We start from the raw sequence: 53,280 nt of genomic DNA, 5'->3' as shown, positions 1-53,280 counted from the left end.
GGTTATCCAAACCATGCCCTTGTCAATGCAGACATTGTGCCCTCCCTTGTGTTTTAGAATCGTAGGGCTGGAAGGGATTATGCACAGTCCCTTAGTCAGGGCAGGATCATCCCTGCCTAAACCAGTCAAGTGTCTGTCCAACCTGCTCTTGAAAATTTCCAGGGAGGGAGATGCCATAACTTCCCTGCATTGCCCATTCCAGTGCCTGACCACCCTCATAGTCAGAAAGTTCCTCATCTCCTACCTAAATCTCCTTGGCTGCAGCTTGAGTCCATTGCTCCTAGTCCTGTCCGCTCTAGCCACAGAGAAACCCATCTCTATCCTCTCTGTAACTGCCCTGCAGATATTTAAAGACTGTTACCAAATCCCTCTCTGTCATCTTTTCCCCAGACTAAACCCCAGCTCTTTCAGCCTTTCCTCCTAAGTCATGTTTCCCAGGCCTCTGATTATTTTTGTTGCTTTTTGCTGGACTCCTGAGGTTTTGCTCAGTCCAGTGTTTTTAAACAGGGTATCCATCATGTAAGCCAGCAGTGGCCAAACTCCCTAACCCTTGTAGCTAGAAACCAAAATTTTGATATGGCTGAGAGCCACAGGGCGCACACGTTTCATGATGCTCAGCAATCATTATCAGTTTGCTGACAATTTGTCTTTCTCCAGGAGAAATGCTGCTCCGTTTTACTGTCAGGGCGCAGCACACAGCTCATGAGCCATGGTCTGGCCACTCCTGACACCAGCTGAGAGAATCCCTTAGTTGACTTTGCTGGTAAGGGGGTTGTGTCTGACCAAGCTCTTTAGTGGTTTTTTTGAGTTCATTGATTAGCTGCTAGAGTTATGAACGGGTAACGAACATTGCAAGTTGTGATCAAATGTTATGCACTCCTTTTAATGGAGATCATGAGGGTAACTTTGGCCTCTTGAGGGAAAAGAGGTGCGAGTTGGTCTTTGAAGTCTTCTCTTTTTAATTCTTGTGGATAGGAGCAGAACAGTGAAAATGTCCAGACTGGGGGAATCGAGTATCTGTCTGCAGACCACAGCTTTGGAGAGGGGGTTGGGAAAAAGACCATACCCGTTTTGTTCTTTTAGCAGCAGTTGGCTTGATCTGCACCAGCAACCCCAAGCAGGATTGAGAGTGAGATGTGATGGGCTCTGTGCAATCTGTCCCAAACCAGTGAGCTAGAAGATGGGACAAACCAAAGGATGGCAGGGGGAAAAAAGCCTGCCTGGGGTAGGTGAGAATAAATGAGGTCCATTTGGAAGGGTATGTTTCACTACATCTTGATTATCTCCTTGGATGTGGTGGATGCAGCAATTAGTATCAAGCAAATAGCTGATCATGCTGTTGCTTCTCCAGCAACCAGCTGGAGGTTAAAGCAAATAAGTGCTTTATAACAAGGGTATCAAATATCTGACCTGCACAGGTGGGTCTCCTGGCCAGGGAGGCTTTTGCCTTGGTTGCCAGCAGCCAAGGAGTTAACATTGCCGCCACCACCACTCAACCCCCCAAAGTGTGACCCTGGACAGCGATAACAAAGGCCCAGTTCAGGTTTAGGGGACATGCACACATTTTCTACCCTGACTTGAGCAAAAGCCTGGGAAAATAAACAGTACCCAGGTATTCCCATCTGAACAGGCTTCCCCACCTGCAAGCAGTAGTCAACTCTACAGAGTTTATTAAGTTGGGGGGAAGTGGGACAAACAGTCTTGCAGAAAACCTTAACAGTAGCTTGCCTCAACCAGCTGTTAAGTTTATCACCATCAGTATAACCAGTTCTGCCCTTGTTCCACCCCTAGCTGCTCTCCCCACCCTTTCCCTCGCATTGCCACTGCTGCAGCATTCACCCCTGGTGCTGGATGTGCTGACACCGCAGCCACAGCACCAGGGGTTGAGTGCTGACAGTATTAACTCCTTGATTATTGTCATCAGCAGGTTCCATCTTTAATCTGCCCCAAAAAAAGCCAAAGCCCCAGATCAGACACTGTTTCAGTGCAGTTCTGGTTTCACTGTTAGTGCATTTAACCTTTTGGTTCTCCTGGAGGGGAGGGGAGTTGTAAACGTAATAGTCACCCTAGCACTCTGTATTTATCAGTATGTTTGAGGCATTCTTAAACTGAACCTGAAAATGTGAGGCCAATATTGTCATTGGAACAATGAGACAATATAATGGGGTGGAAGACAGGAGCATAAAAATATGAGCTAAATCCCAAGGGCACCTTCTTGCAAAGAATTTAGCCACCTTGCATTAGCAAGACACAAGGCTAGGAGTGCAGCTTCCCGAAATACAGAAGCTGTCATATGAAAAAGGCAGTTCAACAGCATCATCAGCACTAACATGCCTCATGCAGCCGTCTCTGTGCTGTTCAATTCAAGCCTATTTATTAGGTGTCATAAGGCTACAACCTGTGTTGGTGATCACACAAAGTCCATGCAGGAGGACAAATGCTCTTTTTATTTCATGTGATGGACTGTTGTCCTTGTGATATGCCCATTAAACTGGCTGAGGCTGGGTACATTTCAGTGAAGTTGAAACCAATCAGTCCTTTAAATTTCAGAACCTCTTTAGGTGTTCTTTAAAGTATTCTCCACTTTAAAGATGCCCTAAATTGATAGCACAGTCCAAGTAAAAATTGTGTTCATCTGGTGTGACTTTTTTTTTTAAAGTGGCTAACATTTATAACAGTATTTTACTGGTTTTCACACAAACATTTTTAGGAACTTAGTTTCATAGTAGGGTTGGAAGGGACCTGAGCAGTTCATCAAGTCTGACCCCCTGCCCTGGGCAGGAAAGAGTACTGGGGTCAAATGACCCCAGCAAGGTGATTATCTAACCTTATCTTAAAGACCCCCAGGGTAGGAGCCAGCACCACTCCGCTTGGAAGTTGGTTCCAGATCCTAGCCGCCCTGACAGTGAAGTAGCGCCTCCTGATGTCTAATCTGAATTTACCCTCTGCCAGCCTGTGAACGTTATTTCTAGTCACTCCTGGTCATGCTCAGGGGAACAGGGACTCCCCCAGTGCCTGCTGGTTGGGCTGAACAGGTTCAGGTCCTGTAGCCTCTCCTCATAGGGCCTGCCCTGCTGCCCCCCGATCATGTGAGTGGCCTTCTCTGGACCCTCTCCTAAAGTGCGGCGTCCAGAACTGGACGCAGTACTCCAGCTGCAGCCTGACCAGTGCTGCACAGAGGGGAAGGATCACTTCCCTGGACCTCCTGGAGATGCATCTGTGGATGCATGACAGGGTGCGGTTGGCCTTCCTGACTGCCTCCCCACACTGCCGGCCCATGTTCATCTTGGCATCAATGATGACTCCAAGATCCTTTTCTGCCTCTGCACTGATGACAAGGGAGCTCCCCAGCCTGTAGGTATGGTGCCGGTTGTTCCTCCCCAGGTGCAGCACCTTGCACGTGTCAGTGTTGAATCCCATCCTGTTCTCATCCCTCCACCCCTGTAACCTGTCTGGGTCCGATCGCAGCCTATTCCTCCCTTCTAGCGTGCCCACATCCCCCCACATCTTAGTGTCATCAGCAGATTTGAACAGGGTGCTTTTTACCCCCTTGTCCAAGTCGCTGATGAAGATGTTGAACAGCGTGGGCCCGAGGACTGAGCCCTGGGGAACCCCACTGCCCATATCCCTCCAGGTCGAAAATGACCCGTCCACCACCACTCTCTGGGTGCGGCCCTCCAGCTAGTTGGTGACCCATCTGACTGTGTGGGTGTCAACACCACAGCCCCCAGTTTCTTAATGAGAACGGGGTGGGAGACAGTGTCGAAGGCCTTCCGAAAGTCCAGGAAGACTATGTCCACTGCTACCCCTGCGTCTAAGGATTTGGTGACCTGGTTGTAGAAGGCCACCAGGTTGGTCTGACAGGACCTGCCTCTGATGAACCTATGTTGGTTGCCCCTAAAACTTAGACTCCCAAAACTGCGTTCTTTGCATTGTGTGTGAAGGCTCATGGAAGCTTTTACTATTTGGGTTTTTTTAATGTATCTAAGTGCATTTATTTATAACCAATGTAGCTATATTTATACAAGAAAAAGACTTTTATCTTTTCCAAAAGATGTTTTGAGGAATGCTTTAATAATGGATGTTTTAATGAATGAATGTTTTGCAGAAATGTGTCTCCTGATTTATAATGATTTCAGTATTCTGAAATGATGGTTGTCAGTGTTTCCTCTGAATTAAAAGGAATGCATTAATTTCCTTCCTTCTGTCTCGAGGAGAAAATCTGGATTGCAGCGGGAGGCTAAATGAGTAAATTTAACCCAAAGAGAATGATTTAGCAGATCTGTACAAAATGTTTACAGAGCTAAAGGGACACTACCAACTTCAAAACTGCATCAGCCCAAAAATGGTGCCTGTTGTATTTACTTGTAACACCTGAGATTACTACAGCAGAGAGAAATTGGTAAGAGTGGTGTGTACATTGTGCATGCAACAGCATTATGCATACGGTCACTTCTGCCGTTTCCCCTATACAATGTCATTTTTGCTCAAAGACGTCAACGGGGGAACAGAAAATGCCCCTTTTAAAAAAGATATCCAAGACCTAATGCCAGCAGTAAATGGAATTTTTTAAATTACTGGTGCACTTAAGTAAAGGTGACAGTTGTATGCTGGAGGGGGAGGAAAAACACTGCTTGCTTTTTTTCTTTTTTCTTTTTTTTTAAAACGTTCTCCACACAGGGTCCAAATCAGAATGGCAACATGTTTGCTAAATGCCTAGCATTTGAAACCAAAATTTAACTTTTTGTACTGACGGCTGCTGCAATTACAGGAGGAAAGCCAGTTGTTAAGTTAGGAGCAGTGTTGTTAGCGGGATGTTCTGTGGGCTGTTTTTTAAAACAAGTATCAGGAAAAATGTGTGCTAGGCACAGCTTCTGCAAACACTTAAGCAAACAAGTAGCTTTATAAATGTGACTAGTTTTGTTGAAATCAAAGATGTTTGCAAGAACAAGGCTTCTGGAGTGTGTGTGTGTTTGCGCGTGCGTGCACAGTCTAGCTCCCACAGTTGTTTTTTTAAATTAAGCTATGAAGTACAAATATAGGATTATACAAAGAAACCTTTGACCTTAAGCAATGTATAGTGATCTGTGCAAAACACTTAAAAATCCTCCCACACCGCCTGCCTGAATTTTAAACAATTGGAGTTAATTGGTAAGGTTTTTTTATCTCTCTCCCTCCTGCATTTTTGAGAGGGCAGGAAAAGTGCAACTGACTTCATGAGAGCACTTACTCGGAAAACCTATTTTTAAATGATTGGTTTCCCCCTTTTAACATTAAGTTCTGTTAGATGGTTAAACACTACTTTAAAATAATCCAAAAGGGCAATTTAAAAAAGCAGCAGCAAATTTAGCAGTTTTATTTTGATCAGGCTGGGACCCATAGTCTTGGACTCAGGTGAATCCCATCAAGCAAATTTCATTGCTTGAAGGAGTCTTTATTTGTATTTGTGGGCTTATGTTTCCCTACATGCACTTCACATGAGATTCTCCGAGTCGGTGAATGTGATAGGAGGCAGCAGCAACTTGGTTTTTTTGTGCTTTTTCTTTTCTGATAATGCTAACTTGTAAATACCCCATGTTTAAAACTAAGCTTTGCCATTCTTATACTTAGAGGAGGAAAGCATGTTAAGCATGTCATGTAAGCCATAAATCTCCTTTAGTCTGAATCATTAAAGATTCATTACGGATTATTTTTTTATGATAAGCCTTGCACAGAAAGCTGTAAATACCCTGACGGAAATTTGCCACTGGAATAACTCTCCTGGAAAACTCTGTAGACTATTAGCAGTGTAGATTTGTTCAGGGGAGTTATAGTGGAGTAGCTATCTATCCACTGCAGCTATTCTAGAAAACAGCTTCCCCCTGCTTGACCAGTCCATAGTCACTTAAAATAATGCCTCGCTGAGTTGACTCCCTTTTATTTTTTCCCTCACCTTTTAATGCCAGCACATTCCTGAGTCTCCGCATTTGTGAAAGGAGCACTTGGATTCTGCAGTCTTACCCCTAATCAGATCCAGATACTTGCACACCATTGAGGTCTGGCTGTGTATTTATAATCTGTGATGACAGGATCCTATTTCCACTTCATTACAAAAACTCCATTACAAATGCAATTAGCGCTCTGATTTAAAAATTGAAGTGCCCAGAATTGTAAAGGATTCCAGATTAGCTTTATGTACAGGATGCTTTTTGAAAGCCGAAGTTTTTATATTCAAGATAATGGGTTGGGTTTTTTTAAAAATGTTAAAATGTACACATGTATATACATTTTTATATATGTTTCTTAATAAAATGCCAAAGTCATGTACGTACCAGCCTTTTTCTTCCTTTGCTTCAGCAGAGTTCACTCAGGTCTGACTGACGCAGGACCCCTGATCACAATCGCTTCCTCGCTTTCACTCCCAAGATTATACTTATTTCCAGTAGCAACCTGCTTAGTGTTGCCTGGTGCTGTCATCTGTTACGTTCTACCCCAGAAGTGGCTGCATGTAAGTGGTGAGTGAAGCTCTCCCACTTCCAGGCCTACCCATACCCCTTTCGGAGGGATTTCTGGTGGCTCTTTCCCCTGGGCATTGAACTGTGTGATCATGGGGCTGTATTCTCTCCCTAGCAAGGATTTTTTAGGACTGAAAGGATCATCTCTCATGCATAAAGGGGCTGGGCTGTTGCTGGCCTGCCAGTGTGGGCTGAGGAGAGTTGTCCCACAAAGCACACAACTGCTCCCATGTTTCTAGTCTAATATCCAGACAGTCTGGGACATGTTACACACACTTGCCAGCATCACAAGGTGCGATGCCACGGAGTCGGACACAACCGGCTGATGTAGATGCAGTCAGAAGCACAGCTCTTAGGAGAGAGTGCTTGTGTACATCATGCAGGGGGGCTTCGCTATACCTGTGGTACAAAGTGCAGCTGTACAGCTCGAGGTCTGTAGCACAAACTCTTTCCCAGTGCTTTGTCGAATAAGCCTTTGTGTGTCAGGGGAGATGTGCAGACATGCTTTGTGAGGACAGATGGGGTTTTCAGGCGAGTGAACAACTATAGTGGACCCAGCTGTCCTACCACACCTTGGCTCACACCGTCCTCAAGATCCCTAGCCAGGGAGCGGGGGGTGGCGAGTGTCTCACCTTGCTCCGCAGGTAAAAAAGCCAAAGTTCCAGTGATCAGAAGTGGGGAGGAACGAGCTACGGTACTGAGGACCCATGCAAAGAGCATCCCCCTCGTGTCTGTCAGGGTCTCTGCTGACGCAATCTGGGATGTGACATCCTAGGTCAAGTGCTACCTAAGTACCAACACATATAAAATCAATACATACTGCTTTGTGCTAATGGGGCGACGTGATTTGAACGGGACGTGGCCTGAGGACCAAATTCCATTGTAGGTGTTCATCTGACTCTGGATATACCCCAGATGTAATCCTGAGCTCTTCTGCACGTGCTCCCCTTGCTTTGTGTAGTTTTTCAGTAGCAAACCTGCTTTCACCCGGCCTCCTCACCACAAAAACTGCACAGGGCTTCTCAGCAGTGGGGTTTTGGTTTTTTTCGTTAAACACGTGCTCCAAAACCTGCTCACTTTTCATCTGCTTAACACGTAACAGCTGCACTTTCCCAGTGAATGGACCCATGTCGAAGGAAATAAGTGGTCTCCCTGATGTCTTGAATAGTGGGTTTGATTCCGGGAAAATTACCCTCTCATTTTGCCGTTTGTTTGCAAGAGTTCAAACCCCAGGGAGCCTCAAAGCCCTGCCTCACCCTGCCTTTCCTCATCTGAAGACGCCGCTCTTCGATAACAAGGAATAATCTCTTAACATGCCAGGTGCGTTCCCTCTCTTGCAGTGACTAACAGCCAACATTTTACGGGTGGTTATGAGCTCTGGGCCTTCTGCAGCCTTGATTTATAATAGCTTTGCGGGGTTTTGACTGCGAAATAATTATTTTTCTTGGGAAACTAGTGGAGAGTGAAAGATTGCTAGCATACTGAGGCACTTCTCACCCTTTCTCCCCCCACGCAGTACAAATAGGATACAAGTTAAATTACAAGGAAACTAATGCCCACTCAGGACACTAAAATAGCCTGAGCTAGACTCCGTTACAGGCTACCATCAATCAAACGGGGCTTTTGGCTTTCTGCTCCCTTGTTTGTATGCTTCGATTCCCCGGGCAATTCACGCTGTGAAGGGAGGATGGATGGGCTGAGCGCAGCTTTGCTGCCTATTGAAAATGTAACAGTCCCTACCTAAAAAAAAAAAGAGGTGCTAGCAGAGGAAAGTGCCTTCTGTCCCAGCCTGGAGACTTCCCCGCTTGCAGAACTGCATTAACATAAGCGAGAACCTTTCCCTTCTGTGTCTCCTGTGCCCAGTGCCTAGGAATAAAGGTCCTGAGGTCTTAGTGGTCTTTCGGATGCAATCAAAGCTTTGCGTCAGCAAAAATCACGAGACAGGCCTTGTAAAAGGCAGGAGGAGGGTAGAATTGATGGTGGTGCTGACCTGAAATGCTGGAGGCTACCGGTTAGATGGAAAAAACCTCGGTCAGGGCCAGGTCACTCCCTTTCAGCATCCACCGTGTGGCACAGGAGACCGGGCAAGACTCGCTCCATGGCAGTTCTTATGTTTTTAGAAGGGGAGCAGGGCTTGGAGCCTCCTTCACAGGCAGCTGGAGTCGGGGTTGCTTGCACCCTTTGAATGCAAGGGATGGGGCATATTACCGCAGCCCCTTGTGCCAAGCTTCCCCTACCTTGCTCTTTGACCTGGGCAGCTGTGGTGTGAGCAGTGCTCCCGGTACACAGCTGAACAGCCCTGCGCAGCCAGAATCTCAAGTCTGCTGACTACAATGGGGGGAAGGGAAGCAATTATACCTTGTTCAAAAGCTTTCCTGGGTTCCTCCAGACAGAAACAAATGCATGCGCTGCTCACATCCGCCAGCTCTTGCTTTGCCAAGAAGAATAATTACACCTGGAGCAGAGGACTGGTAATTTGATGTGGGCACTTCCACCTCCACTGCAGAGGTATGTCTCGAGGCTGCCAACTCCCTGCTTTCACATGCCCGGCGTCGGCCCCTTCCAAAAAGCCACGGGGTTTGCTTAAGAACGCCGGGAGCTTTTGCCTAGAAGGCGCTGGGTGTCCTGGGGGTCTCGGAGGGCTTCAGGCTTGTGTTTCCTAGGTGCTTTGGGCCTGCATTTTCTAGTAATTCTCCCTAACGCAGGGTGAGAAACGTGAAGGACTGCAAAGTGTCTCAGCAGCTGGGGCTGTAGACAGACCCTCTGAAATCAGGAGAAGCCCAGCACCCTTTGCTGGATGGTGAGCCGCTGTTGTCTGGGGCTGGAGAAGTGTTTCTTCTCTAGGCCCCTCAGGCCAGGACACCCTGAAATTCATATGTGCACTGGACGAGCCTGGGTGCTCAGCTGCAGGCAGTGGAGATGGTTGATCCAAGGTTCAGGGGGAAATCAGTCGCACACTCAAATACCGACTCACTCGCTGCTCTTTGGAGCTGAGCGGTTTTTGGAAGCAAAGCGTGTGTTTTTTCTAAGGCAACCGGACACCGGCTGACCCAGGATCCCACCCACAACTCACCCTATGCCTGTCCCTGGGGCGCTCGTACACACCACCAGGCCCCCGCCCCTGCTCTCAGCCGGAGTGGCAAGCGTTTGTATGTCCAGCCCTGGAAGCCAGGAGCGCCAGGTTCATGGCCCAGCTGCACCTCGGTGGGTGACCTTGGCTATGTCCCTTTCAATTGGTATCTCTGCTCAGCCATGCAGGTAATTACCATGCGGGTAATTGGCCATGCATGTAATTGCCCAGCACTCGCAGAGAGCAGCCTAGAGGGCTGAGCTGCATGGTTTCAGAGCTGGTAAGCACCAGGCAGTCTTACAAAGTGGAGCTTTCCTGATAACTCGGGACTTTCTTTTCCCTTCACTGGTGTGTCATTTGGACTTTGGCCATGAACAGATGTTCAGCTTCTCCTGCAAGAGTCGCTGCTCTCCCAGGAGAACCCACCTGCATACAGAAAAATAACCTGGGAACAGCCAGGGTTAAATCGCTCCCAGGAGCGGGACTGTTTGTACAGGCTGAGTGTCTTGTGCAAGCACCAAGGAGGAACCGGCAGCTGTCAAGGGGCCTGATTTTAAACACCAGTGTCAAAAATTAATTTATCAAAAGCAAGAAAACACTTCACTGTCAATGTTAAAAGAGCAAAGGGGAATCCCCCCAGCCCAAGCCACACCTGCCCCCTGGTGCAATGTGCCCCCATCCTGAAGCCATTCACCAAATTTGAAGCAAGTTGAGGACCCCCTGGCAATGGCACCGTTCTCAGATGCAGCACCACAGTTCACAGGTCACTCCAGATAAAGGCCAGTCCCAAGGGAAGGATGTCAGCACCAAGAGCTAGGCCCCAAGAGCATCATTAGGGACACAGGTGAACACACCGAACATGCAGTGGCTCCCAGCCCGTTGTCATCCCTGCCCCTGCACATCACACACCAGCACCATGGTCCCAAATAGATGGTGTCCTTGTAAGGTGAGATCGGGCACCACCACCCATGGTCCCCAAGGATGCAGGGAGCCAAAGGGGCATCTCATGAGGCAGCTGGATGCTAGCTGTCCAAGGGTCCCAGCCTCGCCAGCGACAGCAAGGGGGTGCAGGCACCATCCCGCATGCAGCCGGGGTGCTGTGATAGTGCCTGAGCCCACAGGGCCTGCTCACCTGGGCATGGCTGAGGCTGGCATGGAGATGCCCCCAAGATGGAGGCCGTGGCTGGAACTAGTGGAGCTTCTGTCCTCCCGACTGCAGGACAAAGCTGCCCTCGGGCATTCGCGTGCCTGGCCAAATGGCTGGGGCTCAGGGCAGGGCCCCGAGGACTCCAGTTTGGTGGCTACCGGGGTGGGCCAGCACCAGGGGCCAGTTGCCAGCTGGGTTGTCTTCATGGGGAGCCTCCCCGAGCCCGGCTCAGGCCAGGCGGTAATCAAAGGTGTCCTTCTCCATGTAGTCAGTCCAGGTGGACGAGGGCATGCTCCGGTAGGGATCCAGCAGGATCCGGAAGCAGCGGACGATCAAAAGCCCCAGGAAGACAAAGAGGAGGAAGACGAAGATGAAAGCAGCCTTCTGCTCCAGGGAGAGGGCAGGCCCCACCAGGACGGTGCCAGGCAGGGCCATGGTGGAGCTCAGCACACCCTCCGCCATGACAAGGGGCTGCAGCCCGGGGTCCAGCCGGCCCTGCACGCAGGAGGCACCTCATCACTGTGGGGAGCCTGGAGTGGGTGGCGTCTGCCCCACCATGCCCCGGACTCTGCCCGGCAAAGCAGGACCAGCCCTGAGCATCCACCCGTCCAGCCTCTGAGCCAGTCCTGCCCTGCCCAGATCCAGCAGGGGCTGGGTACCAGCCCCGGGTCCTGGACCCCAGTGGCTGCAGGGGGGGGCCTGGCTGCTGTGATGGTGTCCCAGCCTCCGAGTCAGAGCCCTGCCCCCTTGCAGCTCACACCTAAATAAACACACCTCTGTACGTCTCCATTGGCAGTGAGGGGATTTGAGGCATCCAGCTCCTTTGAAACACCGAAGCCTCCCCCCTCACTCACACACAAGTGTATCACGAACACACTCTGCTTGGAACACGCAGTGCCATGTCACGCGCACACCTCTCCCAGGGACACCCCGTGTCTACCCCTTTCCTACACAGGCACCGCCACAGGTGCCTGCACACGCATACACAATGCATGCTCGCACCGCCTTGCAATCGAACGCCTGCATTCACACATGCATGCACACACAGTCTCCCCCAGCTGAGCAGGTGCCTGCAGACATGCATACGCTGCAGCAGCAGCCCATGCTGCCTGGGGCCGTGCTGCAGTGGCGCGCAGAGCAGCATATCAATGCACCTGCTGGGGCTGGTCCCAGTTGTGTCCCCCTGCAGGGTAATCAGGCATTTATTGCTTGGATTCGGGGGGCGCGGTGGGGGGCAGAGCCTGGACACCCGGGTTCTCTTCCAGGCTCCATGCAACTCCCAGCGCAGGGCAGCAAATACTCAGAGTGGAGGCAGGACAGGGCGGGGGAAGGAGCCCAGGAGGGGAACCCAGTAGGGGCCTCCCACTCCAGGGGCCAGAGCCAGGGGAAGACCCAGGGGGTGGGGGAGGGTCTTCTGGCTCTGGCCCCTGGGGTGGGAGGCCCCTACTCTCTGCCAGGGCAGGCAGGGCCTGGTGCCAGGGCCCATCATCGGGCATGGGGGCTCCTTAGCGCAGGAAGGTGCCATAAGCAGAACAAACAATCCCCCCTTTCCTCCCCTCACCCCAGGCTCTCTCCAGACAGGCCTGGCTCCAGCCCTGCCCTGACTCAGCCGCCACATGCCCAGCAGGTGCTGGGGCTCAAGGGAAGGCATCGCTGCCTGTGGCCAGCCTTTCCCCCACCCTCTGTCTCTCTAGGCCTCTTCAGCTGGGGATCTCAGAGCCCTGAGCCCAGCTGGGGAGGGCTTGCCCCCACTGCACAGGTAGGAAAACTGAGGCACAAGGCACAGCACCCCGGCATTCTGTCTCCCGCTGCCCCACTCCCTGTGCGGAGGTAGGACTGAGATCCCAGGCCTCCTGACCCCCAGTCTCCAAGACCCAGCCACTGCTTGCTCCCTAGCTGCTGCTACCATAGTTCACCTAATAATGGGCACCCACATCCAGGCAGCCTGTCAAACAGCATACTCCGACCCTTCCTTCAAGCCCGTGGGCCCCAGAGCTTGGGCACTCCAGGGCAGCTGTCAGCTCATGGCAAGGGCAAGGGCTCCCACAAGCTGTCTCAGTAAAGCCCCTGACCCCAGGGACTGCTCCCCAAGGCCGGGCACTGGAGATGCAGTGCCTGCCTGGGGAAGCTTGCAGTGCCCACACCTCATCCATGGGGTCCTGGGCTTGGGTTGGGGGGCACCAAGCCTCTGCCATGACCCAGCCGCACAAGGCAAGGCGGGGGGGGGGGGGGGTTGGAGTCATCCCCATGGCCCTGAGGTTACAATCTGGAAGCAGGGCTGCAAGGCCAAGCTCATAGTCGTGCCTGTGTCCCCTGTGCCAGCCTGGTGGAGGGAGTTGGGCTTGGGTGTTGTGCAGGTACACGTGTGTGCACATGTGTGTGTGCCATGTGCTCATGGCTGGCATCACTTGTGTGAAGGCATCGGGAGCACGGGGGGGGCGGGGAGCCTAGAGCGAGCAGCCGGGGGAGCAGGTCATGGGCAGGGACTGGGCACAGGGCGGGGCAGTGTGATGGAGGGGGTGGCATTTGCAGGGAGAAGGCATGTGGGTGGCTCTAGGGCAGGGTGATTCAACTGGGGTAGCAACACAGTGTGTGTCTCAAATGCCTAGATTCTGTGTGTGTGTGTGTGTGTGTGTGTGATTGCACAATTGCAAATCTCTGTAACTGCATGTTTGTGCATGTCTCTGTGACCATGCAAGTGTATGGAATTGGTCTTTTGACTCTGTGTGTGTGTTCACATGTGTGCACCATTGCATGATTGCACATCTCTGTGTCTGCGTGATTGTGTCTATGTAACTAAGTGTATCTATAATTGTTCAGAAGACTGTGCGTGTGTGTGTGTGTGTGTGTGCATGCACATATGTGTATGTGGTCTCTGTGGGCAGTGTGATTTAACTGGAATAGCAGCACAGTGCATGTGTGTGTATGTGCATGAGTGAGTGTATTCTGAATGCCTGGGCTCTGTGTGTGTGTGGGCGGGTGTCATTGTACTATTGCAAATCTCTGTAACTGAATGTTTGTGAGTGTCTCTGACCATGCGTGTGTGTGGAATTGTTCTTTTGACTCTGTGTGTGTGTGTGCACACATGCATGCATGTGCATGCACATGTGTGTCTGTCATTGTGTGATGGCACATCTCTGTAACTGCCTGGTTGTGCATGGCTGTGTGTTTGTATCATGGTGTGTATGACAGTATCTGCATCTCTGTGAGTGTGTAACTGCTTGGCCTCTGCAGGTAGGGCTCTAAATGCACAATTGTGTGTGTCTGTGTCACTGTGTGATTCTACACACTTGTTTGCATGGTTGTGTGTATAACATTGTCTGTAACTGTTTGCATATGTGTGTGTGCCATTGCATGATTGCACATCTCTGTATCTGTATGATTGTGTGTGTCTATGTGACTCTGTCTATAATTGTTCATATGATGGTGTGCATCTGCATGTGTGTGTGTGTGCCTGTGCGTATGGCTATGTGGCTCTGTAGACAGGGTGATTTAGCTGGGGTCACAGCACAATGCATGTGTGAGCATGTGCATGAGTGTGTGTGTCCCTGCATATGCACACAGAGCCCACAAGCACACATGCACCAGGACAGCATACACACACAAAGCCTACACTTGCTTTTATGTACTCAGGCCTCTACCCATCAGTGGACCATCTATACACACTCATAGCCTACACACACACACACACACCAGCTCCCCATTATCACACACACTTAGAGCCAGCCCATAGACACCCGCACATCCCTATCTGCATCATGGGACATACACACCCCCTCTCCTCATCACACATCTCACGGACCCACAACCTCTGTGCATGCACACACACCCCTCTCCAGTTACTACAGTGCAGTGACAAGGTGCCTTTAAATGGCCAGGTACATACACACACATGCACACACACACACACACCCCTCTCCAGTTACTACAATGCAGTGACAAGGCACCTTTAGCTGGCCAGGTAGATACACGCACATCCACACGCATACACACACATGCATACATATGCACATACACACATGCGCATGCACACACACACACACACACACATGCACACGCTCCTCTCCAGTTACTACAGTGCAGAAAGAAGACCCCTTTAGCTGGCCAGCTACACACACACACTTGCATACACACACACACGCATGCAGAGACCTGTCAGTGCCCCTTGTGCAGTGCCCCACACAGCATTGGCTGCCCAGGGCAGAGAGGGCGAGCAGTGGGCAGGGGTCTCATTGCTGCCCCCAGCCAGGCCTCCCCATGTCTTGTGCCACCTGCCCCGGCTGTGCCAGCTCAGACTCGGCCCCCAACAGCCCACGGTACCTACCAGGACGTTGCCCGTCTCCCCACGTTGGTGCCAGGCGCTGGTCCCGTTACCCCATCCAGGAGAAGTGTGCAGCCCCCACACCCCCTTGGCCCATGCCTGGCTGCCGTGTCCCCCTCTCACACGCCAGCCTGGGATGCTTTGGACCCGTTGCTGGTGGCAACCAGTAGCTATAGCGACATGGAGGGACCGCATTGGCTGCAACGTGGGTGATGCCTGAGCTGGAGAGATGCCTACGGTCCCAGGGGTGCCTGGGATGGGTGAGGGGGCCCGGGCCAGTGGCATCATCTGGACTGGGCTGGGGAGGGCATGGGAGGTGGCACACATGGTGCACGCAGAAGGCAATGCACATGTGTGCACAGGTACACACAATGCATGCCCCCCATCTCATATGCAGATGGGAAGAGAGTACACACAACAGGCAGGAGCACACACAGCCCCCCCATGTCACATGCAGATGGGCAGTGCGCACACACACACAACACAGTAGTACACACACACACCAATCTCACATGTAGGGGGGCAGTGCACACACAAACATGCAGACAAGCAAAGTGCACATTCTCATGCACATACATGACAGAACACAGAAATAAACACGCTAACTTAATTCTCACACCGAAGTCAACCAGTGCACACACTCATGCACATACACAAGCCCTCTGCTTCACACACACACAGAGCTCCTGCCTCACCACGCTCAGGTACAAACATGCTAACCAGGCAGCCAGCAGGCTTCCTACATGCACCTCACACCCAGACACACTCACACACACCCACCCCACACAACAGGCAAACACACAAACCCCATTCTCACACCCCACCAAGCCAGCACAGCCAGCCACATGCACAGGCACTCACACATGTACATACCTACACCTTTTTCTGACACACATACACACACACCACCCTTCACCCTTGCAGACACCTCCCTCCCCATGCTGAGCGCCCCATCATGTGTGCGCGCACACACACACACACACACACACACACACACACACACACACACTAACCCAGACACCCCAAGCTGACCTCCCCCGAGACAGGCCAAAACCAGCAGCCCATGCAGCCCCTCCCAGCCCCCACAAGGACACACACAGCTCACAATAGACATGCCACACACATAGGGCCATGCACTCGCATGCAGTGAAACTGAGCAACACACACATGCACACACGTGCATATATTCACTCCCAGATTCACTCATACACACATATGTACCCACATACACCTATCCACATACACTCTCATCCACACTCATCCACATGCACCATCCACACACTCTCTCACTCACATACTCTCATCCACACACACTTAGATACACACCTATACACACAGCCATCCACTTACACACACACACCACCTACCTACACACACACACACACTGTCATCCACTCATGCATATGCATCATCCTCACTCATCCATCCTGTTTCTCTCATCCACACTCATATTCACACACACACATGCACCACCTACACATATACATACACACTCTCATCCATGCACACACATTCATACACAAACATACTCAGACACAAAACTCACACACCACCTACACACCTACAGTCTCCCTCCTGCACATGCGTGCGCACACACACACACACACACACACACACACACACACACCTCCAGCCCTGGGCTAGGCAGGGGCCAGGCTGGATGGAGCAGGGCAGTTTCGGGCTCCCACATTTGGGTGGGGAGCGAATTGGGTGACTCGGGGCTCTGCTCCTTCCCCATGCCTCAGTTTCCCCTCCTGCCCTTCTCCTGCCTGGGCTGCTTGGGGGTGCCGCAGGGCCTGGGCCTGTCCCCAGCACAGATGGGGTGCTGGGTGCTGACTTCCAACAGGGACAGCGTGGGGCATGCTCCAGGCCTCCACTTCCTGTCCTAAAATGGCCCTGGGCTCTGCTCTGCCATGGCCGTGCCCACCCCTTGCTGCGTCCACCCCTCTGCTGGGTGCGCTGCCACGTCCCAGGAGCCACGCAAGCTCAGAGCTTTGGCCCCCATGGGGATGTGTCCATGGCCCGCATGATGCCTCGGTTTCCCCTCCAGTCACTGTGTGTGTGAGGTCCTGGGGAAAGGGCTGTGCTGCTGTGTCTGGGTGATGGGGGCATGTGGTGGGGTGATGGGGGTCCCCGGGGCTGGGGATGTCTGGGGGGCACGCATAGGCATGTGCAAGCATGTGTGTGTGTGTGTACATGTGTGCACTGCAGGCATGTCTGCACAGGGTGTCACCTGAGACTGCTCAAGGTCCTACGGGCAACTACACACATGCATGCAGGCCTGTATACACACACACACACACACGCACACATGCATGCATGCAGGCACACACCCCTGTACACGCACACACACACACATCCTTGTGCACACACCTGTATACACATGCAGATCTGTACACATGCCTGTGCAGACATGCCTGCAGTGCACACATGTACACACACACACATGCTTGCACATGCCTATACATGCACACAGGCACACATACACATGCACACACACCTGCATGTATGCAGACACACACTTCTCTTTCTCCCCATATAACCTGCCACCCGATGCTCCCACCCCCCCGGCTGGACCCCCCCATTCATAGAGGGTGGGGGTGCAGGCTGCAGGAGTGCCTCCTCCCCCCACACCATTACCGCAGGGTCGGTGCATTGTTCCCAAGTACTTCCACCAGGCTGGAGGCATTCGCTGCAGGAGGTGGGGGGACAGGATGGGGGGCCCACGACGGGGCTCACAGGAGTGGGGGGGAGGGAGGAGTCTGTGCAGGGCTAGAAGGTGCAATTAGCTCCCCCCCGAAGTCCCACCCCTACCTGTCACCAGAGCAGGGAGAGGGGCATGGGTTGAGTTGGGACCAGGCACGGGGCTTGGCAGCTGGGTCCCTAGAGGACCCTCCTGGGAGAAGGGCGAGCAGCGGTGACCATGCTGGTCAATGGGGAGACCACGCTGGAGCGCGAGCTGTGCAGCTGCTGCTCTGCCTCCACATAGTCCATCCTGACCCAGCCCCCTGATGCCAGGCCCAGGCCTCATCCTAACTGGGGTCCCTGCCCCGTCCTCCTTCGCTGTCCAGGCCTCTTGCACCCTGCTACCCCGTCCTTCCTGCAGCAGGGACTTGGACAGGGTGTCTCCACAGCGGGAGATGGCCATGGTGGGATGTGCCAGAGAGCTCACTGCTAGGAGGGAAAATTGAGGCACAGAGACAGGATGGGACCTGTCCGAACTGAGCCAGGTGTCCTGGCTCCCAGCCTTCCACTGCAGCCACCACTAGGCCATGTTGCCAGTGCAGTGACCTGGGGTGATTCATGGTCAGGAGGGGAAACTGAGGCAGAACCAGCCCTGGAGCCTCTCCTTATGCTGCTGCTGATCCCAGGGCCTGGACCTGCCATGGCCTGATGCATGCTGGGAAGGCCTGGCCCCTGGGTCCCTTGGGGCTGTATCCCCTGCCCTCGCCCAACCCCCATCCAGATGGGGTCTACCCCCTGTACCCGGACCTGGGATGCTGCAGGGACAAGACCGCATCCCCTCCATAGCTGGTGGCAACAGGGAGGGGACCACCAGGCCCCACAGCCCGGCCCAGTGCCCAACACCCTGCCTCAGGCCTGATGAGCCCCCCCAGTCCAGGCTCCCCGATACCCGGGGCGGCTGTGACCTAGCATCCAGTCCAACCAGCCCAGCTCAAACCTGTTTCCCATTCACTCCGGTTCAGCCGGAGCATTCATGGGCCTGATGGATTGGGTTTAAATCCCTGCCCGTGGTCTCAGCCCACAGCTCATTGTAGTGGAGGGGATGGGGTCCCTCCAGGGCCTGGGGTGGGTGAGGGAGCTGCTTTATCCCCCTTCCCCCCCAGACTGACGGAGCTGGGGGAAGGCACCGGCTGCAGTGAGGATGACGCCAGTCTCGTGCTGCCTTCACCGGACACCGACACGCACCCCTGTGCTCCCCACCCAGTCCCCACCTGCTGCGCCCCCGTAGAAAGCCGGTTTCCAGACAATTGCCCCCAAACACAGACCCGAGGCTGGGGACAGGAAGACCGTATAATTCAGACGGTGGCAGGGGTGCATCCACGTCCAGATGCGCTCCCTGCGCAGTCCGGGCTCCTACACAGTAGGAAACACTGCCCTCCGCGTCCCTGCCCGCTGTCCGAGGCCTCTTCCGTCTGAGCCCTCAGCTCCGACTGCGCTGTCCTTCCAAATCGGCCCCCTCCTCCCGCCCCGAAATCGGCTTCCCCAGCCCTGCCGGGCCTGGAATACCATTGCTGTGCAGCCGACAAGCGTCGCTGTAGGGGGAGCCAGCTGCGCCAGCATCAGGCTCCTGCGTGGGCCAATGCTACAGTGGTGCTGCCTGGTTTAAATTAAAGAGCAGTTCAAGTCTAATAAATAAATCCCCAGGCTGGGGTTTGCAATGGGGGCAGGGAGAACGTGGCCCTGCCCCTTGCCCCCAGCGCCCAGGGGGACTAGACAGCCAAAGATGGGCAAGGGCTGGCACAGTGCCCGGGCTGGTGCTGAGATATTGCCCTGCAGCTCCGTGGTAGCAGGAAGGTTGTCGGGGATGTGGCCTTCCCAGGAGTGTGTCCCTGCTCCCATGACCACCGCTAGCCCGATGGTCTTGCTCCCAGCCACGTGCTCATGATGCCACGGCTGTCTCTGCTCCTTCGTCCTCCCTGGGCCCAGGCCAGGGGGCTCCAGCCAAGCTGGCAGCAGTGCCCCGCGCCCCAGCCATGGGGCAGGTCAGTAGTTGAACTGTCCGGCTGGTTTCACGGGGGACGAGGGCACGAAGAGCGGTTTGGGTGGCACACTGGGCTTGGCGGCACCTGCCCCCTTGATGCCACCGCCGGCAGCCTGGGGCAGAGAGCCCTGGCGCTGGCGCGGGAGAAAGGCGGCGTGGCCAGCCAGGGGCCCCGGCGTGCCCGCAGAGTGCACACGCGTCAGCAGTGGCGGGTGTGGCCGCGCGGCCTGGCTCAAGCTGTGCTGCCGTGAGAGGAGCCCGCCGCCACCGCCACCAACGTTCACCAGCGAGTGTCTGTGGCCTGGAGGCCGGGGCAGCGGCTGCTTCTCTGGGCAGGGCTGGGGGGCAGGGTCGGGGGGCACGTCCAGGCGCCGGGGCAGGCTGTCCCTGGGCAGAGTGGAGGAGCTGTAGTAGGGAGCGCTCTCCGTGTCGGGGATCTTGGGCTGCACCCGGTTGGCAAAGGACAGGGCGCCAGGGGGGCTGGCAGCCGGCTGGGCCAGGGGCATCCCACCCAGCGTGGTGTGCGGGGGCCCGGTGGCTTCATGGAGATGCCTGAGGAGCTCCTCCAGGGTGGTCACCTCCATGCCAGCTGACGGGCGGACTAGCACCCTCTCTGCATGTGGCGCCTTCCTCTCCTCCCCGCAGCCTCCCGGCACCATGTCATAGCCGCGGAGGCCGCTGGCAAAGGGGTAGCCCTGGGTGGCAGTGCCAGGGAACAGCTGGGCCTTGCCCTGGCCCTCCTTGGCATTGTTGGCATTGTGGTTCCTCTCCCACGGGCTCCGAACGGCCACCACGTTCTTCACGGGCAGCTCAGGGGTGGACTCGGGCGTGGGCAGCCCCGAGAGCTCCGGATGCTCCTTGGCGCGGGGCGGCTCCTTCTCCTGGGGCAGCAGCGTTGTGTAGAGCTTGGGCGAGGGGCCCTCAGGCCGCCCATCCTTGCCTGGCGCGGCATCCAGCAGCCCGTTCATCTTGGCCAGGCTGCGCAGGGAGAGCGGGCGTGGGAGGGCACCCTCGGGCTCCTTGCCGGCCCGCTTGGCCTTCTGGAAGAGATGGCTGCAGTAGCAGGAAACAAGGAGGCCGGCGGACGCAGCGCCCAGGACGAAGGCCACAAGGACGCAGCCAATGAGGAAGGTGAAGTGCACAGTCTTGGCGCCATCTCTGCCCTCCACATCCTGCCGCACCCCTGGGGACACGACACAACACACACACAGGGTGAGTGCCAGGGCCCCGTGCCTGCCCACAGGGCAGCACGGTGCCAGCGGGATGGGGCGGGATGGGATGGGGCTGTGGCAGTGAGGGATGAACGCGGTGGCGGGGATGGAGTTGCACCCAGGGTGGAAGTTGGCCCCATACAGAGGAGGGCGGACAAGGCTGGGGCTGCGCGCCCTGTGCCAGGCGACACTCGGAGGGTCTCCCAGAGCCCAGGTTGGCCTCGCTCCAGCTGAAGTCAGCCAGAGTGACCTCAATGGTGGTGACATCAGCACCATGGGTTCAACCAAGCCTCTAATTGGCTCAGGGGGCCATGACATCATTTCATCCATTCCCCCCCAACACACATACATTGCGTTACACCCCGTGATGCCCGCCCCGTGTGGAGACCTGCAGGGGGACATGGGCTGGGAACACCCTGAGCCCCAGAGGCTCCTAGCAAATGGCTGTGGGCCCTGGCAGCACCTAGGAGACCCGGGACAGAGACACCAGGTCGGGAGACACAGGACAAGGAGGACCATGATGCCTCCCACTGGAGGTTGGGCCCCTGGTGGTCCCCATTAGCCAATGCAGCCCCTCACTTTTTGGGGAAGCCCGGCTGAGGGGGCTGCATCTGGCCTGCCCCCTTCGTATCACAGACATGGGGCCCAGTCAGGCAGCTCCAGGGAGCAATGCCCCCCCAGACCCGAGAGAAGGGTAATGCTGGGTAATGATGGGGGGTCCCACCCTGGGGGGAGGATGGAGGAGAGGACCAGGAAGAGGAAGGGAAACTGGAGAGGGGAGGCAGGGCAATGCCGCTCACTCTCCCCCCTCCCTGGTTCTGCTCCCAAAGCCACCAGGGCCCAGGGGTGGGGGCAGGGACAGTGGATCGGTGGGTGGCAGGAGGGCCCAGGCTTGGGGCTGCCCTCCCATGTGGGCACACATGTAGGAGGGACTCAGGCTTGGATGTGTACCAGTGACTCACTCTGGTGCCTGGTGGAGGGGGGTAGGACAGAGCAACTGGGACCCCTCCATGGTCGCTGCGCTCAGCCAGGGGGGCAGGCTGGGCACCATGATGGAGGGTCGGGACAGTGAGTGGTGGGCTGGGACCTGAGGATGGTGTGAGGCTGCAGGGTCTGGGCTGCTGCCGCCGGAGGGCAGAAGGGGTAAAAGACCCCCGCTCCCAGAGCCCAGGCCATGCCAGCTGCCCGATGCCCCATGCACCCCAGTGATGTGCTCCATGCAGTTAGTACGGATGTGCCAGGGTGAGTTAAGGGCCAAGCTGTGGGGCCATGGCAGAAAGCATGTGGCAGAGGAAGGGCAAGCAACGGTGCCATGCAGCAGCTATAGCCCTGCCATGGGGGCGGGTGGGCAGTGCCTGGCAGGCCCCCAGCCTCACTCACTGAGTCCTGGTCCCTGCACCCAGACCCGGGACCTCAGCAAGCTGCTGTCCCCCTGCATACTCCCCCACTCAGACCACTGCACCAGACTCCCCTCCAGAGCCACCGAGGAACCCAGGAGGCCTGAACGCCAGTGCTTCCCTGTAACCACCAAGCCACACTCCCCTAGGGCCAGGCGTGGAGCCCAGGAGTCCTGGCCTTTCCCTGCCTGCTTCACAAGTCAGAAACACCCCCATAACTGGGTGCAGAACCAGGTGTCATGGCCCCAGCCCCTGCTCTAACCACGCAGCCAGCAGAAACCAGGCACCCTGACCCAGGGCTACTGCTCTGCCCCTAACACGACTTCTCCAAGACATGGGGAGAACCCGGGGGGTCCGGCACTGCGTCTCCTCCTCTGCAGAAGACAGCCCTGAGCGTGCCCTGCCACGGGGGCTGTGGGCACCTCCCCGGCTTGGCCAGGCATGGAGGAGAAGGAGGCCCCGGGGTGCCCACAGGCCTGGGTAGGGGGCTGGCTCCGGGCCAGGGAGGCTGCAGGGGACAAGGGGCCAGACCCCCCGGGCATAAATGGCGCCACTCCCAGCGATCCAGACTGTTGCACAAGCCGGGGGGGTGGGGACGACGATGGGCCGTGGCCTCCCCGTGACGTGGCTAATCTGGCCAGGGGCAAGGAAGACGCCTGCTGTCCCCTCCCCCGTCCCTTGGAGGCCCTCCGCTGTCCAGGCAGCGCTGAGCACTACGGCCTCTGTCCCTGCCCGCTCTCACAGGGGAGCGGGGGTTCCCACGGCTGTGGGGAGGAGAGTCTTGGAGCTGATTCGGCTATTTCCAACCGGCACAGGGAGCCAGAGCTGGAGCCAGCCGCGTGGGGCCTGGCAGGGCTCCAGTCCCCTCCACAACCCACACAGGGCAGGGGGGCAGGCAGGGAGCGGGGGCCCCCAAGGCAGTGGGACGGGTGGCAGAGGGCCAGCCCCACAAGAGGCTCTGGCCGCGGCTGCGGGGGCGGTTACACAGAGGAGCACAGGGCAGAGGCTGGAAATGCAAGGGGAGAGAGGGGGCTGGTGTCAGCTCCGCAGACAAGCATGACCACGCGTCCAGCCTCCCCCCGCCCCCACAGCCCTTCCTGCCCGAGCCGCAGGCCAACCCAGGTCCAGGCCTAGTCCAGGGGCGGCAATCACAGCCCGCCCCAGTGGGACGCTCCACCCCAGAGGCAACTGCATGTGCTACTAGGGCAGGGCAGGAGCACCCCCAGCCAGAGGGAGCAGTGGGACGGGGACGCTCTGCAGACACAGCTGCCATATTCCACCCCAGAGGTGGACGCATGTCCGTAAGAAACAGGAGGGAAGGGGAACCGAGGTCATTGTCTGACATGCCGTGACCAGGCCACTTCCTTACTCTGGGCCTCACCCTCCCCAGCCAGCCTGGTAGGCAAAGCTGATTCCAGGTGTAAGCGGCCGAAGGAGTATTTACACCAGTGCTGATGTGAGAGCTGATGCGGATGCAGATCTCGACAGCTCTGGGGTAAGTCACCTGTTAGGAAAAGCTACCCCAGGATAGCAGAGCCCCCTGAATTCCTACCCTGGCTTGCTCATGTGGACGAGCCCTGGGGGGCAGGGGCAGGATCCAGGAGTCCCGAGAACCATCCCCCAATCTCTCCACTGGGCTCCTCTGCCACCCCAGCGCTGGCCTAGCACGGCAGATCCTGGCCAGACACCACTCTCCTTCCAGCGTGGGGAATGGAGCCCAGGAGTCTGACCTGCCAGCACCCTGTCCAGAGCCAACAGGATGCCCATGCCCTCCTGCCCGTGTGCACAGGATGCCCATGCCCTCCTGCTCGTTGCACAGGATGCCCATGCCCTCCTGCCCATGTGCACAGGATGCCCATGCCCTCCTGCTCGTGTGCACAGGATGCCCTTACCCTCCTGCCCACAGGATGCCCATACCCTCCTGCCTGCGTGCATGTGCTTGTGCACAGGCGTGATGCATAACCCTCTCTCTCCCATACCCATGAGTGCCACCTGCACGCCCACCCACAGACCCACATCATACACCCTGCCCACAGTCCCCTTGTACCAATACCTGCCCCACACGCACATGTTCACAAATGCCCACTCCACACCCCTGGCGCACACGCACTCATGTACACAAATGCATCACCCTGGACAGCCACCCACCAACACACACCACATGCCTCGTCTGTGCGCACGGCCGCACAATCCTCTCATGGGGGCTACGCCATGACACCTTCCTCACTCCCCAATGTACACAAAGCTGCATCTTTAGTACATACACAAAACACACATGTGCAAACACACAGCCCTTGAACACCCACCCACCCATGCACACCACACACACACAAACACCCCTTTATCTTCACCCCACTGCACACGCATACACACACCACACTCGGGCGCACACATATACCCTCCCTTCATCCCACAGTGCACATAGAAACATACACAGACCCCTCCCTCTACCCTTCATCCATTGCACATACACTTAAACACGCACCCCTCCATTGACTCCACTGCGCACACACGCACACACACTCCTGGGCACGCACCATCTCTCTATGTACTGCCAAGCTCATGCCCTGTGTTCCTGCCATGGCCCGAGCATGCTTGACTGGGAATGCATTTGCTGACTGCTAACACACCATGCTTCTCCGGCCGCGGGAGGGGGGCGGGGGTGTTAGACCACACTCTGGAGTCCCTGCAGCCATTCCAAGCCCCTGTACCCGGGTTACCAGTGCCCACGCCAGGCCAGGGTGCTTGGTGCTGTACGTGCCGAGCCCTCTTACCCTGAGTGCTGACAGCCACGCGCAAGGTGGAGCGCGGGTCCCCAGGGCCAGGGGCAGGGTGGGCATCTGGGGCTGTGCCCACTGGGGACTGATCTGTGGGTGCCAGGTAGGGCACGACGCTGGCGGTGGGGCCGGTGTTCCCTGTGTAACCGGCAACAAGAAGGTCAGGGCAAGACCAGCCCCAGGGTGTCCCACTCATTGCCAGGCCCTACACACTGGCACAGATGTATGTACACACATGCACACTTATGTGTGCACACAACCACCCAGAAGTTTTAAACAGGCTCATATCTACACACAACAAGTGTTTACACACACAGGCAGGCGCATGTACATGCTCTCACGCACATGTGTACTTAGGTGGACTTGTGGTTGTATAGGTTCACAAGTCCAGCATACACATGCCCACGTGTGTACCCATGTGTGCGTGTGCACACACCCCCTTGCCCCGTTGCTTCCACTGTTCAAGCCTAGCACAGCAGTGTCCAGCTCCCTGCAGGGTGGCAAGAGGGCTTTGAGCTGGGGCTGGAGAGGCTTGCCTCCAGCCCCTGCCTGCCAAGCAGCCCTCTGCCCCCCACGTTGATCTCTGCAGCTCTTCCTCTGCCCCCACCTGCCAGTGCCCGCTCTGCAGACAGCCCCCAGCTGTGGGGCGCCCAGAAACCCACCAGAGACCAGAGCTAACCCAGAGCAGCTGCAAGCTCATGGGACCCAAACCGGAGGCCCCTGCCTGGCTCATGCCAAGCCAGATTTGCTTTGTCCTGCCACAGAAAGGCCCCAGGTGCTCCAGGCACCGTGGAGAGGGGGTCGCGCATGGTGTGATGGTGGGTGACAGGGTTAGTGACAGATGCTACAGGATGCAGTTAGTGGTGACATGTGGCCCCATGAGGCAGCTCCCCCCACAGCAGCCTCTTTCTCCCCACATTTTAAAGCCTTGTGGGCTGCTGGGATCCCTGTCCGGACACTGCAGGCCTGCTGGGAGCCATCTGGGGATGCCATGCCTCACTGGAGCCTGCCGTGATGCACTGCCCTAAGGGGCCCCATTGCTGGCCCAGCATGTCAGGACGGGCCTTCGGTGAGGAGTCTCCTCCAGGCCACCCAGCCTACAAGATGGCAGCACACATCCTGGAGCTCCAGAGGAGGGGGTGTCTACCAGCAAATCAAGGGGACTCCCACTACGGCACCTCAAAGCACCCATCCCACCACCACTGCATTGTTGAGGCCTAATATGGCGCCTGACAGACAGCCTCATATCCTGTCCCCTGCCCCTGGGGTGTCCCAGGAGAACAGGAACGAGTGCACCCCAGCCCACCTTTGCCCCCTGCCCTTCCCCAGGGCCGTGGAGCAAGAGGCAAGGCTGGCCAACCCTGCTCCCGGAGGACACGTCTCCGAGGCCTGGTGGGTGTTTCGGGGCAGCAGGGAGAAGGGGATCACTGACCATATGCCGAGTCGCTGGCGCCGTTGCGGTTCCCCGTGGCGGTCGCGACATCTGTGAGAAAAGGGACTTGGTGTCAGCAAGGTGCAGACACATGGCACTCCACTGTGCCCTGCATGGCCCAAACACTCACCCCGGGATCAAACAGCCCAGGGGAGCGGACACGCTGCTAGAACTTGCCCCAGGGCACAGCTCCTGGCTCTGGACAGGCACCCCTGCCCCAGCGAGAGGTGCCCCACAGCAGCAGAGGGCTGAGCCCATTCACGATGGAGCTAAGTCCACTTGCCCCACAGTAACTGTGCTGTGTGCCCACGCACCCACCACTCCAGGCCCACAGCGCAGCCACAAATCCCTCCAGATGGGCCAACCCCCACCCCGTGTCCAAGCTACCCTAGCCCCCTCCTCCTCTCCTTATGGATGAAGTCAGCACCCCCATGGGCAGCAAGGAGGCCTCCACGAGAGACACGGGCAGCCTGGCCCGCTGGCTCCTGCCCTCGACCCGCTCTGGCCCCCGCTCACCTTGGCAGCCCCCAAGGCTCCCGGCGGCATTCTCCACATCCTGCTCGAAGCCAGCCCTGGAGGAGAAGAAGAGAGAGGGTGGGCAAGGGACCGAGAGCTGCCATTATGTGGTCGGCTCGTTCGCTGGGTTGGGGTGCAGGGGACCATGGCCTCATCTGCGCCGGGAGCGAGCCGTGGCCGCAACGCGGCTCATGGGAGCACGGCCTGCCCTGGAGCATGCAGCGGCTCCTGCATGGAGACTGGGTTGATGTCGGAGGCAATTTACTGCTTGGGTGTTTGCATCTTAAGTCTGGAAGCAGAGGCAGGGGGATAGGAGGGACGAACCTGGGAGATCGGGTCTGTGGCGGGGGCAGAGAGCGGGTGACACGCAGCAGAGACCCCCACGACATGGGGTTTCCACCCTCCAAGCAATGATGATCCCCAACAGCGTCACAGGACATCCTGCCCCAGACAGCTAGAGCCCCTGGAATGGGTGGAAGTGGGGCGCAGTGATTAGAGTGGGGGGCCGGTGTGAGCCTGGGCTCAGGACTCCTGGGTCCCTGAGAAGGGCAACAATCACACCGTTAGAGAGCAGAGCTGCATGGGCGTCAGGACTCTTGAGTCCTCTCCCCAGCTCTGTCCCTGAGTGCCCCTGGCTGAGTCGTGCCCTCACTCCGTGCCTCAGGTCCCCAAGCAGGGACATGGGGACAGTCACGCCAGCTCTAGCAGGGGCAGGGGGCTGCTCACACATGCACGTGGGGGTGCAAGGTGGGAGGGCAAGTAGACCTGAAAAGCCACAAGACCCTAACCCCTGCCCCAGGTCTTCTCCAAGCCTCTCCCCACTCCAAGCCTGGGGACTGTGGCTGACCCAGCACAGAGGGGCTGGAAAGCCCCCTGGTCTGGACCTAAACTTCCTGGGGTGGAGAACCCCCTCGATGCCCCTCGGCCAGCTTTGCCCCTGGCTCAGGACCCCCAGCACCTCCTTCTGGCTCAGCCCAACCCTGACTCCCCAGTGCACCAGCCCCACAATCCCAACATCTTCCTTCCCCCTGCCCCACCAAACCCTTCACCAACCCCCCACCCAACTCCCAGCCCCGACGCTGCCCAGAGGCCCCTGCTCCCGCACGGGCCGGATGCAGAGGTTCCTGTTTCACTGCACAGCAGGGGTGGACCCAGGAGTCCGGGGGCCACGGGGCTGGGACAGGGGGACCGGTAGCTTCCCAGGGAGCCTGCTGGGAGCCCCTCTGCCCACACGCCACGTTCCCAGGCCCCGGCCCAGCATTTCCCAGCAGCTGTTCCCCAGCACCAGAGCCTAATTAACTGCAGCTGGGAGGCCTAGTGTCTGGGCACGCTCGTTTGTGCTGCTGCCTTAATGAGGCTAATTATGGATTTCGTGCCCTCTGGCTTCCTCGTGGCACTGGGCTGGGTGCTGGCGCCAGCCCAAGGCCCAGTGCTGTTTCCGCCTGGCAGCCAAGGGCCGCAGGGAAGGGGAGGGTCTCCAGGGCTCAGTGCCAGGGTGGGCACATACAAAGCCCTGCCTGGCTGGCCTTTGGCAAATGCTGCCCATGCCCATGGTGTTCCCCAGTAGTTCACAGCACCGATGGCCTGGCGAAGCAAGTGTGTGCGAGGCAGGGGGATGGGGAACTGGACCTGTTTGTTACCAAACTTTCTGCCATCAGGGAGGCATCACAGGGCCGCGTAGATCTGCCCTGAGAAGGGATTTACACCAGCATCAAGGGGCTTTCAGAGAAGCCCCAGTGCCCAGGCAGGGACGTGGCACTGGGCAGGTGCAGGGTGGGCTAGCAGCAAAAGACTCGGAGGCAGAGGACTGGAGGGGAAGAAGGGAAGGGCCAGCCGGCAGGAGCTGCAGGGGCGATCCGGGCCCTCTGACAGCACAGGTGTGTTTACACAGGGCCTTGGATTTACACACAAGGAGGGCGATTTTTTCACACAAATACCCATATGGCCCAGTCTCCTACCTGATGTCATTCCCAAATGCCACGCATGCTCCCGTCCTCAGCCAGACACAGTACGGGTCTCGGGAGGCCAGGCAGCTCCTGCCACAGGTGGAAATGCAGGTAAGACATGTGCAGCACCATGCACGCAGCCACCCACTCGCACTCTCCACGGCACGTGGCTGGGGGTCAGAAAGGAAACGCCCCTCCTCACCCGCCTCGCAGGGCAAATGGACCCAGGGAGTGTTATGCCATCTGCTGACCCAGGTGGGCCTGGCTAAGACACCAGTCCAGCCAACAAAGAACATGGGTTCACAGAGAGGAAACTGAGGCAAAGGGAGGAAAAGGCACATGAATGCCTGGTGGAGCCGCGGACATAATCCAGGTGTCCTGACCTCCAGCCTGCCCTGACGAGCCCAATGCCTGCAGCTCTAGGCTGGAGACAGGGAGCGGGGCTCCAGGGGCAGGCTGTTTGTGCAGGGCTTTGCACGGCTTTTTATAGGAGCTTGCGAGTGTGCCAGCAAAAGGAGCAGAAAGGTCAGGGGGGAGCGCGGCACTTTGGGTTTCCTGGAACTGCCAGGGCTGATGCCCGCACCTGTCGGGGTGGGGAGGCAGCCAAGGAGCCATGCCTGCTGCTGAGACACCCCCTGCACACACATGTGCGCACACACCCCACCCTCAGTGGCCAAGGGATGTGCCTGTTGCTGAGACGCCCCCGTATATGGCACTTTCCCAGCCCTGCTACATATGCAGGCACACACAAATTCATACCAGGCATTGCCACTGCCCAGCTAAACACACATGCACACACGCATATGCACACACATTCCCCTCTCTCACTCATGCCTGCCAGGGCAGGGACACAGCCAAGGGGTGCTGCCTGCAGCTGACACCTGCCTCTGCTCCCACAAACACCGACACCCTGCTTTGACACATGCTTGCACACTCTTCTGACACACACATCTCTCAGGCCCAGGGATGCAGCTATGGGGCAGTCTGTGGCTGAAACATCCTCATACATGTGTTCCATGTGTACACATGTGCGCACGCACAAACACACACACACACACACAGAGCTGCTGGAGGGGGGGGAGGTCACATCCAAGGGGCACTGCCTGCAGCTGAGACACCCCCCTCCACTCCCACAAACACACAGACACTCCCCTCTGACACATACTCACACGCTTTCCTGTGACACACACACACACACCCCCTCTCAGGGCCATGGATGCAGCATGGGGCAGAGCCCGTAGCTGAGACATGCCTGTGCACATCTGCTCCCTACACACATACACACCCACATACACTTTCTCTCATATACAAACACGCCCACTTTCTCTCTCTCTCTCACGCACGCACGTGCGTACACACAGACATGGCCCTGACACACCCTCTTCTCTCCCTCTCAAGCTCCCTCTCTTAGTCACACTCCTGACCCCCCCTTGCACACACAAGCCCTCACACTCCTGCACACACTCATGGCCGCTCCCCCAAACCCTGCTGCCTGCCCCACTCCCTCAGACCCCCTGAGCATGGCAGCAGCTTGGGCAGCCTCTGTTCCCCCTCTCCCCAGCCCCTCACCTCCTGCAGGCGCCATGGGCCTCGCAGCGGCTCAGCGGCACGCGCACCATGCAGCCTGAGAAGGCCACATACAGCACGTGGTGCGCTGTGTCCAGCTCCAGGCCCAGGATCCGCCGGTCCTCCTGCCTCACGGTGCACCTGGGGTGGAGCAGAGCACCCGGATCAGAACCAAGCCAGCCCTCCCCACCCCACCACTGGCCCGGATGGGGAGGGGGGGATGGGAGAAAGGGGAACAGAGATGTCACACAGGTGGGGAAACCGAGGCACGGAGCATGCAAGGCAGCTCTCCGGGGGTCAAGCAACCTAGCAGTGGCACAGCCTGGAATAGAAGCTAGGTGTCTGGTTCCTAGTCCCCTTCTCTAACCACTACACCACATGTCCCCGATTCCAGGAATGAAACCCAGGCATTCTGGCTCCTGGCCCCCTTCTCTCCTTGTTGGGGATCCCGCAGGTCATGGACGATCACTCCCACAGGTCAAATAAAGGGCTGTAGATGAGTCTGTTGATGGCTAAGAAGGCTGATCCTAGAGCTGCAGACTCTGGCAGACGACCCAGGTGGTGGTCAGCGGGACCATGGATATCTCAGTCGTGTTTCCTTTCCTTCCGTTCCTGTCATTTTTCTGCCTCTAGGGCAAGACAGTTTTCCTCCAGGTAGGATGTACCTCCTCCTCTCACAAGACATTGCTTTGCAGCCCTACCCTGGGCTACTTTTCCCAATTTGTGGTGTCTATACCACACTTCATAATGTTTGTCTTGAGGGTGTCCTTCAAGCGTTTCCTCTGCTCCCCACATATCCTTTGTCCTTGGCTGAGTCAGGATACAGCAGTTGTTTCAGTAAACGCGTATCAGGCATGCACACACAGTGCCCTGTCCACCAAAGCGGATGGTGAATAATCAACTCTTCCATGCTGGTGGTGTTAGCACTGGTGAGGACACTGGCACTTGTGTGACAATCCTCCCACTTTATCCCAAGGCAGCGCTGGTGACGGCGTTCCAAGCTTCTCAGGTGGTCCCTGCAGGTCACCCAAGCTTCACAGGCGTAGAGAAGAATTGGGGTCACCGCAGCCTTGTTCAAGTAGAAGCTTTGTTTGAGTCCTGATGCTGTGCTCATTGAACACACAGTGATTCAGTCTTCTGAAGGCAGAGCTGGCACGCCGGATCTTATACTGGATCTCCTTGTCAACGTTGGCCATCTTGGAGAGATGGCTGCGGAGGTATGCAAAGGGTATATTCACACAAGTACGTTCTCCAGTTCCTGTCTGTCACCAAGGATCTTTGCCAGGGAAGTGGGGGTGGATTGCCTTGGAGCAGGCTGCTGAAGCACCTTTGTTCTTCCCATGTTAAGGGTCAGTCCCAGGCATGGATATGCTGGAGAGCAGCAGTTAAGGGCCCTTCATAGGTCCTCCGTATGTGCAACAACAGCACAATCATCAGCGGACTGAAGTTCTACAATCAAGACTGAAGCTATCTCTGGTTTTGGCGTGGAGGTGGGAGACACTGAAAAGGTTCCCATCCATCCTGTAATCATTTTTAAATAGGTAGGAAAGCAACCACCAATTCTTCCCTGTATCCTCGTGACCACGTATTTAACAGAATTTGCAGGTTTGCTGGAATGACAGCCTGCACCGCAAGCTCTTCCGCTGTGGTCTCAAACTTATGACCTCTTCGCTGTCAACTGGGCACCTCAGCACCCACACTTGCACCACCCCAGCTCCCAGTAGCACCAGTTATTGTAGTAGATGTTGCACCAGTGGGAGAAGCTTGTGCGACTTGTTTTACACAAGGAGGTCACTGCGCATCAACAACCGCACAGATCTTTGTGGAGAAACCCGTGTCCAATGGCATAGGGATCCAAGACAACTGGGGTTACTCCTCCATTGCAGCTTTCATCCGCCTCCGCAGCCATTGAGAAGTGTGCCTTCTGCACCCACCTGCTCCTTGTCTGATTCCTCACCTTTGACCTTACCACCATGGGTGACCCTACCAGGAGTACAAGACTCCAGACAGCGTTGCTTTTAGGGTCATTGGTACACATGAGCCTCTCCACCCTGTAAAGCTGCAAGTCTGGCAAGAAGCTCCTTCTCCAATTACTACACCACATGCCCGGACTCCAGGAGAGGAACCCAGGAGTCCTGGCTCTCAGCCCCCTGGGCTCTAAACCACCCTGCCAACTGAGACACCCTGGCACGGGAGCCCAGCACTGCCCTGATCCCAGGCTCACCTGGCTGGGCTATAGAGGCTGATATCCTCCAGCAGCAGGGGCTCCAGGCTGGTGTTTGCCGTGCTGCCCACCAGCACCTTGAGCACCGTGCCATCCTCGGCACCCAGGAACAGCACCGTGCGGTTGCGGTGGGGGCCGGCACCAGGGTCCACAGCCAGCTGGGTCAGCCGGTACCTGGGGAACAGGAGGCACATCAGTGCCAGGCCAGCTAGATCTAGAATGCACTGGACACGCATACACACGTACACTGCACACATGAATACACACACACGTAGGTACACAATGATCTCTGCATGCAGACACAGCTCTGTTCATGCACACAGCTCTATGCACCCACACACATACAGATCTGTACACACATGTGCATGCACACACCAGTCTGTGCACACCCACATATGCAGTTCTATGCACATATGTGTAGAAACATATAACTATGCACACATGGGTTTACACACTTGTACACATACGCAGATTGATGTGCACACCCATGAACACACAAGTACAAGCTCATATCTCCACACCCAGATCTATGCACAAATACATACACACAAACTATGCACATACATACATGTACATATACATATACATGTATGCACACATCTATGCACCCACACACTGATCTATGCACCTGCAAATAAGCACATGCGTACAGACCTATGCACACATGCATCTACACAAGTGTGTACACACACACAGAACTAGGCACACATGCATCCACATACACACCCACGTGCATACACGTGTACGTGCACTCAGAGCCACCCTCAGGGGCAGTACCTGCTGGCCGTCTGGGTGAAGAGAGGCCGGCCAGTGGCAGAGGGTACGGCCTCATCCAGCAGCGGGTAGGACTTGATGAAGGCCAGGGTCTCATCGGGGAACTCACTGGAGCTGCGGTAGGAGCCTGCAGTCCCAGAGCCAGCGCAGGAGCCTGGCCTGGGAGAAGAGAGCACCCAGCCATAGGCATAGTAGCTTGGCACTCTCTGCCTAGCCCCATGCCCCCTACTGCCCCACATCCCCAGGGCCCAGTGAGACAGGGAGACAATGCAAGGATCCCCCATCCCAAAACCACACCTCCATCACTTCCTAGAGCCTCCGGAGCAGGCAAAGAACAGCCAGACCCATCTAGACCCAAAGGGGAGGGGGAGCCAGGTATCCCAGCCCCCTGCCCCTGCCAACTGGCTGCACCAAAGCCAGTACCTGGGCTTGGGCACCTTGTCTTCAGGGACAGGCGTCCAGGCAGCATCCGGGCTCCGCTGCTCCTTGAACCTCCCACTGAACACACGCTCGATGTCATCCAGGTAGAAGGCACAGACAGCCGAGCCGGTGATGCTGGGGAAATGGGCAAGTGTGAGCATGGGGCACGGCTCGGACCCCCTGCCTGGGTCCTAGAGTTAGCAGGCCATGGGGGCTCAGGGCTTTCTCATGTTCCTGAAGGTCCCAGACCCCTTGTGGGGTGCACAGCCTCCCACCCCAGAGACTGCTGGGATATTAGTGGGAGAACTGGTAGGAGAGACACCTGCCATGGTACCTGTTGGCCTGGGTGGTGAAGACGCCAAAGACGGCAGGCCGCCCGTTTAGCTGGGCCACACCTGTGACAGCCTGCAGCACATCGAAGTAGAAGAAGCTGTCGCCGGGCACAGAGCAGTTGAGCCGGGCCTTGAGGAAAGAGGTCCAGTACTTCTCCAGCACGCGGGGCGAGCCGCCCAGGTCGTTCTTGCACACGCGTGCCACGCGCGAGAACACCACCTGGCACGGCGAAGTCCCAGTTACGGTGGGGCAAGAGAGGCCAAACTGCCCCTTAGCACAGAGGCAGCAGAGATGCCCCAGGGCCCATGGGTGTGCTAGAGCCTCATTCCCTAAGCTAATGATCCTACCCCTGCTAGGCCGCGCTCCCCTCCCCCAACTGGGAAAGAACCCAGGAGTCCTGACCCCCACACCCACTAGACGTCACTGCCTCCCCAGCTGGGGACAGAGGCTGTCGACTGAGGGCTCACGAAGCCTGGAGTGAAGACCCTGGGGTTCAGTGCCCCCAGTGCCTGGCTCCCACGGAGAAGCAGCCTGGCCTGAGGCCAGGGTGACAGGCAAGCCCAGGGACCCAGCTCTCTCAAGGCCCCCAGCATCAGCACTCCCCAGTCCGAGATGCCCAGGGTCCCACAGACCCAGCCCTGCCCCACGCTCACCCGGCCCAGCGTGGTGTACTCCATGGAGATCTCCCTGAAGAAGAAGTAGACGTAGCTGCCATGCTCCAGGGCATGGAGGAAGTGTGGCTCTGGGGACAGGAGAAAAGTTGGGTTCACCAGGCCAGGCCTGTCCAAGCAGCACCTGGCCTGGGTGCCTGCTGCCCTGCCCCACAGGAGCATGCTGAGACTGCAGCCCCACAGGGCATCAGGGAAACTGAGGCAGGCAGAGGGGCAGGGACAGGCCTGGGTTAATCAGGAAATGAACCCAGAAGTCCTGGCACCCAGGTCCCTTGTTCTGTCCAATCTCCTCTCCGAGCTGGGAAGAGAACCCAGCCGTCCCGACCCCAGCGACCCCCAGCCCCAAGCTTGGGGGCTACAGCAAAGAGGACAGAGGTTCAGACCTGCCACCGACTAGATGCCACAGCTCTCCCAGAACTGGGCACACAACCCAGGAGGCCTGGCTGCCAGGCAGCGGCTCGAGCTACTACAAAGAGAATCCAGGAGTCCTGGCCCCAGTGCCGTTCGTTCAGCTAAGACAGCTCCCCACACGTGCTTCTCTGAGAAAAGAGGAGTCCCTGCCCCCCCAGCTCTGCCCCCTGCCCCTGCCCCCTCACCTCGCAGCCACTTGGAGTCGTACTTGACTGTGCGAAGCATGGGGCTGCGCTCGCCCAGGCTGCGGTAGATCACCGCGTCGCTGGCTTGGAAGTCGGCCACCGTGGCTGAGTACAGGTTCCCGTCTGCAAGGGGAGAGCGGAGAGGTTGGGGTTGGAGGGGGGGAGGCAGGAGGCCGGCACAGAGGGGCGCCCCACATGGCCTCCCTCTTGCAGCAATGCCGGACTGATTTATCCTGGGGGGTGGACCAGCTGGCGATCTCCATGGGACACAGCTGGCTGTGCCCTGGTCATGGCTACCCTGTGGTCCAGTGCCCACTGGATCTGACTGCCCTGACATGGGCACTGCCCAGGCATCAGGGATGGGCCTCACCATCCCAGCCTCATGCCCCCCTGACCCAGCAGTTCGGAGTCATGTCCCAATCCACCCCTGCATTGCCCCACGTGCCAAGTCCAGCCACAGCCACGTACCTGCAAAGAGGGCCACGTTGGTCTGCTTGGCATCAAAGGGGCAGCGGGCCTGGCCATTCAGCTCCTCCCCCTCCTGCTCCAAGCTGCTGATCTGGAACCAGGTGCCCGGGTTAGTCCAGGGAGGACACCCATTGTGCAGCTCTACTCTGGAGACTGGCTGGGCTGAGGTCTGGCAAACTCATTTCACCCACTGCCACCCACTGCCTGCTGACCAGCCCCATGCCTTCGAGCCCAGGGCCTGGACTGGAGCCCAGGTGTCCTGGTTCATGGTGGGCAGCTCCAGCATGACGTCAGTGCTTTGCTCCCCTCCTGGAGTGGGCAAGGGGGCTAGCTGGCTTTGCAGAGGGCTACTAGCCAGCTGGGCTAATGGGGAGGGCACGTAGCCAGCTGTAGCAGGAGAAACCCTGTCCCCTTACCTTGTAGGTACGGCACATGGGGTTGAAGGCATTCGTCCCGCAGGCAAAGAGGGTCCGGTCATCCTTGGGCACCAGCACCTTGATGTAGTTGTAGCACTCGTCCTGTCAGGGGAGGGGACAGGGGGTAAGTACCAGAAGCCCCCGCTTCCACATCAGGGTGCAGGGGAGTAGGTCTTACCCTGAGCTTCCCGCGCATGGCACAGTTGTCCACATCCTGTGTCTTCCAAGTGAGATACTGATGTGGGGGAGGAAGAGGGTTAGGGGGTGGTGCCAGGAAGCAACCTTCTCCTGCATGGGCCTAGGCAGCGCCCAACACCATGCAGATGCCCTGGGACTGGAACCCAGGTGTCCTGCCTTCCAGCCTCTCTCCCAAGCGCTAACCATCAGGCTGCCCTCCTTTTCCCAAAGCTGAGATTAGACTGCAGGAGTCCTGCATCTCACCCCACACCCCACCGGGCCCTGCTCTGATGGACATGGTTCCCTCTGCCCCTTACCCTGTCTGGACACAGCAGCTCTTTGGCCCACTGGAGATCAAAGGCATACACATGGTCCCTGCAGGAAGAGAGAGGGGACGTGGAACTTGAATGGCTTGAAGTGGCAGCGACGCAGGTTTCGACTGCATCTCAGGAAACACTTCTGCACTGTCAGAGCGGGGAGGCCGTGGCATAGATGCCCGGGAAGGGTGAACTCTGAATCACTGGGGGGGTTCAAGGTGAGGCTGCACAGCCACTAGTTGGGGATGATCTAGGTGTAGCAATGCCTGTGTTTTACTGTGGGGATTGTTCAGACTTCTGGGCTTTGCTGGATGCCCCCCCAGCCATTTCTGCTCCATGTGTCAAGGGGTTTTCAAGCCTCCCTCAGAGGTAGTGGGTGTTGGCTGCAGCCCAGGCTGGGAACAGGGTCTGGGCTGTGCCAGTGCTCCTGCTGGCACCAAAGCTGGCAGGTCCTGGGTACAGTCTTGCCCCTTCACTCAGGCTCAGACTGATGCTGCATTGGGGTCAGGAAGGAATTTTCCCTCTTTCTCAGACTGGTACAGACTGGGGGGTTTGCCTTCCCCTGTAGTGGGGGCATGGCCTCTGCCTGGGATCTCTCGAGGGTGTATTGACAACATTTCACAGAAGCAGGATGCTGCTGCTGTGGGTCCCCAGCCTTCCCTGGGGCAAGTGGGTGGGGTGATGTCTGTGCTGTCAGGGCTGACAGTCGTCTTATGTAGAGACTGGATGATGGATTTGTCTGGGATGGTTTCCACAGGGCAGATCCTGCCTCAGGCAGGGGGCTGCACTAGACATGACTGCTGCAGCTCCCTTCCAGCTCTCAGATTCTATGAACCATCCCAGCACCCACGGGTCCTGAAATACCAGGCCTGGGAGGGCAGCAGGGCTGGTGGCGGAGGTCAGTGTGCTGGAGTGGTGTGCTAGGGGGGTGTAGAAGCTGTGCGAGGGCCATGCCTGATGCATACTGCGGTGGGAGGGGGCACAAGGGGCACGTCGGCACTGGCTGTGCATGATGCTTGTGCAAAACGTGCACGATGGGTGTGCTGGGGCGCGGTGCACACTGTGTGCTGTGGTTGAGGGGCAGCTTGCCCCGCTGCACTCACCGTGCAGCGACGAAGAGTGTCTGGTTGAGCCGTAGCATCCTCTGGAAGTCCAGGCCGAGCTGGGCCGTGTCATTGTCCCCCGCCAGGCCCCGGAACCAGGGGTACTGGGACGTGCCTGGCAGCAGAGGGAGGACAGGTGGGCATTACACACTGCCCCATGCTCACCCGGCGGGATCGCACCTGGGACCGCCACACCTGCCACGGCCCCACCTCAGACTCCCACCAAGGCATTCATCATGGTCGCCACTGACCGCCACGGCTGCCACCCAGCTCACGTACTTGTCAGGCCCACGGTGCTGAGGGGGACGAGGTCTCTGGAGAAGGACAGCGTGGCCGTCGGGAGGCTCCAGGCGAGGGCGAGGAGGAGCAGAGCCGCGGCCGGGAGGGAGCAGGGCATCCTTGAGGCCGTCCCAGGAGCAGCGCAGTGCAGGCAGGAATCTTCCCGGCAGGGCCTAGGGCTGCGTCATCCTTTGCTCGCCTGCTGCCAGCCCTGGGGAGACACGACTGGGCTTGCATCTCTGTAGCCTCGCCAGCACTGCCCCCATGCGCAGCCCCCAGCCGTGGATCCCCACGTACCCCGCAAACCCAGAGCAGAACCCAGGCCCCTCCACGCACCTCCCCCCCCACAGCTTGAAGGGAACCAGGAGTCCTGACTCCCAGCCCCACATGCCCTAACCACCAGGAGACACTCTCCTCCTGCACCAGGCATTGGGGGCTCATTTGCTAGTGGCAGTCCCTTGTGGCAGGGGCGCAGCAGGACCGGGCACCGGAGGCTGGCCCAAGGCAGAGGCAGGTGTGGGAGACTGAGGTGCTTTGGACCCCATGCTCCTTCCAGCAATGAAGGAAGAACCCAGGAGTCTCGTGCTTGAGCCAGTGACCCCTCCATCATCCAATCTGGTATCTTGTTCTTCCTCAGAGCCCCACTTTGCTCCCACCTACTCCCACCCCAGAGCCCAGACGGGAACCCAGGAGTCCGGGCTCCAGCCCCAAGAAGCCTGCTCCAGATTTACACCCCTTTCCACCACGCTCCCAGGCCCGTGACACTGCAGAGGTGAACCGGCGCTGTCTGGTCTGAAGGGGAAACTCCCAGTCCCATGGCCCCACCCCGCTTCAGCCCTATCCCCCCCATGACACACAGCTGCCCCTCGCAACTGGTAGCAAACAGGGCGTGTATCCCCAGCCCCCCCGCCCTGGCACAGGGCTGGGGAGCATGCAGGCGCAGCAGCTGGCGCGGGGATAGAGTTACCACCGGAGCTGGTTGGGGAAGCCGGGACGAGGGAGTGGACGAGGTAACTTGACTTGTTCTTTCTCAGTTTGCGTCTGGCAAGATGAACCCAGGTGTCCTCAAGCCCAACCCAGTTCTCACCACCAAGCCCCTTTCTCCTCCCCAAGCTGGGGCGAGAACCCAGATGTCCTGACACCCATCGCCCTAGTCTCACCGCCAGAGCCCATGCCCCCCAGAAACGGGCAGGGAACCCAGGCGTCCCAATGCCCAGCCCCGCTCAGTACTAACCCATCAGACCCCAGAGCCGGAGCAGGCAAGGGTGTGTATCAGGTTGCATGTGCACCTCTGTACACATACGTGTGTGTGTGTACAATATAGACAAGGTGTGCTGGTATCTATTCATACCTGGGTAAGAGGTGTGTGTGTGACACACCAGTGTAAACTGAGAGTGGAAGAGGTGTTTGTGGACTAGACACATGTTGCTGTATACTGTGGAAGAGGTGTGTGTTAGATGCACATGGGGGTATACTGTGTGCGTATGTGTGTACGCGCAAAGGGTGTGGTGTCCGTATACACAGAAAGCAGTGTCCCAGAAGTGGCGGTCTCTCTGGACACAGGGGACATGGAGAAGGTGGTGAGGGCATGCATCTGGGTATACAGTATTCATACTCTGTCCACACATCTGTGTAAGGTGTGTGCATGCTTATGTGTAGCCACTGGGAGGGCGTGGGCACCCCTGTCTACTGCTGGGGCATGTCTGGGTGGAGATGAGTGTGTATGCACACATCTGTGCGTACACACCCACATGGATGGGCATCCTGAAGGGTGCCAGGAGAGGCAGCTCCTAGCTGCCAGCTCACAGGGCACTGCGGGCAGCTGAGTCCCCGGGGCTGCAGCAAGTACTGGCGTCAGCATGGGGCTGCACTGGCAGGGGCTGACGTGGGTTCGCCTCCCGCGAGAGCCTCGGAGCTCCCCTTGGTCGGGACTTGACGTCGCTCAGCCTCCCCGGGCACCTCCCTGCCCTGCCATGGGCAGTGCTGCCTCCGGCAGGATGCAGGAGTGCTCCCAGGGGCGCCCAGATTCGCTCAGACCCGGATCTGGGGGTGATCAGTCTGGGGCAGTGCGGGCATATGGGCAGAGCAGGGCACGGTGCTGTCTGGCTCCCAAAAAAGAGCCCCTTTCCTCCCTACCCAGCCCAGAACTGAGAGGAGAACCTAGGAGTCCTGCCAGCCCCCCGCCCTTGCTCCAAAGACTAGCAAACAATGCTATCCCGGGGCCAAGATGGAAACCCAGGAGCAAGCCGTTAAGAGTCCAGGAGTCCCAGCGGCCAGTCCCCTGCCCTCCCTGCTGCGTAGCAGGGGTTACAGCCCAGAGCAGAGAGGGGGCATGGGGGGGGCGCGATTTTCCAACCAGGGCTGCGATTGCAACCCAGAGCCAGCGCCAGGAGGTATAAATAGCTGGGCGCAATCAGGCTGGAGTGGCTGCGATTAGCCATGGATGGTAATGCCGCCGCATGTGTGCAGAGGGGTCGGCCAGGGGCACAGGCACGGGGTGGGGCCAGGGAGGCCCATCTCAGGCCTGGGGGGGAAGCAAGGGAAGGAGGAAGGAGATGAGACAGAGAGGGGACGCAGGAGGAGAGTGATGCCCGGTGTGTGTCTGTGTCTGTGTGTGTGCATGCGTGCATGTCCTGGATGCCTGGGGCGTGGGGTGTGTCCCCCCTGGATGCTGATGGGGGCTGTGTCTCTATCTGTCCATCCCCTGGATGCCTCGGGGGGGGGGGCGTGCATGTGTGTGTGTCCTGGATGCCAGGGTGTGTGTGTGTGTGTATGTATGCGTGTCCTGGATCACTGGGTTGTGTGTTGGTGTATCCTGGATTCCTGGGGTGGGTGTGGGTATGTGTGTGTGTTTGTGTACACGTGTGCGGGAGGCTGAGGCTGAGAAGCTGGGAGCTGTTTTGCCAGCCCAGCCCCAGTCCCAGCCCCCCGGCTCCTGGCTGGATTGCTAATTACCCAGCACTGCACCAGCCCAATCAGGGCTAATTGGAAGCTGGGAATGATTAGCTGGAGCTGTAATTTGCAGGTGATGAAGCACTGGCTGGCAGGAGAGGGTCTGCCCTGGCAGGGGCTGGAGGGGTAGTTCTTTGTCCCCGCCCAACCCTAGCAGGGCACCGCAGCCTCCATGCGGGGGGCAGTGCCTGCTGCCCATCCGCCCCAGTGCAGATGCCATGGGGGCAGGCACATCTGGCAGCATCCCGAGGAGCCCTGGGGACTGGCAGCACCCAGGCAGTGCCCCCCAGCTGGATCTGGGGCCCAAAAGCCTTTGCCTCTAATGCAGCCTGGGGAAAACCCTATTAGTTGTGGGCATGGGCACAGGGTCAGGGCCATCGGGGGGGCGGGGAGTGAATTGGGGAAACTGCCCTGTACACCCCTGGGGGTGGCTCTGCACAGGGTACCCCTATGGCCAGCAGGAGGCGGTGTGGCCATGAGGGGGTGGGGGGTGGAATCTGGGGCCCAGAGCACTACTCCCAGCTCTGCCACAGGGCCTTGTGGAGTCCTGCCCCCCACTCGTGCCTCAGTTTTCCCTCCTGCCTGGGCTTGTCTCATAATGCCAGGATATACAGAGCCTTGCACCCTGAGGCCATGGCTACCAATGCAATGCATGGTGGGTGGCTCACCTCAAGCGCTCCCAGCCAGGCTCCAGGAGCTATCAATCATCATCCCATCATTAGCATGATCACTGTGATCATTGCCACAGCAGCGATCCAGCCTAGGAACAGCAGCCCCATGCAGCTGAGCTCACCCCGCCTTGCACAATGGGTCTCTCGCCTCACACGATGGACCCTAGGGGCGCACCACTGCCCTGCAGCTCCCTAGAGAGGCCCCTCCTGGCTAGCACAGCACCAAGAGGCCTGAGCACCAAATGGGATTTCTGTGGTACCCTGCCCCCAAAACCTGTGGCCAGGTGTAGGTTGCAGGCAGGCATGTGCCCATTAAGCCTGCCCAGGATCATCAGAAGGGGAAGGGACCTTTTTAAATAGTGGGAATTATAGAGGCAGCAACGGGTACATGCAGCGCCATGCACATCCCGGGGGGCACCCATTAGCAGGGCCCAGCCAGGCACAGACCCCAGGAGCCAGGCTAGCAACCCCAAGCTAAGCAGGGAACCCAAGAGTCCTATCTCCCATCTGCACCTGGCAGACAGGCCGTCTGGCGCTGGGAATGGATCCCAGAAATTTTGGCTCCGGTGCAGGGGAGAAAATCCAGGAGTCCTGGCTCCTAGCACCAGCCATGCATGTGTCTCCTGATGTAGGAGAGGGCAGGACCCCCAGGGCAGAGCCACTCCACAGCTTGGAGCAGGATGGGAGTCGGGCAGGGGGAAGCCTGGGCTGGATTCACTGCCCTTCAGACCCAATCCGGCCTGGGCACAGCTGGGGCTCAGCCCCTCCAGGCCCTGCCTGTCCCCGGTGAGCACCCTTGCATCTGGCACAATGGACCTCCCTTCCTCTCCTGGCATTGGAGAAGCAACCCAGGCATCCTGGCTCCCAGTCGTCTTTCCCGCCCCCCCACCGAAATCCATCACTCCTCTCTGCTCCATTATTTTTAACGAAGGCCCCGGCTGCCGGAGACGCCGCACGCGTCATTAGCGCCATTAATTACACTGCTGCAAAGCCGGCTCCCAGGGGAGCACCAGAGCCGCACAGGGGGAGGGGAGAAGGCGCCATGTGGGAGGGGCTGGGCAAAGCCCTACCAAAGGCAGAGCGGGGGCATGCAGCACCCCAGAGAGGGGCAGACTGCACACCGTGGGTGTGCATGCATGTGCCCATGTGGGGGCGTGTACAGGCTGTATGTGCCTGGGTGCATACGCTTGTATGTTCATGTGGGGTATTTGCCGGCATCGGTGCATGTTCACATGGGGGGTGTGCTCTCATGAGTGTGCACTCAGGTGTCTACACAAGTGTGTTTTTACATGGGCCTCTACTCAGGCAGGTGGGTATGTGCATGGATGCTGCTTGCATGGGTGTGTGCTCACATGGGAGGCAGGGGATGCTCACAGAAGTGTCCCTGCATGGGTGTGTTTTCATGTGGGCATGCATGGGTATGAGTAGGTTCAACTGGGTGTATACTTACAGGGGTGTGCATGTGTATTCAGTGCTCAGGTAAAAGCTGTGTTTACATGGGTGTGTGCCTACACACATTTTCACATGGGCAAGCATATTCACATGAGTGTGTGCTCACATGGGTATGCATATGAATGCAGTATTCATGTAAGTGTTCAGGTGGGGGTGTGCCTATAGAAGTGTGGTTTCATGTGGGCATGTGTTCACGAGGGTGTGTACTCACAAAGGTATTCACATAAAGGTCTTCATGCCGGAAGTGTGTTCACATGGGGTGTGTTTCTACATAAGTGTATTTTCACATGAGCATGTGTGGCTATGTGTTCACATGGGTGTGTATTCATGCAGGGGTACACGTGTATGTCCGCTCATGTGGGGGGGTGTGTGTGTCTAAGTAGTGGTCCTGTAGGACTGTGTTCACATGAGTATGTGTCTGCTTGGGTCGCACATGTATGAGTATGTACTCACACGTGTGTTCAGGCAGGTATGCATGTAATAGGTGGCATGTGTGTGCTCACATGGGTATGCGCGAGTGTGTACTCACACAGCTGTGTGTTCATCCAGAGGTGCTTGGGCCTGCAGGTGAGGAGGTGGGGGCACCCCGACATGGGCGTGTACTCATATCAGCAGGCGTGTGCATGCAAGTGTGTGCTCGTGGGCCTATACTCATGCAAGCCCAGGAAAGGACCAGGCCAAGCCGGATGCTGGTGCCAGTGCCAGTCAGTTAGAGTCACCCTGGGGCTGCCCTATGTACAAGATGCTTTCCCTGAAGCCCTGGGAGCCAGCACCGTGCACGTACCCCATGCTCCAGGGCAGAGACTGGGGGTTAACCCTGTGGGTTCCCACTGCCAAGCCCTGCCCAGGCAGCCATGGCTGATGTGTGGAGCCCAGCAACAGTTGGGGAAACTGAGGCACAAAGTGAGTGGTAAGTTGTCTGCAATGAAGCTGCATGGGGATTTGAACTCCTGGCCCCAGAGTCCTGGCCTGCAGTATCCACCACTTTGTCTCAAATGCCCCTAGTTCCTGTCTGCAGTGCCCCCTCACTTTCTGTCTCAAAAGCCAGGCTCCCACACCATGGGGGAGGTGGGTGGGGGTGAGGTGATATGGCCAAGGCCAGGCAGTAGTGCAGTGGCAAAGCTGGGAGCAGAGCCCTAGTGTCCTTCCCCCTACCCCCCACAACTCACAGCCTGGTCCCTTCCTCCCTGCTCCTATGATGCCCTGGAAGCCCAGCCTGCCCCCACCCACCTCCCCCAGCTCAGTGACCTACCTCCTGGATGAGAACCCAGGAGTCCTGGCACTGACACTGCCGATCTAACCCCTACCACTACCCTCCCCACAACCTGCACACAGGACCCAGAAGTCCAGCCCTCATCTCTAGTCACTGCACCAGAGGCTGCCGGGGTGGGGACAAGGGTGTTGGCTCGGTGCCATGGGGGAGCCCGGACACCTGGGTCCAACAGCCCAGCGCTCTAATCAACCAGGATCGGACCCTCACTCAGGCCCTCAGAGCCTGCCCCCCACTCCTCACCTGATCCATGCCCCCAAGCTGAGCTCTGCCAGAGACTCACCCCCACCACCAGCCACACGGGAGCTATGACACACACGAGCCCCAACCAACAGGAGGATGCCAGGCCACTCCCCAGAGCCCCGCATGTCCGCGCCCAGCCCACGTCTGGCTGCGTCAGAAATTAAAATATGAATAATTCAGCTTCAGCGGCCGGTTGGAGCCAGCCTGGAGACGTGACGGGGACAGTGGCCAGGGGAGCACCGGGGACATGCCCCAGTGCAGCCAGCATTAGGGTGCAGCACAGCCAGTGCTTTGGGTAGATCAGAGACCTGGGTGCAGGGCTGGGGGGATGGCTCGGGGAGCCAGGCACCCCCACGCCCTCCACACTGGTCTCCCATCCAAATGACAAATGAGCCAGCCCCTGTTTAGCTTTGCAGAGCGTGGTGCTAGTCTGTGCCAGGAGGCCTGCTGGCTGCATGCCAGCCCTTGCCCAGTGCCAGCGCCCGTGCCTGGCAATACTGGTCCCTCCGTGGGCTGGCCAGTGCCAGGAGGGTCCGACATCTACTGGAGTCCTGCAGCCTAGTGGGATGCACCCAGTGCAAGGCTGCGGACACAGGGTAAAGCTAGACCTGAGCCAGCCTCAGCGCAGCGACTCTGCCAGTTAGAGCAGCCCCAGTGCCAGGCCCAAGTCTCTGAACTTGAACCTGTCTCCCAAGCCTGGCAACCACCACACACCCAAACGCCTGGGTCCCACCGCTCCTCCCTGGCACCTACAGCTCAGCCTGGAACACCCCAGACCCAGGATCCACCCACTAGCCCACAGCTGGGCCTTACCTGGGGCTCACGGGTCCACGGCAGCTTGACAGCACCTGAGGGAAGCCAGGGGGGCTTGGGTGACACCCAGGGGGTCCGGCAGGGCTGTGAGGGGAAAAGAGAGGTGAGATCCAGAGCTGGCCACATGTGGAGACATCGGACCCCCCCACCATGGGACCCAGGTGTCTGGGTGTGGGCGTCTCCCCACACCACCAGCCATCGCACCCTCCACCAGACACCCTGAGCATGGCAGAGACTGTGCTCAGCCCTGTCAACGCCCCTCAATCCCAACCCACAGCCCTACCAGTGCCCCTCACTCCTGACCTGCAGCCCACCCCCAGCACAAGCACGAAATGGGATCTGTGATACCCAGCCCCCCACCCCTTTGAGGCCCAGCATAGGACAGGGGGAGCTGCCCATGTCTCTTCCCTCCGATACAGCCCCAAGCCCAGCCCCAGCAGGGCACCGAGGACTGAGGCAGAACTCCTGGGCTCTACCCCAACTGGGGGGAGTGGGGAGTCTGGACACCTGGATCGCCAGAGGGTATGTGGCCAAGGGAGATGATGTATATGGAGACGAAGAGGCATCAGCATGGTGCCCATGGGAGACCCGCCCCCCCCCCCCCCCCCGCACAAGAGACAGGGAAGCCTCTTGTGTGCCAGCACCAGTGTGCACTTGTGCATTCACATACATGCACACGGCACCCCAGTGTGCGGAGCCATGATCCAAGTCATACACAGGGGGAGCATGTGCACACCTATGTGACCACACGCACACATGATCCCTGTGCAAACTCTCACCCCCACTCTGCCTTGTACTAATCACCCCTCCCTGACACTGGCTGCAGCTGCCTTTGCCCTGGTCCCCAGTCAGCGCCTGACGCTGGGGCTGACCCTGAACCTGGAGCCACCAACCACTGATCACATGGCCCTGGGCCAGGCAGACCCGGGGGCAGGGAGCAGCGCTGGCAGGGGGACAGGGCACAGGGGCCCTGGCTGCAGCTCCCAGGCCCTGGCACATCCCCAAGGACTGAGTGTGCACACACCAACGTGCAAACCCCCCATGCAACACAGGCCTGACTCAGCCCCTCCTCTCCTGCCAGCATGGGGCAATAGCTGACAGGGCTGCCAGGGGCCTTGGGGACCAGTGAAACCAGTGCCAAGCTGCCCTGGGAGCAGGACAGGGTTGCACACGCCTCCACACGCCTGTACATGCTTGCACACACAGCCTGCCCTGACCTGGCTGTCATAACCTGCCTGCAATCATGCAACCAGGACACCTGGGTCCCAGCAACCAGGCAAGCTCTGTTCATTGTTTGCCACTCACCCCTGCCCACAGCCCAGCCAAGACCAGCCCGATGCCCCCAGGATCCACACGATCCAGCAGCCAAGAGCCCTGGAACCTGGGTCCTGTGACCAGACGTGCCTCACGCCTCCAGGCCCACCAAGGCACCCAAGTGTCTAACTCCCATTGAGGCTGGGCTCCTAAATCCCTTGGGGGCAGGGCTCTGGGCTTCGATTTCCCTTCCTGTCTCGCATCTGGTCAGACCAGGAGAGCACTGGGAGAGGTTATCCCCCAGGTCTGTGCTGTGCTTGGCACCACTGGTGCCCCATCTCTGCCATGCCAGCCTTGCCCAGCTGCCCTGTGAAGGGCTAATGGGATAACACTTGAGTGTATTAATTAGCCCCAGTCCATCTATTGGACACCCCCCCACCCCACACCAGCACGCTGATCCATCCTGCCTAGACCTGAGGGCACCAGGACACCCGGGTTCCCTTCCCAGCTCCAAGACAGGAGCGTGGGGGCTCTGCCGGGTTACGGCAAGAACGGGGGCCCCGAGCCAGGACTCCTGGGTTTGTGTTTCCCGACTCTGGGAGAGAGCCAGGGCTCGTGGGTAGGCCGGGCGCCAGGACGCCTGGGTTCTCTCCCCAGCTCTGGGAGGGGAGAGATTTAGGAGTCAGAGCTGGTGGGGGCAGCGGGCTGGGCACCCAGACTCCTGGGTTCTCCCCCTGCTATGGAGGAGGGGTGGGACTGGGGGTCCAAAGCAGAGGGGGTGCAGGGCACCCAGACCCCTGGGTTCCCCAGGCAGGTCTGGCTTCTGTGCGGGCCTGGCTCTCAACCCCTAGCAGATGTGGGCTGCGATCAGTGCCAGAGGGGAGGTGAAGGGGGGCCTCGGCCCTGGCTGGGTCTGGGACAATGGCAGGAAGCAGCCTCACAGCCGGGACATCCGGCTGGAGCTGGAGCTGTTGCTGCTGCGGCTGCCCGCGGTCAGCCTGGCCCATGGCCCGACATGGAGCCCCGACGTGGGGAGACGCGTGGCCCGGGCACGGGGACTTTGTTCCCCAGCTGCAGCCACCTCGGTGCGGGGCTGGGAGGTCCTGGCAGCTCGTCTCCATCTAGGATCCAAGCGAGCCACTAGCATCACTGCAGCGCCTAGAGCCTGGCCGCACAGGCCAGGTACATAGTGGGGAGAGGCACCAGCAGGGGATGCACCCACTGCCCAGGGCCTGCCCTGGCCTCCAGCCAGAGGACCCAGGGCCCCAATCCCTGCCCCAGCACACTCACCCCAGCCCCTGCTTCCCACAGCTGGGAAGAAAACCCAGGAGTCCGGGCCAGCAGGGGTCTGTACCCACGCAGGGGCCCCAGGGCTGGGATCACTGGACACCTGGCCCAGGTCCCAGCCATCACCATTTCCCATCCTGCTTCCCCATCTCTGCGTGTGCCTGTGTGCATCTCTATATTCCAGTCTGTGTATTCATGTGCATGTGCATATGCGTGCGTGTGTATGCCTCAGTGTACACGTGTGCACACACCTGTCTCAGTGCGTGCATGTGTCTGTGTGTGTGCCTATGTTCCCATCTGCGTGCATGTGTGTGAGCGTATGTGGGCATGTGTGTATGTCTGTCTCAGTGTGCATGTGTGTGTCTGTATGTGCCTGTGTGTGTTTCTGTCTGTGTTTGCCAGGCGCTGTGTGCGTGCATCTGTGCGTGCCTGCACATGCCTGCCTCTGTGTGTGTCTGTGTGCGTGCATGCGCCTGTCTGCATGCCTGGCGTGATCGATCCCCTTATTTATTCCATTGTTAAAGGCTCGTAAACACAATAACTCAGGGAAGGGGCTGTGGCAGCGCTGGCTGGGCTGGCGGGCAGCAAGCGGGGCAGGGGCAGGGCCGAGGCAGCAGCGGGCATGCGGGGAAGGGGGGCGACTTCACGCCCCTTCACCATGCAAGGCACCCGCTCTCCTCCCTCTGCAGGAGCCCAGCCCGGAAGCAGCAGCTGGAAGCAGCCGGCCACGAAGCCTCCTGGCTCCCCTCCGTGCGCCCGGCACTCGCTCATTGGCCGTCGTGCGATGCCTGTAGAAAACACTGCGTATGGCCCCTCGCACGACGGCCTCTGCACCCTGGCACCTTGTATGGCACCCAGGTGTCCCCAGGCCCACTTGTGCCTGTCTACACGCACACGCTTCAATCCTGCTCCACTGCCCATCGCTACCCAGCAGTAACGAGAAAGGATCAGGGGCAAAACTACATGGGGAAATAATACCAGTATAAGTGTCCTGTATCCTTATCCCAGGACAGCCCCTTGCAGGGTGAGGAAAGGTGAGACCTCGACAGCCCCCCCAGGACAGCAGCAGGTCTGTCCGCTCCGGGGTCTGTGGGATTTAGCATGCAAGCCCCACGTCTACAGCCCCATGACCCCAGCCCACAGTGGTTTGGGCAGGGTGCTCCCAGGATGGGCTGCGTGGGCACTGTATGCCAGCCACACCTGGGCCCCAAGCCACATGATCCTGCCCGCTATCAGCTCCCAGGCGACAATCAACAGTGAGGCGGGGAAAAAAAGGCTGTTTTCTTCTCTCGAAAGCCAGAAAAATAGGGCAGAGCTTGCACCCAGGCAGAGCAGATGCCCCGGCATGTCGGGGACCTGTGTCCCTGTTGCCAGTGCCTCACTCTCCCCCACGCCTGGCCCCAGGGGGAGCTGTGGCCTGCATGCAGGTGAGGCCCAGGACAGACCTGGCTATAGGGGGGGCAGGGAGGGGGCATCAGGGCACACGTGTGCCACACAGAACGGCAGGCGTGAGAATGAGGAGCCGGTGTTAATTTGTGCCCTTGCCTAGGACCCACACGGCCCCCAAGGGCAACCCCCTGCCCCCAGGCAGCCCCGTAACCCCGACCCCACCCAGACACAGCTGCATCGGGGAAGGGGGGCAAAGGCTGCCCCCACTGCTGGGACATGAAACCCCATCCAGACCTCAGGGCAAAGCCAGCAACTCCAGCCCAGCAGGCAGCCCCTATCTTTACACAGGACTTACAACAAGGCAGCATGTTCGTGCCCCCCCCACAAAAGGGAGTACAAGATCCATCTCCAATGCACCACAGCCACCTCCTCACCGGCTGAGATGCGGCTGGTTCTGGGGTGGAACGCGGCTGCTCTTCACACCCCACGGAGGAACAGCCCCAGCTAGTCCAGTCCCAGGCTGCGCCAAGACTCTGCGCTCAGTACCACAGGTGGGGAAACTGAGGCACAGAATGGGGATGTGGCATGCTCCAGCCCACACCGCAGGGCAGGGCCAGGCGCAGACCCTAGGCATCAAAGGACCCTGCACCTTTCTGGATCCCAAAGCCCTGAGCTCACGGGCTCAGCTGGGCGCAGTACGGGACTCGTGACACGCAGCTGAGCCTGATGCACCCACCCAGCGAGGGCAGTGCCTCCACCAGAGAGGGGAAACTGAGGCATGGAGCAAAGAAGCGGCTTACCTGGTCGCAATAAGAGATCCAGGTACGGGGGCTCCCTCTGCCTGCCCAGCCCCACGGCGCTGGGGCTCCTGTCCCCGGCAGGCATCTGGCCTTCGTGCGCTCACCCAGAGCACCCGCGCCCCAGCCTCGTTTTCAAGAGGCTCCTCCCACGCAGCCAGCAGGGGATTGGCCGCCTCATAGCCACGCGCCTCCCGACTGGGCGACCCGCGCCCCCCCAGCAGAGAGCGGGAACGTGGCCCTCGACGGGTTCACACCTCCCCGGCAACCACGGTTCATACAGCGCCAGGCACGCTGGCTCCAGCGGGGTCCGATCCCACCGTGGCCTCTGGATCCTCAGAGCCCAGCAGGCCCCAGGGGCCAAATTCGGGCCTGACCTGGAGCCAAGGACGGGGAAGCGGGAAGCCAGGCTGGGCCCTGCAGTGCACGGCGCTGCGCATTCACCCGCAGACCCCAAGCGGTGGCTGCACCCGGCCCCCCAGCTCCCCCCGGGCCGTCACACCGCCCCCTGCATCCCACCCGCCTCCTCGGGCCCTCCTCGCACTGCAACGCCAAGCAGGCCCTTCGCCTTCCCGCCCCTGCGGCGAGGGTTAACAACCCCCGTTTTCCGGGATGTTTCCAAGCTGGGATCAGCTGACCTGGAATCAACTGGGAGCTGCTGGCCCTCTCCCTCCCGGGGCAGGAGGAGCTTGGCAGGGCCGGTGCCTTCGGCCCCCACCCCGGCCAGGGCCAGGGGCACAGGCTGCTGCTGGCGTCGGGGGCTGGCCGTGCTTGACGGGGCCCTGGCACCGGGCGCAGCCCGTGGCCCCGCCGGGGGCCGAGCCGGGCCAAGGTGGGAAAGTTCCCCTGGCGCAGCCCCGGAGGGGCCAGCGCCCCCCCGCCGCGGGCACCGCTCGTGCTGCGCGAGGAAAGCCCGGCCCGGCCCGGCCCGGCCCCGTGCGCGGGGTCCCCGCTCCCCCCGGCCGCTGCAGGGCCGGCGCCGGGCTCCGGCCGAGACCCCGCGGCCGCGGGCGCTGCTCGCCCCGGGGCAAGTTTCACCCCGCGGCCCCGGCCGCCCGCGCCCGCGCCCGCGCCTCACCCGTGTCCGCGGCGCCGCCCGGCCCGGCCCGGCCCGGGGCGGAGGCACAACAAAGCCGAGCGCGGGGCTCCGAGCCCGAGCCGCCGCTCCGCTCCCGCCGGGCTCCCGGGCCGGCCCGGCCGGGCTCCCCCGTGTGGACGCGGCGGGCTCCGCCCCGCCCCGGGCGAGCCCGCTCCGGCAGCGCCTCCCCCGGCCGCGCCCGCCCGGCCCGCACACGGCTGTCACCTAGGAGCGGGGGAGACACCCGCGAACCCATGTGACACCCGTCACCACGTGTTGCACCTATACATGCGTGTGTCCCCTGGGAACGCAAGTGACACCCGTGAACATGCGGAGCACCCACAAACACGGGCCCCCCATGAGCGTGTGTGACCTCTATGAACACGTTACAGCTATGAACTGGTGTGACTCCCGTGAGCACAAGTGACACCTATGAACACGTGTGATACCTATGAATGCGGGTGACACTATGAACATGTCTACACCTAGTCACCCATGAACACGTGACACCAGTAAACACGTGACCCCTATAAATGTGTCACGTACGAACACAGGTGACACCCATGAACCCATCTGACACCCATGAACACACGTGACACCCATGAACATGGGTGACCCCTATGAACTTGCATGGCACCTACAAACAAATGCGAGACCTACAGACATGTGGGAGACCTCTGAACCTGTGTGGCCTGTTCAGACACGTGGGAGTTGGCACGGGGCAGTCACCTCTCTGCTGAGGCTGGAGTGAGGATGCACCTCTCCTCCTTCCCCCCTGGCCAAGGGAGGCCTCCAGGCAGCAGAAGCTGTTATCTCCGCGTGGGGAAGTGGGGGAAGGAAGCCCAGCCCTGCCTGGCTCCTGGCTCCAAGACGGCTGTGGGTAGGTCACTGAGACCTCACCTTCCCGGAGCGGGCCCTAGGGCACACGCAGCCGGAGCTGGGCCCAGCCCTGGAGAGGCTGACTCTAGCCCCGGTGTCAGGAGACACTCTCAGAAAGAGGCAAATAAAGGCCCTGACAAACCTCGGGCTGCGGGAAACATCTGTCACTCGCTCTGCGCTAATTAGCCATCTCCTTCTCCCTGTTTCTCTCTATTTTTTTTTCTCAATGCAGCATCGGAAGGGGGGGTGGAGGTAACTACACGCAAACACGACCCCCAACCCCACCTTCAAAAGAGCAGGGGGATTCGCAGAAAGGTCTCTGCCCAGTGACCAGGCTGGCGGGACCGCGGAGGAGGGGCAATACAACTGCCGGGGGTCAAGGGGACCGGTGGGACCAGATCAGCCACATTTTCTGGTCCCCTCATTGTGGTGGTGAGGTTGGGGCCTGGCATGGCTGGGAGGACAAGGTGAGGTGGGGGGAGGTATATGCCAGGGTCTGGCACGGGTAAGTATATTAGGTAGATATATACATGCATACAAGGGTGTACCTGGGCTGGAAAGATCCAAGGATGTCTATGGGATAGATAGATAGATAGATAGATAAATAATTCAAGGTAGGTGCATAGGAATAGGAACAGGCAGGTACTCCCGCCCCACCGTGGCGCTCAGCGCATGCTCCCTTCCAGCCCTTCCTTGTAAGCCCACAGCTCTGATGCCCACCCCAGTCCCAGGGTTACAGCTGCCTCTACTTCCACGGACCTGGTCCAGCCCCTCTGGGCTTCTTTGAGACCCAGGAGATCAGACCCCAGACCTC

General features: G+C 58.5%; 1 protein-coding gene across 2 annotated transcripts; it reads right to left on the bottom strand.

The window, feature by feature from the left end:
- Nucleotides 1-19,054: 19,054 nt before the first annotated feature.
- SEMA6C (semaphorin 6C) lies at nucleotides 19,055-51,743 on the bottom strand. 2 transcript variants are annotated; one of them, XM_090056345.1, is made up of 20 exons: nucleotides 51,588-51,743; nucleotides 45,783-45,866; nucleotides 38,382-38,592; nucleotides 38,103-38,217; nucleotides 37,000-37,057; nucleotides 36,684-36,740; nucleotides 36,506-36,607; nucleotides 36,090-36,180; nucleotides 35,622-35,744; nucleotides 35,008-35,096; nucleotides 34,356-34,573; nucleotides 34,025-34,156; nucleotides 33,605-33,760; nucleotides 32,828-33,001; nucleotides 30,607-30,744; nucleotides 29,050-29,127; nucleotides 27,092-27,147; nucleotides 26,576-26,626; nucleotides 25,141-25,281; nucleotides 19,055-20,941 (listed from the first exon to the last, which is right to left on the bottom strand). In XM_090056345.1, the coding sequence occupies exons 3-20, from the start codon at nucleotides 38,497-38,499 to the stop codon at nucleotides 19,761-19,763; spliced, it is 3,078 nt and encodes a 1,025-aa protein (XP_089912471.1). In that variant the 5' UTR covers nucleotides 38,500-38,592; nucleotides 45,783-45,866; nucleotides 51,588-51,743; the 3' UTR covers nucleotides 19,055-19,760. The 2 variants fall into 2 exon arrangements, with proteins under 2 accessions (XP_089912471.1, XP_089912472.1); XM_090056346.1 differs by lacking the exon at nucleotides 25,141-25,281.
- Between the last annotated feature and the right edge of the window lie 1,537 nt (nucleotides 51,744-53,280).

Source organism: Crocodylus siamensis, chromosome 6 (genome assembly GCF_052110815.1).
Source record: "Crocodylus siamensis isolate JL-2025a chromosome 6, ASM5211081v1, whole genome shotgun sequence".
NCBI lineage: Eukaryota > Metazoa > Chordata > Crocodylia > Crocodylidae > Crocodylus > Crocodylus siamensis.
Note: the sequence above shows the minus strand (reverse complement) of the source record. Positions and strands in the feature narration are given on the sequence as shown.

What these genes read in the sequence shown, in the direction of transcription:
- SEMA6C (XM_090056345.1), bottom strand. Translation starts at nt 38,499, where the DNA reads ATGCCCTGCTCCCTCCCGGCCGCGGCTCTGCTCCTCCTCGCCCTCGCC. An exon ending in CGCCAGCGACTCGGCATATG is followed by an intron (nt 25,282 to 26,575) that starts GTCAGTGATCCC and finishes CCGGTTACACAG; the next exon opens with GGAACACCGGCCCCACCGCC. An exon ending in CGTGGCTGTCAGCACTCAGG is followed by an intron (nt 20,942 to 25,140) that starts GTAAGAGGGCTC and finishes TCGTGTCCCCAG; the next exon opens with GGGTGCGGCAGGATGTGGAG.